This window comes from Anopheles coluzzii, chromosome 3 (genome assembly GCF_943734685.1).
Source record: "Anopheles coluzzii chromosome 3, AcolN3, whole genome shotgun sequence".
Classification (NCBI taxonomy): domain Eukaryota; kingdom Metazoa; phylum Arthropoda; class Insecta; order Diptera; family Culicidae; genus Anopheles; species Anopheles coluzzii.
Window position 1 is genome coordinate 82,804,282 of NC_064671.1, and position 72,089 is coordinate 82,876,370.

A 72,089-nucleotide genomic window follows, 5' to 3' on the forward strand; every position below is an offset into this window, starting at 1 on the left:
AAAGTGATTTCTGTTTCCACATGCCCTTTTTCGCAGTACGTACATCATAGTCGCAACTTACGGCCGCATGCGATGATGACGCCCAATCTGACCTGCAAATAAGTTTAAGTACAGGTTGCATGAAACACACGGTACACTTCCTGAATTTTCTACCAGCTTCTGCAATTTTTAGATACATCGATTGATACAACATTACCTAGCGAAAGCAATGGCAAAACGTTTGCCACAACAATCCGCCGCCCAAGTGTGTGTGTGTTTGTGTGTGATTATAAAATTACCTACAATGACCCGCTTTTGTATGATTATACATGCCCAGCAAAGCCAAACGGAGCTCCCCTGTGTCCTGTACAGAACCTCCACCTTCTTCGAAGCCCTCGTAATTCTACACCACCATCGGTACACCAATAAATATAGCCAGCGTCTTAAACCCTACCACCCATAATGGCACCTTTTTCAAACATTCATGCACTTCTACTACTACTACCGGTGGCTTTTACCGTCCTTACCGCGAAGGCTTGACCACCACGGTATACCACTACGCGGTCAACAGGCAACAAAATATTGCCAACTTCAATCGCCCACTTTTCCACTCGTCGGGGCCAAACAGCAAGCAACCGGACATTCAACGGCGATTGGAGTAAGACGATATAGAGAGACAGAGAGAGAAAAAAAAACAGATGAAGTAGTTTGGTAAGGGAAGTATCATTAAATCCCTCCAGTCCTGTAACCGAAATAAGAACACACGCAAGCCACGCCAAGCTCGATCGTTGGCAGTGAGTAAAAGCGGTAGCTCACGCAACGGCACGGCACGGGCAAAGCCTCCGAGCGTCCGGGGCCTTCCCAATAATCTGCCGGTAGGTTTAATGATTTTAAATTACACATTTCGCTCACACCGGCCGTGTACGGGCAGGCGTTAATCTAATCGTGAGTGAAAATACAAGAGAACCGACCGGTTCAAAACTGTACCACTTGGGCAGAAGAGGGATGGTGTGCATTAATTTTAGGCAATGCGGAACAGTTTGTACTATTCCACGGTCGGTGTGTCTTTAGAACAGTGCTCACTAGTTATCACTAAGCAACAACGCTTCAAAAAACACGATTATTGGTCAAAGAACACTGAGGTTGTGTATATACTGAGGCTATAGGGACTTGAATCCAAAATTTACTGTTTCATTCCTTAATGATTCATTTAACTCACTTTCTCACTTCTTCTAACTTTGAGGTTACAATTCACTCTATTGGTCGACTTGATGACAAAATTAGTTTCCCCTTAACACTTTTAGCAAAAAGCTTTATGCTTATTGGGCATAATCGATTTCGTTGAGACTCGTTATTGCTAAATCTTGCATCTTTCTTTCCTTACGTCAACAATGCTTAGAATATATGTTATGCTGCTCAAAGAAAACTCCAAGAACCTTACTGGACACTCAATTTCTGTTGTTCTCTATCAATTTCGTGCCAACAAATAAGTACAAACCATATGACATATGAAATGCATGTTGATAGAAGCACTGCAAACTTACCAGCCATATGTTCGATTTTCAACACAGACACCGCCTGTGTCACCTTTGCAAACCTTCCAAACGCCCTAAAACAAGAAATCAATCCCCCAAAAATCACGCACACTGAATGATTTGTGTTTTTCGACAAGCAAACCGCCTTCGGAGCGCTTCCAAAAATCAGCTCCCCCAGCCCAAGAACTTCTACATATTGCCAAAGAATATTGACAAGACAGTTACATCCGGTTTGTGTTTGTTTTCCACGCTCCAACTTTAACCAGCGCAAACATGACACCTAGCGTTCGCTACCAGAAACAAAAGCAAACGAAAAAAAGCAGCTTTCTTCCTTGCACGATGACATGCACACACAGCGGAACGGAAACACACTTTCCGGAGCACTCTTCTTTGTTCGAAAGGCTGCGTTGGAGCTTCAGCAAGGGAGAAAGCGAGCGTACACAAAGCAAGCAGGAAGACTTAGAGCGAACGTATGGCACGAACGGTAGCAAGAAATGGTACTTAAACTTTGCTAGCTTTGTTTCGAGAATGTTACTTACTTACTGTTTCCTGAGCGTGTTACGTTTTTTTTTTTGTTTTGTTTAAGCAAAACGATATTTCACTCAAGTATGAGCACATAAAGTAGCGCCAACCCATGCATTATTATCTTAAGGACGCAAAACTACACCTGCTGCTCTAAACTCTGCCAAGACTGCAACATCAAGCGGCAGCGAACATGCACTTCCAGTGAGCTCACACACGCTTTACCTTCCGCGTCCTTTGCGAGGAGTAAATAATTTTGCTAGATTAAATAATAATTTATGCTTGCCGGGGGTGCGCGTGTCAACATCGACAGGGAAAAGGCTCTAGCTCTAGCGCCATGCATGCAATCATTCCTGCAAGGTGTGTGCCGATAACCATCAAGTAGCCCTCTACCAGCATTTCTCTACCAGGCCGATGGCAAACAGTGCACTAAAGGTGGTAATTTGTAGTTATTTAAATAATAATTCTTTTCTTGCTCACAATTTACACCAACCCTAACGGTGGGCCCCACTGCCTTCACGCAATCGCCAATGAGATATGAAGAAGTTTCACGTAACAAACATACCGCACCCACGGAGCACTGCTTTTAAAAGTTGCACAAAGAATTATTTAAGAAATGGTTCCGAAATTAGAATCTAAACGATATCCTGTGCTGGAGCTGCGGAAATAGGATCAGTGACCGAGCCTGGGTGTAAATTTTCCCCCGCCAGCTACACAGGAACAGAGAAATGGCTAACTGGAAGGAAAGGCCCCGTCTTGCAAACGATTCAAAGATTTCGAGACAGTGATAAGAGTTTTGTGTCAGAAGCTATGTTGCACCCATGAAGCGTGAAGGGGGTAATGTAAAGGCGGGACGCGACAGTCAGTGCTTCCAATTAAACAAAAACCAGCTTTGCATGCGGGCACAACTTTGCACGCCAAGTGACAAACGCAAATACAAAGCTCGTAAACAATTGCTGTGTGTGTTTCTGGGGTGCAGCACGTAGGTGAGTGTGTTTTGAACTAATCAAAAGAAATAAAAATCTCAGGAAAAACGGTTAAGGAAAAACCAGACCTGACACGCGATCTGCGCAAACAGAAAGTTTGTACATTTGCTACATAAATCATAAAGGTGGTCGTTTTTAGTTTAAGGGAAACGATTCCTTTCTCACACACTGGAGCTTTGTAGCAGATGGACCGGAGTGGAGTGTGTGTGTTTTTCTTGTTCTTGAGCCAGTGATGGAAAATCTGGTGATAAATAACGAAATAGGACTTTATCGCAACACGTATGATGGTGTAGCCACACATGTAGCAGGGTTTGCTAGATTGTTTTTGTTGTTTATTTTGTGATTGTGCGTTTCGTATTCTGTTACTTATGTTTCTTCTCAAGTCACAATTTATTTCGTTCATCTTGATTTGTTTTAGATCCATGCTTAGTTAACATTTTGATTACATATACATTCTTCAAATTTAACATATACATTCTTATGTTTTTCCTCTGTATGTTCTTATTCTATTGATGTAAATGTATAGTTATTCCTTCTTTAGTTAAGCTACTGGCTTTTGGTGCAATTTAATGTTTATAATTTTGTAAACTAGGCAGCTTAAAGATTTTAAAAAAGTTTCTTGTAATTTTTTAATCATTTTTTTGTGATTTGTTCTTTCCATCTTTCATATAGTTTGTTTAATTTAATTTAAAAAAAATGAATCATTTCTCAATTTTTTGAAGTATTTATCCATTTTTTCTGTAATTTTACTTAACTGTAATTTGCTTTACTTTTTACTTTACTTTGTTGTTAAATTTCCAGAGAAACTAAACATATATCCTTACATAACAAAACATCAAACGCTCTATTTGGTACATTTGTAACCCTTGTTTGTATGATTATCAATTTTGTTCGTTTAACAAGACAACAAAAATGAATAAAAATTCTACAGAATTGTATGAAATCTTAGAAAAATCAAAATGAAAACTAACAAAACAAATAAAATCACTTTAATCATCGATTTAGACCACATCAGCAACCCCTGTCAGTTGTGTTCACTTTTTGCAATCTATGTTCAATCCTTTATTCAGTGTGTGTTCCTTGCGTGTTATGCAGAATTCACGCTTTCTTTCTAACTCGAACACTGTACGCTTGAACACACTTTCAAACTGTAAACGTCGTATGTGACGAATAAATATTACAGTGAATGCATTGTTATGCATTGTGGTCCACATGCAACAAACCGAACCTTAAATCATTTCATATATAAAGAGAGAAAATAGTTCCTTCCCATCCTTGATGCTTGAAATTGAAAAAGGACTATGTATTTTACAGCACAGCCAAACAAACCCCTCCGCTTGCTATCATGTCATGGACAAAGGTCTCCTTACAGGCCATAACCCCATGCTGCTGCTGCTGCTGCTGCAAAAGCACACACACACATACATATCATGCTGGACACCATGCTTGTGATGGGTTTAATTAAATTTATGCAAATCAGATCAACCCCGACCGTTCCCTTGCTCCCGCCGTACGGTCCGCAAACCAGGGAACCAGGGAGCAACAATTCGGGTGGAATAAAAATAATTACCCCCTGATTGGAATCAACACATCGATCCGGGCGATGGAAAACAAAAACACTGCCGATGCTGCTGGTGCAAACCTGGCAACGAGCACGCTCGAGTGTGACCGTTAATAATTTGTTGCTAATTATTCATACCACCCTCGCCGGGGGGCATCAATCGGATTAAAACTCATTGACACTAATTCGATCATTGGCCAACAGCCTCGATGGCTGAGGAAGGACCGTGGTGACGGGGAACGGGGTGATGAAGCTATTAATGAGCTGCTCGGTGCGTTGTAGCGTGTAGTTGGAGTGGCTGTTTTATACGAGCAAAAGCACACACATACACAGAGTGGGAAGGTAAACAAATAGAGTAGTGCACTAAGCTCACCAGGTACTCCTCTATTAAGTATTGTTAGTTTTTGTTCTCTAGTCCTCTTCCTCCGCTTCAAATGCAATAAATGCAGCTCATTAAAATTTATGCATGAGGGAGCTTTTAGAAGAGTGTTTTTCTGTCAGTTTCCGGTGATGTTTACTTTTTATTCTGCTTGTGTTCACTCGAATGACTATTTTCTATTGTTTTTGTCATGGAGCTGGTTTCCACTTAGTGGTTTCCATAAATTATAAGTTCCCTAAGCTCTGAAAGTAGTTCACAAAATTATCAATTTAGCTGATTTAAATTTGTTTAAAGCTAGCAAATATAGACTAAATATTACCTAAAACCAACTCGGCTAAAAAGGTTTCACACAAAAATTAAACAATAAACGAATTGAATACAGCACAATATGGCCGTATTTTTCCATGACAAATCACACGTCCCAATGCATCGAGCGGCTCTAAAACGTACTTGTTAATTTGATTTATTAGTCGCCCGCGCTTCATGGGAAGCAAACGTTCCACCCTAACATGGTGGCGATAATTTCCAGAATCCGTATCCGAACGAAACCAACTAAATGAAGCAAACGAAACCCGAACTAAACAAAGAAAAAAAAAGTGCTGTCCACTGTGCAACCGAATGCATCAATCAATTGGCCACCGATGACTGATGGGTCGATCCAATCAACCTCACGGCCCGCTGGAAGCTGCGTAGGAAGGAGAGTTCGACCGAAAGAAACCGGATCCATCGCGGCTTTCCTCCACTCTGAGGCGAGGTAAAAGAAGGACAAAACCAAAAAACGCACTTTGCGAGAGACAAAAACAGACGAAGCGAAGAGGGAAGTAAGGGGTGAGAAAAATGTGCCAGAAAATTCATATAAATTACCATAAAAGTTAGGTTAAATTGAAAAATTGAAGTTGATTTATGAAATCGCTTTTTATTGCGCTTCGCTGGTGCGCGCGGACGTGTGTTTTCTTATGTGCTTGTGTGTGTGTGTTTTTGTTCTTATTTTGTTGTCGTTTCTGTACTCTCTTCTTGTGCAGCCTTTTCTGTTTTCTCGCTTTGCTGTTTATTGCTTGAAATCTGTTCGCGAAATTGTATTTTTACTCTTTTTTCCTGTACACAATATCTATAAAGAATGATTTCATTTCATCCGTTTTTGGCTCACCTCAAAAACGCATCTCCGCGTATCAGAGAGGGGCCGATTTTTGTGGCTGGCTTCTTTGCAAACTGTGTTCTTCATCATCTAAAGACACACACACACACGCGCCTCTCAGCGAAACCCTCCATTACGCTGTAATATTTATTCTGCCTCGTGCAGCATCGGCACCGTTGTTTCATCGTTCGTGTACCACGCTGCATCGCTGGAGTTTATGTTCTTTTATGCTGCTCACCCAGTATTGCGGTGTTACAAGCTCGAGGTGCATAATGTATGCTGGTGTTGGATGGGGCAGGGTCTTCTTTTTTGCCTCATCCCACACCGTTAACATTTAACCTCCGCTTCTCTACCACCTCAACCCGCACATGGAGAGGGCACACTGATTTTATGGGCAATCAAGTTTCGTTTTTTTTTCTTCTGTGCTTCCTATTTGTGTGTCATTTTCATTGCATTTGCAATGATCGGCAGTGGTGGTGGTGGTGGTGGTGGTGCGCACATATACTTTACGCGTATTTGCAATGTCTTTTTGGTGCTCGATTTGGTAGAGCATCAAAGGCAGGGATACGATGGAGATAACCTCTGGCTCCGCACGACCCAAACTCATCCCTCAATGCCACGGCTAAAAGCGATGAAATAAATAAACATACCGAGAGAAGAGAGAAGAAAAGCAGCAACTAAAATAACAACAAAAAAGTGTTACCAACAGAACCTGAAATCGGGTTAAAACATAAACACACACACACATACATACGTGCGGGAGCACTTCGGATGGGGTTGAAAAGCAGGGAGATACAGAGAAATGGGAAAGGAATGGGCAGGGGAAATGAAGAAAAATGGCACAACGATGGAACATAACTGTTTTGTTGTTGGTTGATTTAAGGGAAGGAAGTGCATGCAACGCAGAGCAGCATTCGGATCCGTTCCGGTCGTTTCTATAAACATCAAAGGTAAAGGAAGAAATATGACTTTTGGGGTGGCGGTTGTGGGTTATTTTGAGCCCATTGAATGATCCCCAAAAAGTGGAGTAAAGTAAGTTACTTAAATTATAAAGAAACCTAAGGCTAGGGGTTAAAGCACAAAGGAGTAGATAAAAATGCTTACTTGTCGCGTCTTGCAATTGATACTAGATTATTTGGTATTCTAGACTCTTTATTTGCTTTCAATATAGTACTAAAATTTCAATTCAGTTTCTCGTAGTAGAGAACTATCTCCAATTACTAATTTAGAATTTTTTCTGAAGACTCTCTCTATCTTCCAGACTATCTCTTTCCAGACCTCGTTCGCCTTCAATTTTACCCTATTTTATTTCATTAAGAAGTTACACTTTTTCCCTAGATTTTACTGTTTTTGATTTAATCGATAAGGCCAATTGCAAGAAGGTAAAGTTCTGATACTGAATTCCAATTTCCATAGACGTTACAATACAATTTGAGACCTCCGTTTCTAATATCTAGTTCACATTTGACATAGATATCGGATCGAATGTGGAGCTTTATGCTAGAACATTTTAGTATCGAAAGTCGGTAATATATTCTCCAAGATCAATTAATGAACACCTAGAAAGATGATGTTTAACTAGTGGTTGTATGCTCTAAACGACACGTTGAAACAAGATCTAACAGAAAACGTAGAAATTGATTGAATGAGCTTTAATCTTCCTTCCCGAGAATGATTTTAAACAAAGCAATATTTTCGCAGCTGTTATGCACCAGCATTTCGCCATTATCCTCGTTCATCCCAAAAAAGGTTTGATAATAACCATTCGCAAGCATTGAAGTTTGATTCTAGCCCTAACTTTTCACGATTAAAAAGCGAATTTTATTTCATCGTTCTCATTTCAGGTGTTATTTTCTCCAGCGCAACGCCATTCGCCACCAAATGCCGAGTGGGTGGATAAGGTGTGTGTGTGTGTGCTGAGATAGAAGTAAATCATCGCAACCACTCGGCAGGCAAATATGTAAACATCGACAGCAAACATTATAACCACCGCACCAACACATAAGCGTGACACGAAGCCGGCCGGGATGCCCTCTGCCGGTCGCCGGTTTTACTTTGCCCCGGTGCCACACTGCTACTGCTGCTGCTGCTGCTGGCCGGTGCAAATGCTCCCTTTCAGCACGGAGGGGAAAGGGACAAGGGACGGAAAAAGTAGGTACATTTCCCCGTTCACACTCATCACCCACCTTAACCTCTGTAAGCTTTTATGTTTGCTGTTGCTCTATACACAGCTCATGGCAAACTATGATTTTATATAGTTTTGGATGTCTTTTTTTTCGCTGCTCCATCGTGTGAGAGCGACAGAGAAAGCGAGAGAGCAAGAGAGAGAGATGGGTAATAAAACGCTATGTTTTATGTTTCTTTGTTTGTGCAGGTCGCACAAGCACCTCTCCCCCATGGGAGCTGCTGGTTAGCGGCTGTGCAGCACGGTAGCCGACCCCGTGCACGGAACGGAAAGCGAAAACGGTGTGCGAACGAGATGGCCGGTGCGGTGAATGCATACATAGAGAGCAGAAGGTATAGGGAGCGAACGAAAGAGAGATATATAAATGAGTGTGTATGTGTGTATGAGTATTGGATGCGAATTTATGCTCGCACATGATGCGCTGTTGCTAAGGGCCTCGATCGACCTGCTGATGTTATCGGTTCCCCATACCCCAACATCCCCCATGCAGCTGCAGTTTACCTTTGCCCAAGCATGGGTGGCAGTGTTGCCCCATGCTGAGGATGGAAGAGGAAGAAGACGACCGGAGAACAGAACGGTGGCCTTTCCCGAAGAGAAATTGACACAAAGTAACATTGCTTTTTTGCTGCCGACAATTTGTTTTTGGAAATAGTACAATGTTTCAGGTAAAATCCGGTTCGAAGGACTATTTTTGTATGATTGCTTTTGACCTCTAAAATGATGTTGTTGTGATTAGCCTAATTAAAACAAGTTTTAATGCATAGAGTAAGTTCTATGGTAATGATATCAGGCTTTATATTGGAAATTAACTTACACAAAGTTCTTCAATGTTCTCGTTTTTCCTATCCAGCCACCCTTAACTATAACTTGATACAATCAGAGCGTGTTCGAGAATATTCGAAAAAATGAATTTAATTGATTTATCAGAGCAACAGCCGATCCCTTCCATGGCCAGTAATAAAATTATTTTGAATAAGTCTCTTTGTCTATTAAAATCACTTCCAAATCCATCCGTCCACCCTCCTGCATCACTGTCTAAACGATCCTAAGGGTTTCGCAGTGCATCGACGTTGTATGTCGTTCATAAAAAGTGAAACACTCTTGTTGCTATGCGGATGCATCCAGTCCCGTCCAGTGCACTGGAGCACTGGAGAGCAAAAGCAAGCAAGCGGCAAGAAGAACGGCAGCAAGAGAACCTAAATTAAACATACATGAGAATGGGCGCAGCAAACTGCATAACCGAGAACATATGATGGCGAGAGCATTGCGATGCGATTGCCCGAGCTCACTACCACACCAGCCAAAGCAAGCCGAGCGAAAGCCGGCTTCCCAACATACAGAGCGCTGGTATTGCTTGTGTTTGTGTGTGTGTGTCGTGGTGCTTTCTCCCCGTCCGTCCCGGTAAATAAAATCAGCTGAGCGATCCATCTCCCCACTCAATTTCCGGTGAGGTGCGGGTGGGTCACGAAGCCCCCACCTAGTACATAAATGCACACATACACAAACGTACTCTCGGGCGGCTGTTATGTTATGCAGTGCTCGGTGTGTAGCACCATGCTCGGTCGATGGCTATCTGGGATGGTGTTTGATACATACTAAGCCAGTCGTCAGAACAGAGAAAGCAATATCCAGCAGCAGAAAGGTCAGAAGCGAACGGAGCGTAATGTAATGTAAAACGCTCGGCAATGCTTGCTTGGTGTTGGTGAAGCCCGCGCAGGAAAGTGTTGGTGATGGGCCCGGTTCGGTGCTTTGTGTCATCCCTAACATCATCATCGCCATCGTCATCATCGTCATCATCATCGCGCAGTCATCTGGATGCCCTTTTTATTGACCTCTCACACTCTCGCTCTCTCACTTTCTCTTCGCGCAGTATTTTTTTGTTTTTTACTTTTTTATACACTGCTCCTCTTGCATCTCTTGCCTGCCTTCTCTGCTACCTTTTTCGATGAGGTAATTATAGGGTGGTGGGAAGCGCTTAATTGAATGATTGTTCGTCCATTTGATTTCGTTACAGTAAAATTTGCCTGTCGGCGAGTGTCTGTGTGTGTGTGTGTATGTGTGCTGGATGGTTTTTGCTCTTTTATGCTCTTTCATTTCTTGCTATATTTGCTTTTGATATCTTTTGCTGCCCTTACCGTGCATCGAGTTTTGTTTACCACACCTACGCATTAGCCATGATTACAGCTGAGAGTAAGTTTTGCTTGAAGGGTGTGTGTGTGTGTGTGTGTTTTTTTTTTTCATTAAGAAAGAAGGTTTTGCGAGAATGTACACATAACTTATAAGCATTTTAAAAATAACACTCTTAAGATTGCATATATTTTATCAACTTGGGTTTTCGAAATCAATTAAACTTACTACCACCGAATGAAAGGAAAGATCAATAAATAAGCACTTCAAACAATGGAAAGAAGCGACTGAACATATTTGTTTCCGATGAGTTCTTTACGAATATTGGATTAAACCCATAATAGCTTTTGCGCCTAAAAGTATGCAGTCTTTCAAACAATAGTTCAATTTTAAGAATTACTATGCACGCTTTTAAAGTCGATTCATTTGCACAGCAGTTGTTATTATGGCCTGATGGCTCATTACAACCAACAATAACAACAAAACAAAGAAAAGATTACTAATTTAGGACAAAGGCAAAACGCGTAGCACAATATGTTTCAGCTTTATAATACTGATCATGACATTTTTATGGTTAAGTTTTTCTTATCTCCTTTTTTGATTATTTTTATTATTATTATTATTTTTTGTATTATTTTTATTAGTGTTACTATTGTTATAATTATCATAATAATAATATTTTTATCATTATTATTATTATTATTATTATTATTATTATTATATTTATTATTATTATTAATATTTTTAATATTTTTATAATTTTGATTACTATTTTTACTTTTAATTATTATTATTATTATTATAATTATTATTATTATTATTATTATTATTATTATTATTATTATTATTATTATTATTATTATTATTATTATTATTATTATTATTATTATTATTATTATTATTATTATTATTATTACTATTATTATTATTATTATTATTATTATTATTATTATTATTATTATTATTATTATTATTATTATTATTATTATTATTATTATTATGATAATTTTTATTATTATTATTATTATTATTATTTTTATTATTTTTATTATCATTATTATTATTATTATTATTATTATTATTATTATTATTATTTTTTATTATTATACTTACTATTATTATTATTTTTATTAATATTATGTTTCTTAAAAGCAATAATTAATCCTCTTTGAACACTTAATTCACCATAAAATTACCTTTTTGCCCTTAAATGACCACATCCAATCCCATTGGTCCCGGTACACATTTTCCAAGCCGGAGAGCATCGAGAAATTACTTAACAATTTCCAACCTAACAGCTCTACCCGCGCGGCCCCACCGCGCCACTTGTGCACGATTCCCGTCCGAGCAAACTCGCACCATATGATTTCTTACACAATCATCCTCCCAGCTGCACATAGAAAAAGGACAACCTCCGTTGCGCCCTCCCAAAAAAAACCTTAAACCCAAAACGAAAAAGCAGAACCTCTCCTTGCTTTCGCACATACACAGACACTCGCGCTGCTTTATCATTCAAACGTGCCGGGAAAGTTTGACGAACCTTCGTTTGACCGGAACGACCGGGAACGACCAGTTGTTGTTGATTTTTTTTTCATTCTTTCCTCAGTTTGCACATTTATTCTTGGACGCAGGCAAAACGACATCAGGGGCTGAAGGGTGAGTTTCTTTTGATTTTAGCACCTTTTTTTCTGCGTCCATACCATGCCAAGAATCGAATGAAGTTTCCCTCTTGGGAGAAAGAAAAAATCGTTAATCGGTTTCACGGTAGCATAAAAAACAGCTGTTGCGATCGAAAGGAAATCGACCCGACTGGAGCGAACACACCAACACCAGCACACACGCGAACGGGCAAGCAAGAAGCAGTAAAAGAACCGTTCTCTCTTCTTTTTTTTTGCTTTCATTGAATTGGAAAATCGATAAACAGCAGGCAACGAACGATTTGCCATCACTGCGCATTGGAGAGAGAGAGTGCGAGAGAGCGAACGAATACAAGCCCTGTAAATGGAAACGAGTAGGGAAATAGAAGGGCCGAAACATGACACATTGGGGGGGAGAGTATAGAGAAGCGTTACGGAGGGAGGGAAAAACATACCGGTACATAAAATACCAACACACAGACACACTTGCACGGGCTCGGAGCGCCGACACGAAGCTGTCAAATGCTACCGGCGTTTTTCTCTCTCTCTGCGCTTCCTAATGTACATAAGCTTTACCGGCATGCGCGTGCACACACACACAAACAAAGCCGATACTGCTTGCCCTCATGGGGGAAAACCCCGGAATAAATGCACCGACAGTGGTGTTAGTGTGGCTTTGTTGGGGGTGCACTTGGGTTCGGACAGAGCCCGACCGGCTGTTTTATAAGGGGCCAGGCAAGGCCAGTCGGTATGAGGAAGGGAAGAGATTTTAACATCCCCTGCTTCCCTCCTTGGAAAGGTGTACCCTGGTTGTTAGAATGTGTCAGTGAAGTGGTAATGGAAAAGCGGTGGATTTTGCTCACCATCTATTTATATTGTTATTGTTGTTCTTATTAGGTTGCAAAATTGGAAAGAGCAAGAGAGAGAGATCGAGCTACTGGATGGAAATAAATCTTTACACCTTAAAGGGAGCAATAGAGAGAAAAAGAGAGAGGGAGAGAGAGAGAGAGCGAGCGAAAGAAAGAGAGAGCAATAGAAAAATTAATGTTAAATTTAACGAAAATAATTTACTTAAAAACCAGTTTTTAAAATTAAAACTCGCTTACTTCTATCATTACAAATATCTCAAACGTTTGATATTACGCTCAGCAAATGCTTCAATTCTTATAAAAAATATATATTTTCAAGATTTATTACCTTTTTAATCAAACGACATATTTTCATCAAATTCCACCTGATCTTATTTAGTTCAGTGTTTGAATAACAAATAAATGACCAGTTTCTGCCAGCTAACAATTACATTTACACAAACGCGGTCGCTTTTCACCTGCTCATTGATCTTTGCAGTAAAGCAGCCAAGCCAAAATGAACAGAAAACCGAACAACGGAAGAACCGAGCAACCAAAACCGAAAGCAACATTATTTGCATGTTGGAAGAGATTACGAGCTTTACCCTGTGATGGGGGGCAATATTTTCATCCCATGCTTGCTCACTCTTTCTCCCTCACAACCCGTGTGGTATTGGTGTAACGCGTGAAGCAACTGGGAAGGGAATGAGAATGGAGCAGCCCAGTACCTCACACGGGCCTGCTGCTGCTGCTGCTGCTCGGTTTGAGTTTCGGTGACGGAAAGGTGATATTTATTTCGGTAGATAACGTTCACCACACGTTCACTTCTCTTCCCCCTCCCTTCCCCTTTTGTCACTAGAAACGCACACACAAACACACATACACACTATGTAATGGGCAATTAAAGAAGCATCATACTTTGTGCGCACAAGGTTTGGTTCCATTTTGGGAGGGGTGTTTAATGTCGAATTATGGCCGCCCCTGCACACACACACACACACACACACACACCTCCCTTTCCCAAAAATCGATCGAGAAAGCACGGAAATGATGGGTTCATCGGATTTTGCGGTATTATTAATGCGCTGGTGCTATTAGGTTGCGTCCGACGGGCGCTTTATCTGATTTAAAAGCAAACGCACACTCAGACACACAAAATCAGCACACGCAAACACAAACAAACAAAACAAAAAAAGCTTAATTTCGCCTACTTTGTATCCTGTTTCCTGATGGATACAAATAAAACTTTTTTCCTCCCCTTCGCATCGCATTTTCCCGGAAGTGTATAAAACTTTGCAAGGAAATCATTTCCGTACCCTCCCCAGGGTGTGTGTGTGTGTGCGTGTGCTGTCTTTGTCCTCGTCGTCGTCGATAATAAATTGATTAAAAAGCCTCCCAAAAATAGGGCGGCAACATATCCCCATCCTTACTCCCCTTCTCCGTCGTTATCATCTTAATCTGCTTTCGATCAGCTGGTGGGTTGCCTACATTTAGGCGCTGAAGCGAACAAACAAACAAAAAAACGAAGGACCTGCTACAGCTTTTCTGGTTTGTTGTCTGTGCCTGTGCCAATCTTGTTCTTTTTTTTTTATTCTCACTCAAAGTTCGATTGAACTTTGAGCCAGCACTGTTTGCCATTAGCAGAAGTTTTTTGCCTTTCGTTTTGTTCTTAATAATTTCGCATCGCATGTTTTGTGCATTTGTGTGTATCTTCGTTAGCGATTTGTTGTCATTTTTTTTGGGTTGTAGCTGATCCTTCCGGGGAAAAGTTTAAAATCGGATACAGCAAATAGGGAAGGAAATCCCTACTGACAGATAAAATTAAACAACAGCATTGAAGAAGATGGAAAGCAACCAACAACAACAAAAAACTCCACCCCTGATGAAGATCAATACAGCTTCGATTGGGGTGAGGACAGAGTAAAGTTGGATCAAATCGAATGAAACAACTGGGAGGAAGAACAAGAGAACAAAAAGCCTCACCAAACCCCTCCCGTTGGCAAACATTATTGGCAAACAATCCTGGAACAGTGTGTTCCCTGGGTTCCTCTTTTTTTTTTTTTTGCTTTAAAACTCCCCGGAAGCACAAACCTCCCACACGATACCGGGAAGGCCTACCCTGCTGGAGGGCATTATCCCGTCGATGGGCTATCGTTAAATTTTATACTTTGTTTTTAATTAGATTTTTATTGGTAGATTTCACCCCTCTCGATTCGGGTATCTGCTTTCACAGCAAAACTTTCCAACTTGCTCCGTGTGATGAGTGTACGAAAAAAAAACACACACACACACACACCAACATTAGGGGGATGTACGTTTTAACTGGAACAGGCTGCCACTTTGTTGCCGCGGCTATTGTTGCTTTACATCTCCGATGAAATTTAATTACATTCCGTAATCAACTGAGGGATATAGATTGATTGAAATGAATGGATGCTGATAATGTGCAATGTGAGCGTGGTGGTGGTGGTGGTGTTGGTGGTCGGTGATGTTTGTAGCCTACAACAACAAGCGATTTAAAAGCTCCTCAAGGCAATAAATAAACTTGCAGCAGTGGAGCTTTCGATTGATTTATTACAGGAATGCTTTTCTTCCTGATGCTATTTGTATCCCTTGATTCAGTGAAGGGAGTGAAAAGTGTACCGTAAGAAGAACCTGTGAAGAATATGGTTGGAATTCATACAATTAATTACAAGAGCAGTATGTGTTTTGTTCAAAGTGTTCTTCTTTATCCAGAGTGACGACAAAAAATATTAAAAATGAGACTATGAAACTGCATTTTGCAAACAATATGTCTCATATAATAAGGATGTTTTAATTCAACTGTGAAACTATGAGTAGTTTTAAATAAAAAATATTAAGAATTACTCTTTTGGACTGTGAGCATTAGGCGGGATGAAATCTAAAAAATAAAAATCTGTTTTGACCTGATAATTTCGTTTCGATACCTAAGAATTAAAATAGGATAAATCCCTGTGTTGTTTTGTGTTTCTGTTGTGAATGTGAATGCAAATCTTTTGTGTACCTTATAGAAAACATATGGATTTCTTTAAGGTTATCCCAAAATCACATAATCCTGGCAAAAAATCAGCCCAAATTATTATATTTTTTTGAATCTTCAAACCTGTGTCAAAATAAGTCTCAAGAGCTCATTTGGCGTGAAAGAAATGAAGAGAACTTTGTTTATTTATAAGCTATGAAAAGTTACTTTCATACGAATAAGTAATGTAGTGACAAAAAATCAGAGTAACTAGTTATTCTTGTCGTTGCAATAAATAACACTTCATTCCAACGACACGATACTTAGAACTAGTCATTTTTAGCTAGTTTAGTTTCGAGAGGATCGTCCGATCCGGAAAGTAGTTATTTGTAACTCGTCATTTATTACTTAATATATGTACTAGTTACTTTCACAATTAAAATTCATTTCAATTCATTGTTTCAACGAACAGTTACTTGTGTCTCATCTTCTAACAAATTAAGTATCGTTTTTCGCTCTACCAGATTTGATAGTTTGATAGTCAGCCCGAGAAAGCATGCTGGTTTTGTTACCCTTAGGAGTTACTCTTGCAAGCTACACTGACCATTTGCTGGTAGCTAAATATGTATGAATAAATAAATAAATAAATAAATAAATAAATAAATAAACTATGAACCATGGGCCAATCTGGCGCCTACAGGTATGCAATATGAGCTCCAAGGTACATTGTATTCCAACTGCACTGATACAGTTCAGTTTTCTGATTGGTTTCCAATGTTAACAGTATTATGCAACGTTTGTCAGCTGTTGGAGATGTGATTGCAGTTAAATTTGGATACTTCTCAGAAAACAATGTGACTACACTCCTTAAACGGTTATGTGGTGGATTTGGCAGGATCTGCTTGTAATGTTATTGTTTTATTTGTTTTTTTTTTCAGTTTTTGTCACATAATGCTTTATTATATTTATTAATCTATGAGTAGTTTACATCATATATTTTTCGTGCATGAAATGGTCGAAAATTTTAGATTATTTGTTCTCAGATAGTGAAGATCTTACCTTAGATGAATATTTTTTAGATTAGAGTTTGGCGTAGCATTTTTGTAGTCTAACGCACAAAATTTCTTAAGCGTTGATGACGGCCTACGATTTAATGATGATTTTTAAGTCAATAAGTCAGTAACTGTAAAAAATTCGCTTTCAGAACCCTGTATCATATAATTAAATTTTGCTACTGATTTTACCCTTACTTACTTATCCGGCGCTACAACCGCTTTGCGGTCTTGGCCTGCCTCAGGAGTGTCCGATTTTACCCTAGAAAATGTTATTTAACACTCATTTTTGTCTATCTTTAAACATTCAAAAAAATGAACAGCTTTTCTTATAATGACACATTTAAAGCAGTACGGCCTGTTCAACTCTACTAAACTAAATCAAAATCTTTCATCATCATCAACATCATGATTAGTAGCTCCAGGTTTTCCCTACCACCCAGACGTGGTGCAACCAAACGCAACCGATTGCATTGAATGCAATTGAAAATATTCAAATTGTATGCACACTCAAACAAAAAAATGAATCGAAACAAAACAACGCAAACAAAAAAAAATAAAATAAAGCAGCCTACGACACACAAAACGCTACCGCCCGTTGTGCAAATGCGCACAGTTTCCGTTTTTAGTTTTGCATATGAAAAAGGGCACACACATCCATCGCTTCCGGGATGCGGAACGCAATCTCTCGTAGCTGCTGTGGTTTTCTTTTTAGCCGCTCGCTTTTTTTCTCTCTTTCTATTTATTTCGTAGGTGAGCTTTGTGTTTGGTGCTCTCCTTTCATACACTCGCACACACACACACACATCTTCCATGGTTTGGAAGCAGTGAACCGATGCCTTATGCTAAATTAAAACGATGTCACGTTCACCGCTCACTTCACCCTTTACTGGTAGGTGCATTGGGGTGTGTATGTGTGGGTACAAAGTGTCACTATGAATATTTGAACTTCACTCTTTGCTGAATCTGATGCAATAATTCATACTCTACCCCACCACGAGAACGGCAATCACCTACACACACACATACACATACACACATACACAGATGCGGTGCAAAATGCATTTTATTGCCGGTGCTGCTGCTGCTGCTGCTGCTGCTACTAACTGCGGTAGTGTGTTGGTGATGAAAACGCTGTAAATAATTTAATCCAGTTTGCAGTGCCCCGTCAACCCTTTTCTAAGTCCTCCACCCTTTTTTCCTGCCATAGGTGCACGGAGAACAATGCATTTTTATTTATTCTGCAAATGCACATGCGTCAATCTGGATTTGAAAAGCGTTGCGTTGGAGTGGGTTGCGAGGGAAAGGACCAGAGATGAAGAAGCGGAAAGCGGAGTGGGTGGGATTTATTTCATCAATTTCCAACCCACACACACACAGCACACACACAGCACACATTTCAGGGCAGCAGGAACACATTTTCCGTCGGTGGTGGCGCATGGGAAAGGTGGGGAAAAATTCAACCAACTAAAGCAAAAGTTTATGGACGATTTTCTTCCACTTTATTGGCAACGCTTTCCCACCCTTCTAGCGTTGGGTTAGCGTTGCCCACTCCCTCCCACTATCGCATGATTTATGCTGCTCGAAACAGGTTCTGGCTGCATCCTTCAAAAAATGGCTGCTCCCATCAGGCCATGTGGTCAGCCCGTTCAGGCTGAGGTGTAGCTGATGGTGCTAGTAATGATTTGCTAAACAATTGAATTCAATTCCTCCCCGTCGGACGGGTGGGGGAGGCGGTTGGGCTGTGGGTGGGTGGAAGCAAGCACTCTGAAGTGGCTTGTCATAAACAGTCCATGGGGCCTTGTTCGAGTGAATAAAATTGCCTTCAATTGCCACCCAGCGCGCAGCTAGTTAAGAGTGCCCGCAGGCCGGGCCGGTGTGTGTGTGCCGTTGTTTGTCGATCGTAAAAATTAATGTCCAGCTCTGAATGTGTCGTTGCCTTTGTGGCCGATCGTAACCTGCTTTACTCTTCACAGACACGCCACATTGTTGTTGTTTGGGAGGGAGGGGTTTCGGCTTTATTTTCGGCACCTCCGGCACACCGTCTTCGATTGGAAAAAGAACAACTTCCGGATGGGCTGCAGCAAAAAGGGGAAATGAAAAACAATCTTTTAGGCAGGGGAACAGATGACGGGGGAAAATAAAGGCCTTTTCCACTCTTAACCAATCCAGAACAGTTTCCGGGGGGAGGAAGGGCGGGTTTTGAGTTGTGAGTGTTTGATTGTGAATCGATGGCCGGAAGGTCTGCTGACTTGGAAGGAAATCAATTAATCACACGCGCCTCTCAGGAAAGCGTCCATAAATTTAATGGTGTGCATACATTTTGGAGTGTAATGGAATAATCATAATGTTGGAAAGGGAAAATGTTATGTCGTTTTATTACAAATATTGATCGGGTGGCTTGATCGGCACAAATGGTTTGCATAGTTTTTATCTTATCCTGTTAGCGTTTTATTTCCGATAGGTTTCTAACAAACATAAGAACTGCCTCAATTTGGGTTTACCATTAGTTTTGGGAATTCTTATTGGATCTTAATTTATTTTTTCGAATTTTCCATACTGACCCACAATGACTAAATCAACCTGATGGATATCTTACATGGTGATAACAGCTATTGGAGAGGACGAATTATTTTCTGGACAAACCTTGAGTCAATTGAGCATCGAAATTGAAATACGAAAAACAAGGAATTTACACCATTTAAAAAAATGTTAAAAATTGTTTTAATATTTTTATCACTAAACTTACGACATGATTGTTGAAAGGTTAAATTTTTAACTGTTTCAACAAAACCGGTACGTACGCTATGAAGGTAGCTAGCTAAAGACTTGTTGAGAATCATCATCGTTTCATTGCGAGCAACAATGTGCAATGTGCAACAAGGCTGTGTAAAGTTTTGCATGTTCTACAATAGGTTTCGAACCTCACAATTCACTGAATGTTTTGATGGATAATCTGAATTTAAGCAACAACTTGTGAAAATATGTTCAAATTTTCATAATTTTGTTATAAATTTAAATCACTTCAAAACGCAATCCAACAAATATTGTGAACGCTTTTTTACTGTAATTGGAGTTGATTAAACTTTTGAGAAAAAAGAATACATTCAATAACTCAAACGATGTTCTCGTTATTTTTTTTTTTTTTCTAGGTAAAATGTCAAGCCACTAAATTCAAGTTTACTAGGATTTCCAGGGGTTCTCATAGTTGTTGAACACTTCCTTGACTCTTTCTTATTGGAAGTGATCTTCATGTGTTGGGAATTGGACTCTATGGCACCCTTCTTGGAAAGGCTCCTTGGAAATGCACATTAGATTTGTCCAACAAGGGTGCTTTAGAGTCCAATTCCCATTACATTACAGTGTCCCACAGCTCTGATAACTCCTGTAAAACACTGTATGTATCCACATGATAGATTAATTTCCAAATTCTACTTTCTGCCGTTATGACCTACGAGGTCGTGGCGGCCTATACATTCTTTTGAGACTTATTAAGTATCACGCAGCTGGATAACGCAATCCTTCTTGAAGAGGACAGTCCATACAAGCCTTGAGCTCAAGACGGACGAATGGTGTTCAGTCGTCTGAGTTAACAACTGTACCACGTAGCTGTTCCCAACTAATGATAGCCATTAGTGACCAATTGGAAGAAACAAATTCCGGAAAATGCTACGAAAATCGAAAATGAACACACAACAAATAACCACAAAATGGTATGCGTTTAAAAATTGTTGTAAATATTCTGCTGTCTTTCATTTGTTTCACTGAAATGCATGAAAATTCTCCTGCAAATTTCCTATAAAATAGGACCAAACAATAGTCAGCAAACCGCCCCAAATTGATGCCCCCGTAAAGTGGCACATTTTATCCCGCCAAGAATAATGATCCGCTCCCGTGTAACCCGAACGTGTGCGCTAATTTTACAATTGTAATATCGCGCATTCCTTACATTCTCCGCCAGCCGTACCCCCAACACAGGACAGACAGAATATTTACTAATTGCACAATGCAAAATTTACACAAGCGCCCTTCGGTTCCCCCCTAACGAGCAGTGAATCAATCAAGCTGAGCGCGCCAGATCTCGAGCGAGGGGTCCGCTTCGTTCCAGCTGTACCAACACGAAATAGCTGGCAAGAAGCTTCACCGGCACAGTTGAATTAATGAATGGCGATCGTGCATGCACAAGATGCAGCTTTTGCACCTCCACCAGCTGGGGAGGGCTGCCCGTGTACCAAGTGTGTTTGTCTATTACATACGGTTTTGCAAACGAAGTGCCATGGAAGCGCACGAATGTGATGTAAGTTGGTGCGCGCCTTTACCAAGAGCGATCGGAAATATTTCACTGTTAAAACATCGTTAAATACCGCTGCTAGAATGCTTCCCTACACATAAGGCAGCAAATAGTGTGCAATCATAAGGAAGAGAAGGAATAGTTGAAGGAAAAAAAGCAATGCAAACAAAAAGTATAATGCAAAATCGAAAACCACAAGAAAGGTAGGAACCGATGCATCATCACCATCATCGTGCGCTGGGCTGGAAACGCGGGAAATCGGAAAACTTTATCAAAACTCTCTAGGGATCCTCCCCTTACCGCTGGGTGGAATAGGGCACGAGATAAGGAAAACAAAACCATTGCTCTTTCCACCGAGCGGGGTCTCGATGCACAGCAGATGCCTGTGGTAATCAGTGGAGGAAAATCGAAGGCAGTGTGGAGCGTTACATGTTATGTGCATCCTTTGTGGGTTGCATTCCTGGAGCGTGTAAAACAGGAACAATAAATTCCTGATCGTTAACTTCGCGCTTCGTGTTTCGGGTTTGCTCGTTCGGTTGAAGCGCTCGTGGCAAGACGGGTGGTGCCGCGAATGAACAAAACTTCCGAACATTTGATGTGGGACCTTTGTGGGAGGAGGGAAATCAACTACACACATGGTAAACGGTCCATTGATTGAAGCAGAATGGGGAAATTTTGTGGTAGTGAAAGTATTTTTTTGAAAAGAATTTTTAATCTAATTTATGTACGCTGAGAAATGTGTTTTTGAATATTTCCTGCACATTTCGAGAGTAAACGTTATTATTTAAAAAAAGAAATTGTTGTTTTGTTTTGTGTACTTTTACCTGTAATGAACGTCAGGCTCTGTTTTTCTGGAAAATATGTCTTTTTTTCTAAATAAAAACAATTCGTTTACTCTTAATCATAATATAATAAACACATAAACGTTAGGTAACGTGGCATAATATATAGATGAATTCCGTTTTTATCTAATAACAAATGAATTTCTCTTGTGAATATTCAATTTCTTTATCCTTTTTTATACAAAATTTCTTTATTTTGAATGTTGAATGTTTCGATGAAAAATAAAATTAATATAAAATAAATTAGATAAGAATCTAAACTTAAACTGAGAAAAATATTTTATTTATGAAAGTAATTATTTGGCAACAGAGGATCTGATTAGGTGTAGGAAAAAGCAATTAGATGTTATCAATTTTGTAGAAAACACAAAAAGTTAAATAAATGTAAACTATAACGGAAAAAGAGAAGTAGAAAAAAATGAAAGAAGAACATAACTATTAAAAACAATAAGTGAAATGAAATTTGTATTTTATGCAACAAACATAAAACAATTGCCCTGTTTTTTTAAGTCCAATTTTGATTTATCTTCTAAATACCACTTTTATTCTGTTTGATTGAAATTTTTCACATGCTTTATGAACTAATCCATAGTGGAAAATCGATTTCTATATATTTTCCATTTTTTGCTACCCGTTTGCCTTATTTTTTAAAAAAGTTTAGCTCATTAACCAAAATCGATGCAATTTCTTATCTTTAGTCTGTTTTGTCAGGTTTGTAACGTTTGTCTCGGAACTGCAAGCTTGACTCTACACGAATGCTGAATGCCAAAAAGGCCACAAACAGTAATCACATCAAAAAGCATATTCAAAGGAATGAAAACTCCTTCACTGAACATCTCTGTTCATTTGTGGTCCATGAAAGTACCGCAACTGATGATGAAGTTTCGATGCATTTGCTTGCGTACCGACTCACACCTTCCCCGCGGAAGAGGAAATTCATATTTTCACACTTACATTTATTTCCACCGCCGAAACACCGTTTACCGTTCCGTCATATCGTGTCGTGCAGGTAAGTTAGCGAAATCGAGCAAGAAGAAATCAACCAAGTTGGCGAAGAAACTGTTTCTTACCATTCGGTGCACGACGCAAAGATAAGACGATAGGGAAATCATCTGCAACAGAGTGGGTGCGAACAGAGGATGCGATGGAAGCGACTAGCCTGAAGATGGATCCTACATTGGGGTGGTAAATTTGCACAATATTACAACATGTTTTGCACTCCCTGTCCGGGAGATTCTCCTCTCTTTTTCTTCCTGTGCATCATTACACCCGGTTTGAAGCGCCGGTGCTTCTCCGATCTCCGGGAGATTGACTGAGTACGGTCCTGAGCTTGTCGGTGGGACTAGCGGCGGTCGTCGTGCTCGTAGCACCACGGGTAAGGATTACCGGTGCCGGTAGCGGTGCAAGCGGATCGTACTCGATGAAAATGCCCGTGCATAACGAGCAAGCTCCGTAAGACGTGGACCACTTGAAGCTGACGTGGGCTGCACAGAGCAGCATCGACCAAGAGTTACTTGGTGCTGTTGGTTGGTGGGACTGTCTGGCGTTACACACGGTACATGCCAATTGTTGCCTTTTCATCCCTTCTAAGGGGAGTGGAAGGAGGTGGCAAGTTGAGATGAGCCCGTCAGCCCGGGCGTAGGGTTTTGAAGGATCGCCCAGGACTAATTTGCGATGCATTGTTTGGGACGGGGTTTCCTTTTTCTTGCGCGATACCGTTTACTGTTGTGCAAAAACTCGCCAAGAAAGTCTAGGAATCAGTGGATTGAACGATTATTTAAAATTAGGTATAAAACCAGTTTGAAACCCAATTGTTATTTTTATTGAAAGTGTTACATACTCATATTAATACAAATATTCTCACAGTGATTGAATAGAAAATTTGTCAAATTAAATCAGTTTAATTAAATTAAAAATGATACGCTACTACACAACAGATTTGTTTGATTGGTGCACCAGCGCCATCTATTGGATTGTAGCAACAGTGAGCACTTTAGATCAGATTCAAGATTTTAAATATTTAGAAAAATCATGGGCTGGTTTTATTCGATTTTAATTTATTTTCCATCAATAAAATATAAAACTTATAATGCGAAACATTTATGTACAACAACTTTTCCTTGCTGTATCTACTTTATCGTATCGTATTATGACTTGCACTACATCCTGTACATCTTTACTTATACAGAGTTTCCCACGATTTATTGGTCAGTTTCCATGATTTTTTGGTGCTTTCCCACGATTTTTTGGTCGTATCCCATAGATTTTTGGTTCGTTCCCATACTTCATTGATATTTTCCGATTGGATATCAATACAATTGGACCAACAAATTCTGGGAAACGACCAAAAAATCGTGGGAACGCACCAAAAATATATGGGAACCCACCAAAAATTAATGGGAACCGACCAAAAAATCGTGGGAAACCCTGTAATAATTCCTAATAATAGAATTGTTCAATTATTTTGCAACTGCAATTTTCAATTGGTGTAATTTTGAACTGACATTCAAAAGACAATTTCTAATTTATCTTTTACTCAATCCTCAAAGCTAAGATCAACTGTTATTTGCGTGCTATGTTTTCAAAATGTTTTGACACAGATTTGTCAGGAAGATTGAAGTGCGCTTGGGACAGCAAAAGGGAAAGAAATAATTTTCATTTATTTCTGAAAACATTCCTCTTAGTATTAAACAAATTATTAAAAAAAAACAAGAAAGCAAAATCAAACCCACATTGTTCTCAGTAGCATTTGTGATTTGCAGTGGCGCCATCTGTAGACATGTAGCTGATTTACACGTTTTAGAGCAGTTTCGATATGAGGATGACTTTTCTTTTTCGTCGATTTTGATTATATTCTAAATGTACCCGTATTGCTAATTTTCTTACCTTTTTAATGTTAGTAGAATAATTTGAGTATTACAATATACAAACTTACTTTAACTATCAAAAGAAAACCCTCCACAGCTTTTATAACATATTGTCTAGGTGGATATGAACGCATTTTCTCCCCACGAAAGCCTCAGCCACCTACGTGTAGAAGTGGCCCGGTGCAGTGAAAGTTTCCCCTTGGGTGAAAGTTGCTACTTCCAGCGGCGGTCGTTGGCCGCGATACATGCACAAACACACGGGCACACACCTTCCCCGAAAGGACGCAAGCGAACAAGTACGAAAAACGCATAAGAAGCGCCTTTCTTTTCCTTTCAGGCAAACGGAAACGAAGCTCAGCCGAAAGGAAAAACCAGAACCGGACGAAGCACCGACCGGTGCAGATTTGCCTTTCAAGCGGTACAGGAGCTACCCACCACCATCGCTTACGCCCACTTCCACACGTTTGACCAGACAATCGTTTAGGGCGGAAAGAGTTTTTCCCTACCTCCCTCTCTCTGTTTGTGTCGGTGTGATGACGTCGGTGCAAATCCTTACCTGGTCGGTTTCCGTTCCCCCACTTCCGTCAGTGTTGCAAAGCAAGAGTATGTTGAGGATTTTGCTCAAGAACCATTTGTGCCTTCTTGCTCGCCTTCGCTGTCGTTCTTCGTCGTTCGAAAGTTACCGTCGATGAAAGGGAGCAGTAATCTTTGTGCTGTGCGCTGTACACCAAAGAAACTGGCAAATGTGAGTTTTCTAGTGCAAAAAAAAAAAACATAAAGGAAAAGGACTGATAGAGAGATAGAGAGAAGAAGGAACGGGCCCACCGGTACCTACAGGAAATGGAATGCCGTACCGGATGGTCTTAAGTAGACTTGTGCCTTTGCTGGCGGGTGTAAGGTCCCTTGGCAACTAGGCACTAGGTGCCAGTTGCAAGTACACGTGCGCACCTGACTCCTTCCTTTCGCTCTCGCTCTTTCTCTTTCTCTCTAGGGATTTTTTGTTCAAATATTCATAGGTGAACTTTTAATCCTCCTGCCTTTCTGTCTGTTTGCCGGTGGTCGTTGCACGGTTCTACACTAACAGAACAAGAAAACTTATGCCACCTTCTCCAACTCCTCCTAGAAACTTTTTACCCCTTCCCCCGTCAAACGACACGACAACAAAAGGCACGAACCAAGAGAGTGATCTAATGGTTCGTCATTTGATTTCTGCTGTTGGTTGGTTGGCTGTTTCCTTCACTCTTCCCTCTCCTTAGCCGTAATCGGTCGGAAATGTTGTGCATTTTAAATCGCTCTGGACTTCAGGCACACTTGTTGAAGGATGATGATGATGATGATCCCACCCCGTACGAGCGAATGGATACGCGAACGAGGTGCAACGTACGGTGGGCGGATTATAAATAGCTTGCAAGGGATGGAACGATACTAGATGTCTTCCGATTACGTGGTCTGTGTAAGGATGTAAGGATGTGCTGCTTCAATTCTTAAATTGGTTGCTTATTTGTATTTCAAATCTTCAGTGATGATTTTAACTACTTCGTAGGTGATGCTGTGTTTGAATGTTGTGGCAACGGAATAGAAGCTCACCATCTGGTGTCTTGCTTTAGAGCTCGAGCATTAGCACGACTTAACATTAAAACACAGCTCGTTGTGTATTCAACAACTACGGATCCCTGGACAATGGAAATTAAATGATCATATCATCGTAATGTCGGATTCTTCTAACCACATCAGGAATATTTCAGCGCATTCTGCGTAGTTAAAAGTTATTCTCAGAAGTTGATTGTGTCTTCTCAACTGATTGGGGAAAAGTAACCAGTAATAGCATAATTTTGTCTTAAAATAATTAACGAAAAGTTATTAAACTATTTTCTATATGATAATCCCTTCTTGTTGCTATCATTCAACTTAACCACGGTTGTAGAAAATTTCATTTTATTTCATTAATAAATTTTGTCTACCTACTGGTTCAACAAAAATATAAGTGGCTTATAAATAGCGTAAACTATGGTAGAAAGTGAAGTTTGGATAAAAATACAGAGGAGAGAAAAGGATATTGCGAAAGGAACCTAAAGAGGGAGTAGAAGGAGAATACTGACTGATACTGAGAATATAACTGGCGTCGGACCTCAGCCTAGGCCTAAATGACATCGAAGAAATGCCGTGATCAAATAAGTAAAAGGAATCGTTGAAGCGTCGAATCTGTTGTTTGTCCATAGGATAAAGATAGCTCTTGAAATAATCATACATATGAAATTAATGTATGGATGTGCTGGTAGAGCTTTAGGGCATCCGTACCGTTTGAACTAGCTGCATAAAACCGTTTTAGAAAGAATAATACTTAATTTATTCCATTTTCTCAAACAAATCATATCGCAAATGATGATAATTTCGTTAACATTTTCAAATGTTTTTCTCATCATAAGAACTAACCAAATTTAATTACTCTATCAAATAATTTGTCGATTTTCGGGACATTAAGAGTCGAGCACTGCACAAGTGAACATGTGAAGTGAACGCGTTAAATATATATAATAAGAAAACATCTCGGAACAAACCCTTTCAGAGACGCTTTTTGTTTGGAGGATAGTACCAGCAAGTGTATCATTCTTTCACAGCTTGTCCTAGGTATCATACGGAGACAAGAGACTGTTACCTATTCTTCCGGGTCATATCCAAGTCAGTCATCGTGATACTGTGAGTGGACCAACTATACTATCTGGGACAAAGGATCAAGTCAAAAGATTGTTGATTATTATCCAGCACAGTTTTTTTAAATCGGTGTCATCTAAGCATCAAATCAACGCCTCATAAGCGTAGGAATGTAGCGTGCTTGAACACTATAACAAGATTTGGAAGGCATCGGCTTTTGCGTGTTTGATGCTTTACAAATAATTGTCCAAAAAGTGACAGTGACTTATGGATTTACCTATAGCAGGATAGTCAGTCAATATTTGGCACGATATTTGGGGCTTGTACCCATGACAGGCATCTTGTTAAGTCGGTCGAGTTGACGCCTGTACCACGAGACCGGCCAGAATTGATAAGAATTGGTTACCAAACTAAAATAACCGATTTCTAATTTGGATAAAGTTACTTTTGGTCGCAATGTTCTACAGGAGATCTTTGAGATCTGAATGATACATCGTCATGTGAAAAGGGATAAACGAGATTCTGTATAAAATTTCAATAAGAATAAAGTGTAATAAATTGATATACGTCCTACATCACAATAAATTAACGTTTGATTGCTTTAAAACTAAACTCAAACAGCCATTTTATTACAATCCTCGTCTCAGTGTCTCTGCATGTATCTCCAAAGACCATTACCATCATCATCACCTACAGGTTCAATCAAACAGCATTGTAATACTGCAATGCTAAAATGTTGCATGCGCTCAATCGTGTGCTCAATCGTGCGCACAAATCGAATCCGCTACAACGTCCGGTGAGGCGTGACTATAGTCGACTACCTAATTACAGAACTCATTACCGAGCATAATTTAACCGCACCACTCACGAATACGACGGACCGCAAGCGGCCCACACCGACCGACCGTGCAACAAATTAATTCGACAGGATTGGGTGATGTTACCGGCGAGACCTAGCAAAGGAAGGAAGCACCCGGAGGCGGTACGGAATCGTAATCGATCAAACTGACCGTAAGCTATCCCTGGGGAGCAATCTTGCCACTTCGATGTGACACGATATGGAGATGAAGATGGTGAGGAAAGTGATCAGGCAACTCCAACGGAGGAAGGAAACGGAACACGTGGAAATGGGTTTTGGCCGCTCAGATATACACACGCACTTCAAGGTGGTGTAGATGATGATGCATCTGTCAATATGTTTTATCAGTTTGTTTGGAGTCTGGTCGGTGGTAGGCAATAGTTTCAAGAGGCTTTTAGCCTATACGATACGGGTGCCTATGGAGAAACCTTAAAACAAAGCCGTCTGCAATCGTACCAGACACGGCACAACCGACACCGGAAACAATGGATGCAACCTCGCAACCATTCCAACCAACTCGTGGCCACCCATTCAGGGCGGGTCAACTTTGGAACAAGCCAGTTGGGAATGGTAAAGGGTGACAGTTAAATTGCTTCGTAGCTGAATCTGATTGAGTGGACAACGGCAACTCGATAGGCCACTCTACATCGGATGCGCCCTCGGTGCGCTGGTCAAGTGCAGTTGGGCAGGGTAAACATGATTTGTCTTGCCTTTATTCCGTGACAGCAGCTGATGTTTACACATCGATTACAAAGATAGTTGAAGATGTTTTACCTTCTACGCATGCTGTTACCCCAATATTTATGTGGCAATTGTTGTAAATATTTGTCTCAATAAAATTAAACTATAGTCTTAAGTTTATTTGAATATGATTCACTGAAATATACATTTGCTTGTAGTTTGTTTTGCAGTAAAATACAGGCGATTGGGGTGTGTTCATATTCAACGATGTTGAGTTAAATATTATTTGTAATTTTCTTCATAGATTACAGTTGCGATTGGAATACATTTTTCATTGGCAGAGATCATGAAAATTTCAAAAATAAGTCACTTTTTGTAGATTTTCGACTTGCGCACTGTTTTATAATGATTCCGAGTCATTTTTCAATCTCAACAACATTTTGCAATGCTTGCGAGATGTTTTTCAACAGCTGTCAAATATTTCATTTGCATAACAACAATATTTTAGTCCTTCCACATGATTTTCATCACGTCTCAAGCTAGATTGAGTTTGACAGTTTTTTCGTGATGTGCTGAAAATCATATTTAATAACTGAAATTTTGTTGAAAAAATAAAAAAATAAAAACTGGGCAAACTATGTAAAAGTACCACAACTTACTTCAAATTGAATAGGAAAATAATAAAGGCAATATAAAAAAGCAACCAATAAAGTAAACATGCATCTAGATTTTCTAGAATCGTCAACAATATTAAACTTATATCACGCACTGTGACAAAACACTCGCACTATGGGTTTGTGGATGGTACATGGCGGACAAAAATATTGTTGAAAGATTATTCTACGAACGAAATCCAACATTGATAATATTAATATTGTCTTTTTCATTTTATATCTGAATATTTTGACTAGGATATATTATTGCTTACCCTACAAACTTATCAAACAATCGTTATCTATAGAAATCTAGTCGTTGCTATTTGTTTGAGTAGTGATTGAGCTTGAGATAAAAAAAAGAATATTTGTTGAGTTGATTGAATTCTTTAAAAGCAATTAAAAAGAGAAATAAACAAAAGAAGTAGTTTGAAGGAGACAATTTCAATGCATTTATTGATATTAAATTATAATACTTAATATAAACACAAGTATTCGGATACCAATGAAACATGTTTCGTTTAACCCAGCTCAGACCCACACCGATCCCCAATAAAACGCTTTCATTTCAACTAACTAAATAATTTTTATTGTAGTTTTGATCTAAGTATAGGCGCCCAGTAGTAAAAAGTTTCCTTTGTGTGTAGTTATTTTTCCTTTCATGGGTTGTTTTTGTGTTTTGTTTCCTCTTGCCCTCTCTTCACCCAATAGTTTAGTGATTTTTACTTTGCTATTTTGCCTTTAAATCATTTTGTTTGTAAATTTCCCGTATTATTTTAGCTTTACTTTCCGTTTTTTGTGTACTTTTGTGTGTAGGTGTGGTTTGTTTTACCCTTCCTCTCGTATGCTGTGATTAGTTCAACTACTACGTGTTTTTGCTTTGTTTTAGTATTCTTTTAACCGTCCATTCTTTCCTTCCTTCGCTCCAGTTTCAAACTTTTAGCGCGTACCATTGCTAACATTGCTCTCACTAATATGCCTTATTACTTGCTGTCAAACATCCTACACATTATTATACTGTTCCTTCTCTTACTCACACTTTCATTCCCAAAGCGAACAGCAAACTGATTTTTTGTTACGGAAAAAACGTTTAACATCGTTTATTTTGCTTACAGTGTGTGTGTGTGTTTTCTTACAGCTAACACTTCACCATCAATTTCAACTACTGACAAAAACCTCCAGCCAAGGCTTTCGTGCGTTCCTTCCTTTTTCCCATGTCTAGCTGACCTGATTTCCTAATATGTGTGTGTGTGGTTTTTAAATGGTAAAATTTATGCCGCTTTTTTACTACGCAAAACATGTAGCGATACATTTTCCGTCCCTGCTCACTTCCATTTTCCTACTAATTACTCTATTCGAGTTTCTTTCCCATTAGTTAGATTTGATCCATCAACACGCTCACACTACTCTTCATAAAACTGTACGATTTCTAAATAAGTGAACGGAATTCGGTACAAAAACAAGGAAAAATGTTCCTTTTATAATTGGATTTTGAAGAAAAAACGACCTAGTATCAACCTAATACACCTACGTAACTATATTGTCACTTATCTATACCTTTATTGCCTGCTCAGGATAATAAATTAAATATAAGAATGACGAAAAACAAAACAATCAGAAAACAAGACACCTATCTGCGGATCCTTTTTTCCAACAAAAAGGAGAAAAAATACCTTACGCAATAAAGCAAACTAGCAAACACACGGCCTAAAGAAATGTCGAACGGTCGTTATTATATGACGAGCTGCTAAACCATGACTAGAGTTTCATCAAACGAACGCACATAAACAGTTTTGTTCCTTTCCCTCCCATCATTGGTTTTTCGTGTATACTATTCCCTCCCCATTGTCCCCTCCCTTGTTCCTACACCCTCATACCGCGCTGCAACGTGTTGCTTGCTTATCGATTATTTTACTGCAAACACTGGCCGTTATTTACAATGATCGATTGAAGCGCATTTGCGTTGCGTTCGAAGACAAGCGCACACTGGATAGGAGGTTGTTTACTTTATATAATGGAATTAAACTGTTTGCGATTGAATTAAATAAAGCTCAACAAAAACAGAACTCTCTAATGTAACTACGGCTTGCAGAGGATGCACAACCTTCTCGCCATCTCTCTCGCCTGCACTGAAGAATTGACGAAATTTGCACCAGCTTAATCGAGTCCCAATGTAGTATAACAATAAATATCCTTGTGGCTATTCTCTTTGTCACGTGTATCTTCTTCTCTCCCTTCCAAGCTAGGCGGTTGTTCGGTTTCTGTTCTATTTAAGCGTTTAGCGATCACTGTTTGTGTGTGTTTGTGGTTTTTATAACGATGATTTGGGATGTGATGACGAACGACCGTTTTCGTGCATCCTAATATTTATGGTAAAGTGTTTGCTTCGAAGAGAGTTCGCGCTCGCGGTGCTGTTTGCGAATTTTGTGTGGGTCAGAGAGGGAGAGAGAGAGAGGGAGCGAGCGAAAGATAATAAACGAGACGAAGAATATTGTAGCTTATTGTACATGCCGGATATAGCACCTTCTCCGAACGGCTTGCACTTTGTTTTTTTTTTTACATTTTCTCTCATTGCAGCGGCAAAATATAACAAAAGTCGAAATGTGTATATCATAGTTCCGGGCTTGGGGTTTTCGTATTTATATTCTTTACTCAAGTTACTAGAATAATTAAACGTTCCCTACACTTTTGCTTTCTTCACCTTAGTTCGCCTCCACTCCGGACGGGCGTCAGGAGTAGACGTTCATAAAAAAGTATAACACGCACACATTCAATACTAGCAGCAGCAGCAGCACCCACCGCCAGACCCTGGTGTGCTGGACTGGGCGAAAGGAAAAGGAACAGGATGATACACCGCACTGCTGTGGTAGCGAACACCGGGATCCGGGATTGCACTGCTGTTCCCCCAATTCCTTCCGTTTGCTTCGATTTTTTGTTTTTACCGCAGCTCAGTCCCTGCTCAGTCAAGGTGTTTGTACATGTCATCCAGCTGGGGCGCAAAGTAACTTCGGATCTGGGGCCGCCGGGATTTGTAGGTAGGCGTTAGCAGACCGTTCTGTACGGAGAATGGATCCGGATGCAGGTAGATGTCTTTGACCTAGAATGACAAAAAACGTTTGTAGATAAGAACCTTGGTTGTTGCACCACACAGAGCCTTAGAGACGACATGTACCTGTTCGAAAGACTTCAGTCCAAACTCTTTGCCCCACAGGATCATGTCGTTCAGGATGAGCTGCTTCACGTCTGGGTTGTTGCACAGTACGCTCAGCGTGCCGGGAATGTTGTTCTCCTGGGCCCAGCTCTTGATGACCTCCACGTCCGGGACCACGATTGCCACTATGCAGCTCTGGAATTAATGAAAAGCTCAATTAGAATCAGATTTGGATCAGCTGGAAACAAGCTGAATGTATACGACTTCTTAAGAGACACGTCTGTTGTGAATTCCATCCATTATCTTTTTGAGCTCTACGCTCTTTGGACAAATAGTGTAACATTAAACTTTATAACAACTCTAATTGTCTTATGTTTTACATGAGCTCTGAGCTAGTGATAGAAAGTAGGGAAAAAACCGATTTGACTCCAAAAAATTTGGGGATTTTGGAGAATTTTGGTAGCCGTAGCCGTCCGGCGTCGTCCAAAGTCAAAGCCATCTTAAGTCATCCAGAGTTGGAATCATTCAGAGTCGGAATTTGCAGTTGGAATTGCCCGGAATTAGAGCCCGGCCAGAATTGAAGTCGGAGATGCCCGGCGTTGAAACCAGAGTCGGAAGGAGTAGCAACTAATCGTTCCGTTTTCGTCGATGTCGGAATTGAATTAGTAATATCTGAAGTAGTTGCGCTCCAGAGAGCCTCTTACTACACCGAACGTTACCCGTGATCAGTAGTGGATGACCTGATCTATCAATTCTCGCGATTTTCAACAGAAATCCTTGCCCTCCAAAATAACCTTTTACCTCCAAAATACCTATAGTCGTCATACAATCATTTCTTTATCAGTTCTTCACACCATACCTTTAAGCTTTCGCCGTGCACGAACACCTGCTCCACGTACTGGCTGCGGATGTAGGCGTTCTCGATCTTCTCCGGCACGATGTATTCGCCCTGGCTCAGCTTGAAGATGTGCTTCTTGCGATCGATCACCTTGAGCGTACCGTTCGGTAGCCACTGCCCAATGTCGCCCGTATGATGCCAACCGTCCTTGTCGATCGTTTCTGCCGTACGCTGTGGATCTTTTAGGTACCTACAATAACAACAAAAAGGCACGTGTTAACACTGTCTCAACGGCCTTACGTTTTGTCCTCCTTACCCAATGAAAACGTTCGCTCCCTTGACGCAAATTTCGCCCTGCTGCTGTGACGCGTAGTACTCCATCTCGGGCACGTCCACCAGCTTGATACCATTGCAGGCGACCGGTGGCCCTACGTGCCCAGCCACAAAGTCACCCTGCACCGTCAGCGTAATCGGTGCGGTACATTCCGTCTGCCCGTAGCCCTCGCAGATCAGACAGCCAAGGGCGGCCCGCGAGAAAGACAGTACCGCCTCGGACAGCGGGGCCGAACCGACCACCATCAGGCGCAGTCGGCCGCCGAAACCTTCCTGAATTTTTCGGAACACCAGCTTGTCCCAGATGCTGTTCTTCCGCACAATGCCACGCTTGATCTCTGCCTCCTTCGAGCTGAGCGCCATGTTTAGCAGCAGCTTCTTGACGGACGATCGCTGCACCTCGGCAAACACTTTGTCGTACACGCGGTTCAGCAGCCGGGGGACGGCCGGCATCAGCGTGGGCTTCAGCGCTTTCAGGTCGTTCGTTAGCTCCTTGATGTCGCCCGAGAAGAAACCGACCGCACCGCCCATATAGTAGACGCCGTTCTCACAGCAGCGCTCGAGCATGTGCGCCAGGGGCAGGAACGAAACCATAATGTCGCCAACGCGTGGCCGATGCGGCCCGAGCTGCAGCAGTACGCCCGCCACACCGGCCAGGACGTTGGCGTGCGTCAGCATTACGCCCTTCGGGTTGCCGGTCGTGCCGGACGTGTAGCAAACCGTGCACAGATCGTCCGGTTTCGGCTCTAGCTCCGGGTTGTCACTGATGGCGCCCAGCTTTTCCACCTCATCGAACGTGTGCACATCGATGCCGACGTTCTTCGCCCGCTGCAGCGTAGCCGGCCGGACCTCCTTAATTGCGACGATCTTGCGGAGCGATCTGCAAGAAGAGTTGATTGACAAAATTGAGTACATTGACCAGATCTGCAGCCTAACGCCGTGCGATACTTACCTCGGTGCCTTGTCTAGCAGCAGGTTCACCTTCTTATCGTCCTCCACGACGACGACCTGCATCTCCGTCTGGTCGACGATAAAAGCGCACGCATCGGGCCCGAGCGTATCGTACAGCGGTACGACGACGAGCGAGTAGCAGTAGCAGCCCTGCTCGAACAGTACCCACTCCGGACGGTTCTGTGAGTAGATGCCGATGAAGGTGCTCGGCCCTGGCCGCAACCCTAGCGAGATCAGTCCGGAACCGAAGTTCTTTGCGCGCAGCAGCGTCTCATTGAAGTTCATCCACTGGTTGAAGGAAAGGGAGGGACAACAACAAAACGGTCAGCGTCGTCAGGGTCATGTCACGTCAGTTTTCAAGATTTGGGGAACGGTCAGGCCTACCTGATATGGTGACTGTAGGTTCTCTCGCCATCCCAAGCAGGGTCCGTTGTTTGACGTGTAGGCACCCTTGCGAAATGATTGATACAGCGTTCGGATGTCCTCCTCGAGACAGCTGACAAATTTGCCATCCTTTGCCTCCTTGTAGAACTTTGACACGTGTACCTGTTCCGGGCCCTGCAGCGAAAGCGGAGGAAACAGAAATATTGCAAGAGTTAAACAATTTGTTGCACAGAAGATACGGCCGAGATACGCGCTCTTGTCAATGATCCAAAAGTTGTACGTCGTTTAGCTCATCAGATCATTAATTTACCGCTTCTCCCGACACCCAGTTTCGAAGATCGAACTCATATTTATAGCGTCAACCTACGGGTCGTTTTGGCTGTGTTAAACCATTCTTTCAACAGGCAATTTAGTATGATTTGTTTGCTACCACAAACACAAGAAGCAGCTCGTGCAGCATTCTAGTGAAATTACATCATCTCCCGTTTGCTCCAAGAGGGAGTTAGCCCTTTTCCCAGCGCCATAATTCACCGTGCAGCTATAATCTTTAACCGTGCCCATGTGCACATCTGTACAGCCGAGCGAAACTGATCCTCCTCTTTTGAGTGGATGATCTTACTGCCCCACGATCTCTCTCTGTTGGCACCAGTGTCCAAAAACTAAATACACACATGGCGGCGCACTTTTGCTGACCGTGAGGCCTATTTACGGGGCGGTTTGTTATTTATTGGTGGACAACAGCATGGTGCGCGGGCGCGCACACACTTGAGGGATGCCATAAATTTTCCACTTAACCGTTGCAGTTCGGTTTTTACTGACCAAGAAGAAAGGCGCGTAGGAGCTCACACAAATACGATCTCGTTTGTTTTTATAGGGACACAATCCTTTTTCCTGCGCTGGCGGTAAATTTCCATGCGCTGGAGACACGTTAAGACACTACAGAATAAGGGTTTGCAAAATAATAAAACCATCATGCTTGCAGTGGTCGTCTTAAAGGTATTAAAGATTTAACGATCGTCACAATACGCGATCTCTTGTGCCGTTTTAATAGGCGTCAGAAGCTTTGGAAACCCTGTTTCCATTGTCCTCGCTGCGCGGATGAATTATTGTGTTGATCGTCAACCAGACAACGATGATTCGATGTCGTGGCATTAGCAAATATGTTTTTACAACCCCGGTGTGACAAATTGAATGTTTTTACTGCGAGAGCGGGAACTCGCTGGGACGTCATCTGTTATGCAACTCGCCGTTGCTCGTTGCTTCTCTTCCTTCGAACGCGATTCCTGATGCTATTTTCGTGGATGGGTATTTAATCGAAAGTCAACCATCATCCGAAATTAGTAGTTAGTGTGTTTGTGTGTGTCTTACGAATCTTTTTCCGGTGCCCGTTCCCACATTCGTTTGCCAGGTGGTTCGTTTGCTGCTGGTGTCGCATACGGTGGCAAATCGTTCCAAAACATTCCGTAGTAATAGTAATGGCCAGGGTTTACGAGGTCGATGCTAGCATCATCACGCGACCTAAAAATAACACTAAACTAGTCCATTTTTCATAACCTTTTCCCACCATCCCATCCATCCATTCGTGCATTTCCCGCGTGAAGCGTGTCCCTGTCACGGTTATTAGCTATTGCCTTTACGCTTTGGGCCACACATCAAAATCGAGGCATGGAAACTGTCAGACAGAGGACGATGGGACAGGGGAAAAACATGGGCGTTAGGGAAGCAGGCACCTCCACGTGGAAACTCGTGCTTCCGGGGAGAGTGTACGGCATTTCACGGTCGCTACGGCGCTACTGTCGGTGGTCGGGCGGGTGCCAAAAAACAGGGAGCGACTGAGCAAAAGAATCTTGCCCTGTTCGTGCGCCACCGCTTCAAAGTTCAAGTTCAGACAACGATGTGCGCGTGGGGTGCGGGTGGTTCGTGTAACAAGCACACTGTTCAGTGCTTATTTTATACACACACACACACTCTTCCCTCTCATCATACACGATCAATGCACCGCTCGATTGCGATCATCGAACCCCGCGATCCGCGAGATGATGCAGCTTTCGGGTGGTGATGCAGCCACATACACACTCACACCCAAATACCACACAAATGCCGAAGGTTGTCTGGTGGTGATTTATTTATTGCAGTGCACGACGTGTGTGTGCGCTCCCTTGCTCGACAGGTGCCTTGAGTAGTCAGTCAAAAATTAGTTCGAAAAACACAAACAAAAAACAATACTGCTGCAAACTACTGACACCTCCGGGACCTCCGACCACGAAGATACTGCATTCTAGCTGTGAAAAGAAAGCGCACGGAGCTTGATTTGGTTGGCATTCGAACGGGTGGAAAGAATAATAGTGGGGAGGCCAAAGCAAACATTTGCCGATGTTGATGGAGACGTCAATGTTGTTGTTTGGAAGTATGGAGAAAATAGGCAAATAGCAGCTCGGTTGATCATAGCAAGAGACGTGAGCACCCTGGCTTGATTCATTATTGCACACAAATATTAGGGATGCGTTTTGGTTGCCATAAAAGCATCCTCAAAGTTATGGACTATTGAAGAATGATATATTTGACAGCTCTTAAGGCCAGGATTCTGCCGAAAGTAGCTTCATGGTGATGGATTTCATAGATAATTTCTGCTATTTCTCAGAATTGAGACGATCTATTTGTGCTCTAATTATAAGTTTTTGACTACATTTTATAGCAGGATCTTATAAAAACTGATATATTTCTATAATATTTCAAAACTGAACTAAACAGGGTGATCCATAAAAATGATCGTAACCTCAACACATTGCCAACCCTACAAATTTGCGTATTCTATCATCATTTGCAGTACATCAACAACCCAATTCTGTAAAGTGAAAATGTCCTGTCATGTTATACCGCAACAGCAGCTCAAAGTGTCCAAAATCAAAACAATGAAACTCAGTACAAACATGTCAAATGGAGTAAGGATGTCCACTAGTATGGACATTATAAGTTCACTTACTCTAAACTTACTGTTCTATCATGAATAAACGTATAAATTTGAAAGAAACAATTTTGGCATATTATTCATCATTTAAAACGTTACATTGCATACATTATTTACTTTATCTGCTGCAAACAATTTGAATAGTAACAATCTATAACATCAAACAAGAGGACGCCAGATAGCACAAGTTCTTGAAATGTATTTTTCCTTATGGACATACTAAAAATAAGATTCGTTTGAGAATCGTTGAAAATATCTTTTCGAACGATCTTCAATCAAAGAATATCAAAATTCATAGCAAAGGATCAATAATACGATACAGTCAGATATATCAGATCTCTATTATTTTCCTCAGGGAAGATTTTGAAAGTAATTTGAGTTAGCCCAATAACAATATTCGTGATCGAAATCAATGACAAGAATGTTTGTCACTAGCCATAACACTAAACATGGTGCGCAACAGTGTACAGAACAGATTTTCATAAATGAAATGATCGTGTTTCTACCCGGTTTGCACATGAATCCGGTCAACTCTACCCCGCCAAGTGTTTACGTACAGCTAAAATATAAGCTAATGACAGTTATTTGACATAAATATAGCGTCAAAACTGCTTACCCAAAATCATTCGCCCATTCAAACCACTCTGTGTAATTCGAACCCACCGAACGTCACCTTCGGTTCGTAGCTTGGTCACGAGTTGCGCCAAAACATAAATTGACAAATTCTAGATCTTGGCCTCGCACAAAACACAAAAAATGCGTCTACGTGATCCTGGTCATTCGTGCGCAACGCTGTTCGTTATCGATAATAGCGTCATCATCTTCGTGCGCTCGAGGTTCGGGCTCGGTGTGTCGTGTAATTATGTAAAATTAGTGTTAACAGAAACACACGCCTATTATTCGCTCTGTGTCTGTGTGTGTGTTGAGTTGGAAACGGGGGAAAAAACGCAAATCGCGAGCCGCTACGATAAATTACCTTCGCAACAAAATTAGTGTACGGTGCGCGATAATTTACTGTCAAGGTCCTCGTTTGCTATTGCTGCTGTTTTCCACGAACAAGTGCTTGTTCACGATCGTTCTAGAGCAAAACCGGGGGGTCCCGAATGTGTCACACAGCACAACACAAGCGCACAAAGCCGTGATTGACAAGGAAGAATTCACCCACTGCCGAACCATTTGTGGGAGCAAGCTAGACCTAAAGATCCTCGTGCCGTTGTTACGCTACGCTCAGCTGTCACCGGGACGAGGATTAATGAGCCTCTCTCTCCCTCGTTGCCCGGGGAGTGGGTCCACCGGCAGCATGTGACTGCTACTGCCACTCGACCAAAGCGTTCCTCGTGACCAGAAATTCGAACGGGCCGATGCCGATGCATGATTTAAGCGTCCAATCTTCTTATCTTGTGATCTTGTGGTCGTAGGACGAATCAATTCGTGGGGAGCACAGTATTAATCATCACCGAGTCGTGCAATCCCCGGGTCAATTGTTCCGTGCTTTATTTGCTCGGCTGCCCCACCCTCAGCCAGACGTTTATTTGTGCACAAACAACATCATCTGGCATCCGTACACCCTCTGGTCTGGTCACGCGCTCGAATACCTCCATACCTCCACCACGGGAGTGATCCTCAGTACAGTTGGGAAGATGGGATTCCCAACCATTGCCACCTGTTCCGTTCTGCAGATGGATCAACCATGCCCAAGGGGGTGTGTGTCTCTGCGAGAAGTGTGCCGTACTATTAATTAAAATGCCACACAAATGCCGACACACAACACAACACTGTACCCGCGGTTTGTTTTACTTCTGGTTTGTTTTGATAGTGCCACCATGCATGCATGTGCGAGGAAAATCTCCAGGGGAGAATAAGGCGCTTGCACCATGGTACAGCTGTGAGAGCAGAAGTTGCGAAAATTGTTGCTACCAAATGTTTTTTTTCTTTTTTTTTTATTATTAACAGTCGAAATCAAGCAATGTAGCTAGGGAGGATGCGCCCGTAGATATGATGTGTGCGAATATAATTGCACTTTGACGGGGCTTGTTAATCAAGCGACTCGCGGATACGAATTTTTTTGTGGATGCAGTCCGCGACAAAAAATGATATTTTTATCGTTTTGTTTGCATTGAAATACATCATTCAAATGGTGGCTGCGCAGGAAGATAATTAAAGCCACGCGTTTTGTGATACAAAGTGTATTGAAACCAACACCATTTAAAGTGAAGCTCCACTGGCACTAAAGTCAGGGCTTTAATTGTGTTGTAATGTTTAAAAATATATAGAAAGAAACCTACATGAGGTACTCAACGGGACAAACTTGTTGATCAAATATCTTACGTAAAGCTTACGAAAAGCAAGTTTAAATAAATCGTTTAATCTATCAATTCAAAGTATATATACTTATTTTTATGTTAACTTAAACATTTCTCATTCTAATTTGTGTTTTAAATTAAATAAATTTAAAATTAATTTTGAATATATAATTCGTTAACGTGAGGCTGCCTCGCTAAAATAATCATTATTTGCGAATTATCGGATATTAAGTATCACGTACAGCGAATTGCTCTACATTGTATTGGAATAAACAACAAATAATTTGCAATTTATTATGAAGATTTTATGTGGCAATTAAAGCATTCATTTAATCGAATTTAATAAAACAAGCCAGTATTTATGCTTTTCAATGTGTGGTTGATTCCTAACCATATTGTGCTAATGTTGAAAGATGAAAGAACATTGAAATCCACTTATTTTGGTTTAATTTCACTCACTTCATCACTGGGCCTGATAACAAAGGCTTCAATTTCCACATCGTTTATTTAAAGCGTGAAGTGTACATATGGAAGAATAGATCAACCAAGCAACATTTCAACCTAATATCCATTTCGGAAGTGTAAACGAGGAATACCCGGCCCTCGTTTATTTGACTGCACGGGGGAAAAACATGATCTGTTAATGACTCTCCCGCAAAACAACCGCACGGGTGCCAATACTTCTCTATTACATTCTGCCGCACTCTGGGTAATACGATACCGCACAGTGCCATGAAGGACGATGCATATCTTCCTCACAAAATGACCAGTCGCTGCGTGTGTGCTCTTTCCGAACTAGCGTAAATAGTAGCCTTCGCATTGTTGACATTTACTCAAATTCCGGTACAAATTTCTAAACACTCCTGCTGGTTTTTTTTTTTTTTTTTGAAGAGCAATGCTCAAACAAACAAAACATTTGAAAACATCATTAACAGCAGCACCAACACAACGTGTAATTGTAGCATTCATCACTGAACAACACACATGAAAAAACATCAACCTTGGCGCACCGATGTACCGAATCCGAAAAGTTTAATTATCCGCAACGCTGTGCGCCCGGCTGTTCCGGTCGCAAATGTGCATCACATGACAATATCGCTTTTCCTACCCGTGGTTTTTGCTCCGCCACCCTCCCACAGCGGCTCGCAACAGTTTGACGGGTGAGTGAGTTTTCCTTAATAAATTTTCCACGCACCAGCAGAACCTGTACCGGATAGGTTGCTTCCCACGCGATGCACAGCTAGCATGTTCTTCGTGTGGGTTCGATTATTTTGCGCGTAAAATGTTGGCTTTCTTGTTGGCCGCTGGTGCATTTTGCTCTCTTCGCTTGAGGTTAGACAGCTAGCAGCTAAGCTGGTGCTGACAGTGTTTCCGTTTTCCGCTGGACGAATGTGCGTCAGCGGTATTAAATAAAAGACTTTTCGATGCTTGTAAACCATATGGCAAGCTGCACAACAGGGGGAGCAGTGTGTATTAAAAATAAGTTCCACTTGAGCCGGAGGATTGTCATTTTCCGATCCATCTGCGGATACGTTGAGTCGACCATTTGTGTAAAATAAGCAACAAGTATGCGTTCAATGTAAGGTATTTGTTTCGTAAAAGTGAAATCGTATGATCTTATCTTACTTAAACGTAAGAAAACGTGTTCATGTGTGATAATGAATAGTGATTGAACGGAAATTCTATCAATTTGAGTTGATTAATTAGAACCGAAACGGAATAAACTGATTTTAGTAGGCACGCTGCCATATTTTATACCTTTAAAAGAAGGTAATATTTGATATTTTACATCTAAAGCGATTCAACCAAGAAGTGTTGTGCTACGATTTGTAAAAATTATCAAAATATGTCGCTCTTTTAAACTTTTTCTTCTGAGGAGTTCTTATTTTTCAATCTATTGCAATGGATTCGTTATTTTGATCATTTTCCACTCTACTACTATCATTAGTTTGTATCATCTACTCTAGACGATTTATGGAAAATAAACTTCAGGGATATGTTTATTGTTACAAACCAAATTGTTTTATTGAAAAATCTCCAATGATGCTTTGTCAAAATACACCGGATGGACCGAGACGTATTTACGAACCTTGAGAGTACCATAACAACGATTAGTACACACTTTTTATGCCATAATTAGGACATGCCATAATTTAGAAGTCGTTTCTATCATCAAGATGCTTCATGTAAACTTTCTTACGCCTTTATAAACGTTAAATTGATTGGTCGTGTAGAATATTTAATTAATGTGGAATATATGGGTCCTAAGTATGATTGGAATTGATTCGTTATGTAGGCAACAAATAATTTCATCTCATTGGAAAGTGTGAGAACACCTTAGTACACCCAACGAAGAGTTTAAAATCGTTTCCAAAGTAGTGAAGCTATTTCTATTCTTTTTTAACATTTATGCCAATCCAAGTATATAATGTGTACCAAATTTTCGCGGAAACTATGTCCAAATTCACACCAGCACACAGGCATCACACCCTTCCAAACTTGTCATTATTGAGATGACCGACATTACCTTCAAGATGTCACTCTGAAAGCCGGGATTTATCGGTGGCCGGATCGGTTCCTGCGAACCACAGCATGACATGTTGTGGCCGTGCCGTTTGTCTGCCACTCACTCCTTTACACACTCCTACACAACACTGCGACCGTTTCTCACTGCACCGACAAAGACCACCCGCCCGGCTGCACTCACTATTTTTTGAAGGAAAAACAAAACTGATGCGAAAATTACACCTCCAATTCAGCACAGTACCGCTTCTTCACACGGGGTCGCGCTTTGTTGGTTCAGCCTTTTGTATCCTTGAGCTAATATTTTCAACCCGACCGAACGTACATCATCGCACCGTACTGCTAGGGGAGGGTGAGACCAAAACCCACCGCAGTAAACGGTCAGGGGTGGATCATAATAATTTTAAGCCGCACTTCCCTGCACTTCTCCCCTTCTATCACCTTCACCTTGGGCAGCAGCTGGGTTGGATGAACACACTCAACTAGTGGGATTTTGATCGCACAATCGCCGCGCACAAGACTTGATCGCGTTGTGTGTGTGTGAGTGTATATAACTTCCACTGGCCAACCCGATCCCGCCTAACTGTGGGTTAGCTATGATTTTTTAAGCTGCTATTTTAAACCGCTAGGCACCGCACCAATCCAACACACAATTTAGCGAAAATGTCACAAAAACTAGCGATAGCCGAACGGAACGGCACCACCACCCTTTAATGGCATCACATACGGTGCATTAAGGCGGCAACACTTGATTGTAACAGCTTTTGAAACAGCTGGTTTTTTTTAATTCCAATTTAAATGATTCTTCTAGGTAGAAGGAGCACGCTTTACAGTAAACAAAAACCACTATTCACAAACAATACGATCATTCGCATATAAATGATCATGAACCACTTGGAGGGAAACCGTTTTTTTTTCTCTCTCTCTCTCTCTCTCTCTCTCTTTAAGATAGCCCCCTTATTTTGGCTTGTTTTACTTTAGTTGCAAAGGTGCACAGCACAGAAAGAGAGAACGAGAGAGGTTAGATTTATATTTATTTTTATCCTATTGTTACACTCGACCAAACGACCAAAACGTACGCCCAATGTTAAGGACACGGGGTAGCGCGATCGACGCACACGCAAAAAATACACACACACAAAAACTCAAGACACACCGCGACGTCCACCGGCGACAACGTCTTCTAGTTCACTGACCAAAACGGTCCCCATAGCAAGCGAGCCAACGGTGCAAGGCACCGTAAGCGTCTTTGCTCCTGCGCACAAAACACGCGCGCGCACACACACACACACACACACACACACGATCATCCGGACCGGCATTTTCTCGGTCATCATGATCGGTGATGATCATCATCAAGACACAAACGAGGATTTTCCTCCCCAAGCTGTTGTGCTTTTTTCATTTTTTTGCTTTAGTCGGGATGAATTAGCACAGAAGACACTTGAAGCAGCGGGACCGAGTCTGGTCTTTGGAATGTGCTCTTTAAGTGCACGTCATTACTTCTATGATCTATGAGTAGTAGGAGCATGACGAGGGCTGTGCTGAACCAAAGTGCCAGGGAAGGGTACATAAAATGCGTACAGGAGTGAGAGAGAATTTTCAACAAAAGGAAAAAAAAAACATCAAGACGCTCTGTATGGGGAGATGATGCAATGCAGCATTAAGTTTGACGTTTCAAGTTTCGCAATTAATACGGACACGAGTGATTAGTATTGTGCAATAACGTACCAGCAGAAGGAGGCATAGAACGCTATTTTGTCATTAAAAATAGCAAAAATATTCTTATTGGTAATATTTTTGACATAAGAAAAACAAAAATCTTTGCTTCTAATCAGAACAAAAATCTAATCAGAGCAAAAATCTAATCCGAGCGCTTAAATAAGCTTGTCTACACGTTTATTTTTACCATGCATAACTGGTCTATTTTATTCTTTAAACCTTCAATGTAAACCATTTTAAGATCTTCTTACCTTTAGTTCGGAAATGGTTGCTAAATGTATTCTCTATCTATTTTCTGCGTCTGTTCATCGAAACGTCGAAGATCATGCCGCTTCTATTATTGCACTCTCACAAAAAACCAAAACTTCATGGTCACAGTGATACTTGAAAAGGCGTTTCTTCACCCATTCAAAAGTGTAATATCGATTAGCCCATCGCATCTGGCACGATTCACCTAACACCCCGAGAGGAACATGCCTGCAGAGGTATGAAACTTCGACGCTAAATAAATTACGAACAATCATTTGCCGCGCCGAAATCGAACAAAAATGGTTCGAAATGTTTGTAACGCGAATCGATATCTTTTTCGAAAGGAAAAGGAGTTTCCCTACCTCGATTGCTTTCTCTCTCTCTCTCTCTCTCTCTCTCTACCGTCTTTGCTCTAAACAAACATGAGCATAAAAATTTGCAACAACACCGATTCATTAGCGCCCGCACGTTTTATGAGTATTTATAAACGAATTAATAAGATCAACACATTATCGTGGTTTTTCTTTTTCCCCTCCCTATCCGCCTGTGCCATGACCTAACCAAGGGTGAGATAGAAAAATAGGAGCGAATTTCAACAGCGCACCAATCGTCGGCATCCAGATGCTACAGCTCTGCCCCATCGGTGTCTGGCGCGCCTTCGCATAAATATTTGATCGTTCCGCTTCCGTCCTTGGTCCAGTGGTCGATCGATTCCCGATCGATGACGCACCCGTCGTGAAAGAAACCCCCTCCGAGAGTTTGGCTTCTTTGGCACCAGGCGCGAACCCACTTGAAAATGTTCGACCATTGTTTAATCGCTCGAGCTCGATGAAAGAAGCAAACGAATGGCGGGAGCAAGGGCTTTCGATGCGTAGTGCCAGCCGGTTTTTTATCGGATTCCCGTTTCATTGAAGGCAGTAAACGTTAAAGAGGCTCATTAATTTAACAACCAATCGACCAGACGGGTGCTGCTCCCTCTTCTCGCACGCGGATGGTTGCTCGAGCATAACTCTTCTAAACATTTTCATGAGACTGCGCTGTTCAGTAAGCTGCCCCCCGCTTGGCGTGGTTGGCTGCTTTTGCCTGCGTGCGATCGTGTATGTCTGCACCTTTTTCTTCTGGCGCTATTCTTAGCTGATAGCAGATTTTTGCCGAAACAACAACGCAAATAACACCTCACTAAATACACCACGCACACACACACACACACACACGTACACACCAAGCTCAGAGAAGCATTGGGCGGGTGGGAATCTATTTATGAGACGATCCCATTTGGCTACCGGTGATGATGACACCCTGCCAGCGCGCTGCAAGTGACGCCGCCAGTCAGCGCACGGTGCGGCACTAGGCGTCTCCACCAAACGCTCGTCACGACGTCATCGGTGTACCGGTGTATCATGTGCTTGCGCGACGTATGACGGTATTGGGTGTGCAAAACACACGGTCGCGTATACTTACGGCTTCGATTGGACATTGGTTATCTAGAGGCACTAGCGGTTTCTCCGGCACGGGTCTGGTCGAGTAGTAGTAGGTGGCGGCGGCAACGGCAGTCGTTAACGCGACCGCACCGGCCGTACCGCCGACGTACTGCAGATTTTCCTCGATTTCGTCTACTGTTTGGATGATAAGTGGAAAAAAAAGAAGGTAAACGATGAATACATTAGTGTTGTAAATAAAAATTAATATTACGAATGGTAAATGCCGATTAATGGCAATAGGTCGACATAATGAAATGGTGCGCCTAAAAGTATGCAATTGTTTAACACGCAAAATAAATGTAGCGAAGGCACAAACCTAGCCGTTAGGATTGTACAGTGAAGTATTAATAACATTTTAAACTACTTCTTAACATTTTGTAGATAATTGAAATTTTCTAGTAAGTTTCTAATTGTGATTTTCCTCATTTCATTATATTTTTGCATCATTTTTGTTAAATATCTGGAAAAATTGAAGCCTATTTGTATGTTTGGACCAATATGAATTATCTTCAATTTTAATTATTTTTTGTGTCGTTTTGGAAGATTTATGACTGTGTTTAGGTCATTTATTAAATCATTAAACTATGTATTAAATTCTTTTCTTTTGCTCTAATACGAAATTCCTTGGACATGATCGAACTAGAAACAACTAAGTTAAGCTGTGTAGGAGCTAAAGCGGCAAAGATACAATTTGTTATACATGTTGTACATTACATTTATAAAAACTATATCTGTAGTTCAGCGCATGTTTCATTGCTCTCTGTTATCACTTGCTGAGCACTCGCGCTTTATGTAGCAAGGTAATAAATAACCTCGTGGTACCATTTGTTAACCACAACAAGAAACAGTCGTATCGGGTCCGACACATTTGATAAGTGCCAGCAACACACCTCACTCGGGAATTACATAAACTGCTCGTATCAACACAAATTGTTGGCCCAACACGAGATGGGAGCCCTCTCAGTTTCTTCCCTTATCGCACCAAACGGTATTATTATTAAGCCATCCAAAGGTGAACCCAACAGTGGTGGGACTTTTTTTTCGCCTCTTATCAAACACCTTCACATACCCGAGTGCGTTATCGGTGTGTCGCATACACAAAAAAAAAAGCCTGACCAGTACAACCATCATCATGATATTTCATTTTTGAGCTTCTTCGAAGCGAGCGGATTGATGACTCGCCGAAAAAAAATCACACCTAATTCGCACGTGTGCGACCACTCAACAATCGCAACGCTTTTAGATTGTGCGACATGATTCGATCGATTTCCAATCATCACTCGGACAAGAAATCAATGCGATCGTGCGGAGTTGTTGGTGATTTCCCGTAGCGATTAGTGACCCTTCCCGTGCGACCCTGAGCCAAGCTGCCAATAAAGCATTGGACGCGTCAACAGCAACGAGCCACTAACCATAACCGGTGACTAGAAAGGCCGGTTTTGCGAAGTATAAAACTACACGTGACTTTACTACGACGTCCGGCGTGCTAAGCGTGCCCTACCACTCACTCTAAGGTGCGGTACAGTAAGTGGACCACACCGTCTGCTGAGAGTTACCGCATGTGTGTTGTATATTTTTTGCTAAGAAAATAAAATATTTACATAAAACTCCACAACAACACACACACATGCGCCGTCGTAGATGCCTATAAACACCTAACAGTGTACAGCACGATCTGAGAGACTTTCTCTGGGCACATGCTGCTCTCAGGCTGTACTGTGCGCAAACAATTACAAACACCGCCGCATACAACGTATAATTAAAATTAAAAACACCACAATCGGCAGATGATACTGAGCAGACGCAGCGAGATCTTTACCGCATGTTTTGATGAACTTCAACATTGTGTTGCTGCTGCTCGTGTTAGCTACCCCGTTTCCTGGTTTTGCTGTTGATCCTCTCTTGCACTTTAATATTCTCTCTCTCCCTCTCTTGTGTTACACACAACACTGCGTGTTTACTTTCACTTCACACTTGGGCCTCTTTTGGAGCAATTTACAACAGCCTGAGAAACTGACTGCTCTCGGCAAATTGAACCACCCTAATAAAGAGAGTCTGAGAGACCCAGACCGGTGAGGGTGAGTTAAGTTGGCGATCGTGATCTCGAAGTGGTCTGCAAAAAAACCGCCGCCACCGGGAGGAGTTGGGAAATGATCACAGCTGCCACCGAATGGTACGTTCAGAAAGAGGTTAGGTTGGAAATGTAGCACACACAGAGAGAGAGAAAAATCACCTAAAAAGCTACACTTAACACTACACACTAACACAGACACGAAAAAAATCGCACACAGTAACGGTACGATAGTTCACCAGCACACGGACGGGGTTTGGGCAGCAAAAACAGCACCAGCAGCTGAGTACTGACTGTTGCGTACTGCCACCGCGAGTCTGGCATTTACGTCTGGCGAGTCGTGCCTGCGTCTGTTACTCTGAACTCTTGGGTATCCGGACGAGGGGGGGGGGGGGGGTGAAAACTGTCAGCGGTCTTCAGCACACTCGCTCTAGCACAGCGCTCCCCCATCCCGCCTTTAGTGTGCGAGCGCCTACGTGTGTGAGAAGATAACGCGGGTAATTTTTATGATTACAGCAGTAGCAGAAACAAAAACTTCAAACCCCTTTCCGCTGTCTGCAACACCACACTTTTAATTACTATGACCCCGGGGCCTCCGGGCAGACTGGAACAGGTAGGTTCCCGCAATCGCCCCTGTAAATGCCGCCTGTGGGTGGGATCGATTAGTGACACGAGGTGGATGGGTTACGCATGGTTTCCCGAACGCGTCGCCGGTGTCTCTCGCCATAAACATACTGCCTGCTACTGCTCCTCGCTTGCACGGTCGCACAAGAACCTTCCGACTGCGCAGACGCCGTGTTGGTCTTCGGGCGATCGCCCGACAAATTTGCGACAAGATCGCGCTCAAGGAAATGGTTATAATAATGCACGAGGTGAACGATCGAGGGACTGGTCTCCGTCGGTCCCCGGCCACCGCGTGTTTACAAGCGTTTGCTGTGCGTGTTCGTATCGATAACGATTGGCGCATACCGACCCGGTGACACTTGAGGATGCAATCGAGACGGGGGGGAGGGTGCTTATCGACGAGCGAACTATTGACACAAGGAGAGGAGGACTTTCATCTTGGGAGCGATTGTGGGATCGTAGAAATGGTGGGGTTGTTATGGTAAACAAGCGAGAGAATTTATGATGTTGTGAGAATTGTGATTGACCCACATTGCAAACAACGTTCCAATCGATTCCAACCGGGATCGTCTTTGTCGTCGGTTATTGGAGTAAAAAATAGAGCCCGGATTCTACACACTATAGGCCACAGGTACAATGGGACACAAGAAAAGCAAAAGTATTTTTTTACGTTAGGGAAAAAATTCAACTTACTGTAAGATGTCATGTTTATTCTCAGTTTATTCTCAGAATACTTCTCAGAATCTGAATATTTCTCAGAATTCCTAAAAACACGATTTTCAACAATATTCAAGGTTTTGGCATTAGCTTAGATGTAGGCATAGAAATTGAATATCTTGAGTGAGATCCACATTAAAAAAAAAAAAACAATTCAAAACATTTTGTGACCAGCAATGCCGATGTTTCATATCTATATGATCATTAAGATATCAAAAGTCATGTTTAAAATGTGTTAAGCTTCAGAACCTTTAAAGTCTTTGTTGTTGAGTCACTTGTTTGGAATCATAGTAAATGTAACATTGCGGCATCTTTTGTACAAGAATTTTATTTTAATATGCAGATTTAGAAGCAAAACTGCATACTAGCATTAGGCAGTTAAATCGCAACCTGCTCAGAGCATTACATGATAGTTCATAAAGTAGAAAATATTGCACAAAGTGATGAAATGCAAAACAAATCCAATAGTTTGGTTCCTATGGATAACAGTAGATCTCACTATTCTTAAAATTCTTTAGTATTCTTTGTGAGCTTAGGCATCTTTCCAGTGGTACATTACGTAAACGGACAGTGATGATCAAAGTCAACATCTTGTGTACAAAATGCCAAAAAATGTTGGAATGGAATACCTCTTAAAAATATTTAATCAACAAAACTATCAGTATTTTCTGTGAATTCTGTAAAAAGGATCATTCCGGAAGAATGACTAGATCACCTACGAGAACTTACGAAGCTTGGCAGCATATAATGCCCTATAAGCACTGTACAGAATTCTACCTCTTATGGCATGGAGCAAAATTCTTTACATTTTGGTCCCCAAACACGTTCAAAGTACCTCATAAAAATAAAACTGCTCTTCCTTCCTCCAATCCGATTCCTCATCGCAATAGCGGCCGAATATCAATCGCCAATCACCAGCTCTATAAGCCCACCAATCATGTGTATTCTGGAAGCGTTCATTGTGCGGCCGAGCGACGCTCGCAGAACAATTAAAACCTATCTCGCCGTCCATTATTTTTACATTAGCTTCGCACCCGCACCAGATATCGTAAACGCATTTTAATGAACGCCGGTCACCGGGCGCTCCATCAAATCCTTGACCTTGCTGATAGCGCCGGTAGCAAAAGTAGCTACATTCATGGCACACGTGCATTGCAACCGAGCGGTACGAGTGGGCACCGTTAGGGTGTTTTGGGTGGGTTTATCAGATTTAAAACTAATTCCAAAATCAGTCCCATTGCAACCGGGGCCTGATTTTATAGCACCCGCCCCGAAAACCGCACAATGAATCCAAATCCAAAATGGAAACCACGCTTACGTAACACAAACCATCGCTAAAGAAGAACCAAACGGGAAAGCAGCCCGATAAACGTCATTCTCATGCGTCAGGGAAAGCAATTTCTTCCTCACCCTTTTTGTCGATAGATGGGTGGGGTGGCACAGACCACCTTTGAGCACACCCATTCCACCTTCGCTATTTAATCGTAACGTTTTTTTTTATTGCTTAATTAATCCTACATCCTTTGCTGACGGGTTTGGTAAGCTCTAGCTGTAGCGCGCACACAGCTCGCAGTATGTTGTCAAGCGTTTTGTTTTACAGTTGTCATAGCTCAAGTCGATATCCATTACGAGGGTGGTGGTGATATGACGACTTGGCTTACAGGAGGTATCGTAGATGCCGCGCAAAGCTTTTGATTTTATGTGTCTTCTTATTCTTTGGTGCGCGTGGCATATGTGACAGGCGTGTGGGAAAATGTCCATCTACCATAATACAAAGACGAGAAGCTTAGCCTGATAGTAGTTTAATTCATACTAAGCTCACTTCAATGTTCCTTTCGAAGTGTGATTAACGATTGTTTTGTTTTTGTTTGTATTATTTGTTTCATGTTTTTTAACATTTGAACATATTATTTATACATGTTTCTCTTGTTTCCTCTGTTTTCTGGCTATTTTTCGTGTAAGATGTTTTATAGCTTTTCTTGTTTTTTGCTTTACGTTTGGATACATTTTTTTGTTTGTTTTTTGTTGTTGTTGTAATTTTCTCAGTTTTCTCGTGTCGTTTTTTTTGTGACTTCTTTTTTGCTTTGTATTTTATCTTAATATTTTCATTGTATTACTTTACATTTAATGATTTTATAATTTGTACGTTTTTTCTTTAATTCATAACATACAAAATTTAGATAACTAAAAAACAAACATTTTAAGAAAAAGTCTTTAAATCGATAAAAACAATAATACAATGGAACATGATCAATAAAAACAAGAAAATGAAAAAAAACCTAACCATTAAACATATCAAGTGCAAAATACTTACAAAATCCCGTCGCGTTGGACATGATGGTAGTCTTTGCTGATTTCAACCACGCCAAAAAGCTACTCGGTACTAAGAACATTCACTTTCACCGTGCTCCTCCGTGCCCCAACACCCCAGACGAAGGGCAATCCGCACACGCTTTCGAACACGATCCGGCCCAAGCCCTTAATCGGCCCACCCTTAAAGATTCCCTTTTTGTCTTTCTGCTGCCGAGACCGAACCACCAGGACCGGTTTTGTGCTCCGGCACGGGAAGAGTTTGTTGTGAACTGCACACAAAGCGACACACAAAGAAGGGCTGGAGAATGCAACAATCAGCTGCTGCTGTTGCTGGTCGTACTGCTCTTGCGGGTGACACTTCCACTGGTGTACTAACGTGGGCCGCCCAACGGTTGCCTTGGTTTTGATTTCGCGCCACAAGTGCTGCACACTACGGTCGCTATCAAAGGGCTCAAGCTTTCGTGCAATTGCAAATATACACACATACACATACACTCACGCTCACAACCGTACTGCAAATGCAACTTTCCTCGGCAGCACTGTGGGTAGCATGTTTCTTTCACTAAGTTGGAGCAATCGGGTTGTAATCTTGCTCGTTCTCACACACTCTCACACTTCACTCGAAAGCTCACTCTCACTTGCTCAGTCTCTCTCTCTCTCTCTCGCTCTATATTTCTGTCTCGTGGCTACTTTACATGATTTCTGCAAAAAGAAAACAACCAAACTCGTTACACGTTACGTACGCTGCCGGGGCATTGGGAGGGATCACTGCGAAAAGCAAAACTGAGATAACAGCACACATTAGCCCACTTGGGCTTATCACACAGACCCTTTCTGCGTTTCTGCAAAGTAGTAGCGAGACGCAAACACGCGACAAACAAACACCACCCCCAGGCCTCCGGGCTGGGTGTTAACATGCGAGATCTCGACAGAACAACGGCCGATCGCGCACTGTTTGCGCTCATCCGCACAAAGGATCGGGGGAGACTGCGATCGCGAATCGCACGCGGAACGTTAATTGTCGCCGTCAGCCACAGTTCACCACTTTATCGCACGAGTCGCCAAGTCAGACGACGATCAACGTCTTTGTGTTGCGTTGTTGATGTTCGGTTTTGTCAAACGGAGACCGCTCCAGTCAAACGACGTCCCCGTCTGAAAGGCATGCGTCGCGCGATCGCGACCATGTTCGTAGACCAACACGTAGCGAATAAAGAATCTTAATCATGCCGGCCACGTACGTTACTGTGCAGGAGATTCCTCAATGTGACGAAATTACGCATCGTCATTACGCGACCGCACGCTGATGCGGTGCTGACAGTAGTTGCTATAAACGGGTTTGTCCGGATGCCATAAAAAGCGTGTTCTGCTGTCGCATATGCTGGATTTAGGTGCCTATAGGAGTGTCTTTCCAAAAAAAAACCGATTTGTCGGTCCAAAAGATACTAAACAACCATTTTTTACTGCTCAGCTTTTTAACCTTGCCTGTGACATCCCAAAAGACTCATTTTGAATGCAGAAAATTTCGCAAACGATATCAGAAACTGTGTTGAGATCCGCAAACAGTGACCACACTCCTTTATTTCCAGCAGGACCGTGGTGGTGCCGTGTGAACCGATACAACCGGTTTATTCATTATCAATGTATCGATCGGATGACCTTTCCCGTGCGGGTGGCCACGTGTGTGTGTGTGCGTGTGTGTATGTTAAAATCATGACGATAGTTCTGGCACAAAACACACATACGTCGCCCGCTTAATGATATGTGATTTCTGGTGATGGAGACACGAAGAGGGTTATTTTCTGTCTCTCTCTCCCACTGACACGCTATCACTACTTCGGCCAAGGTCTCCAGAAGAAGATCCAGTTTCTAGAAAGGATGGGCATATCGCACGTACATTGCCATAAATAAAACATTTTTTTGTATCATCCCCACCCGCTGGTGTTCTACAGCGGGTCGATCGGTCGTGCTGCAGCACCGTATGCTAAAAAGGATTCAACTGGTTCACAAAACATCCATTCCTGATAGACCCGGCCTGTTGCCATGGGTACCCGATATACAGTGAGTGCAAAAGTTATACGTATGGGCTTGTAGGGAGTTTGCACACAAAGACGAATTAGGAGCGTAATATGCGGAAAAAGTGGAAAATTAATAACAATCTCTTATGATTGTAGGTCGATCAGGTGTGGTTGTTGTTCAACATTTTGGTGTAAAACAGTAACAGCTATACGTTCTTACTTATAAAACTAACGAACTAACAGTTTCATGCTACAAAGCAAGTAAATTCATTTGTTTACATCGGTCGGCAATCTTTACCACCGACAGAGCCTAAGTCTACATTAATGTTCGTAGAGTTTCACGTGAAGAGCCAAATATTAAACCAAGAGCAAAAATGAGTAAAAATTTGATGAAACATGAACTGTTAAGTGTCGCTATCTCGATATGAAAGAGCAGTATGCGGCTCGCATGCCGCACATTGCCGATCGCTGATCTAGACTGATCTTTTCAGAATAGTTACAGGGTTTACCACGACTTATTGATTGGTCCCATATTTTGGGACTGACCATTTTAGATTGTTTGGTTGCTAAATTTTTTAATCCGTGTACCAATTTTTGTTGTTATTGTATTGATATGCAATCGGACAATACCAATAAATTATGGGAACGAACGAATCATCCATGAGATATGAATAAATCGTAAGACGAGCGTGAGAAAAATATATCCAATAAATCGTGTCAAAATCAATAACAAAATTAGTATCAAACGAAACCATGGAGAAAACTATGTAGTGACGAAGTTAAATAAACTTACTAGTTGAACTTTGATTGCTAGTCAAGTATTGAATTTGATACAGTTTTTTCATGCGATATTTTCTTAAAAGCATATTTTTCAAAACGGAACTTCCAATACAAAATCGTAACTTTTGCTTTAACTATCCATATACTATAAGAAAAACCAACTAAAATGCATTATAGTTGGAATGCAGTTCTATAGTCGATTGTACACATATCAGACCCATTAACGAGCACAATTTCATAGAAACGATACAAGTTGAGAGAAGGGTCGGAATGACTATAATGGACATAGACCATCGCAGAACATGTAATACAGGCCATTTTAACGTTCAAGTAGGGATCTAGCCCAGTTCTATGCTTCGAATTCAGTGTTCAACAACCAAACAATCAAGTTACCGCACTAAATTACTATACAGATGGATTATTTTTGCAGATTATTGTCAATGGACTTTTATAATTAATAAGTTAGATCAATTGAATCTGATTCAATAAAGACAGAGAGACTCAGAATACGGCGAATTAGAGAAAGACCTATAATATAAATAAAATGGGAACAACCGAGACATCTCAACGTTATTTCTCATTAATATCCACATACACTTATACATATTTTGCTTGTAAAAAGAGCCTAAAAACTGCTTACTATTTGACCTACAATCACACCTAATCGTTTATTTGACTGACCCATATCGCAAACGTCCGTAATCCATCGTTTCGTATCAAGTATATAGCTAGACGAACACTTTTGACCATCACTGTAGTTGCAATCTTGAAGGTAGTTTGAAGGATACATCTCGTGCAATCAAACGGTTCAAACCGCATGGAGTCGATTCCGTTTGCAGATCGTTATTTTTAAACTCAACACATTTTCACTTAGGCAGCTATCGGGCAAGGAATTTCGCCACTTTTCGCTACATTTTCTAAATAGTTTTCTCATTTGTTTTCCAATCAGAAAACATGCTTCAAATGCTTCCTTAGCGCATTGCCGCACATCATCCGTTTTTTGGTACTTCTCACATTAGCTCTCTCTCTCTCTCTCTCTCTCTCTCTCTCGCTCCCTGCTGTGGCCTTTTTCAATCCTGCTGCCACGCGGTTTTTAGAACAGAAGCACACACATACGCATCCAAACACACACACGCACACGCTCCTAGCGATAGGGGAGCTATATTCCGCGGATGACTTATTTATAAGTTGCCCACTTTTCTCCGCGCCGGGCATCATTTGGTGATAAAAAAAAATCACACACACACCGTCCGGCCGTGCGTGTACTGCTGCTGCTGCTTTCCGCGAAATACTACGCGCACCCACTGTGGCGCGTAGTTGAAACGTTTGCGTATTACTACTGCTCCAAACCATACCGAGAAACCCCAATTCAATTATGTAATTGTTGGCTGGCACACTGGTAGAGCAGAAACATTGTTGTGGTGCTGGGTCACTTTTCCGGGTTGTTTTTTGCTTCTTCTTGCCGTGTGCATAGGCGTAATTGAATTACAAACAACTCGTCTGCTGCCGCTAACGAGGACAACATTTTAAGGCGACATCACTTCTATACCCGCACACACACAGACACACTCACACACACATACACGCAAGAGTAGGGGGAAAAACTCCGGTGTGCCGTGCAATGACAGGATGGCCTGGCCCGGACGTTCCATGTGCGTTTTCCACCCAGACAGCTATCGTACGATACTTTTCGATCGATTTTTTAAACCGTACGTATGTAGAGAGAGAGTGCTGTCAGTCGATGTTCGATTGAAAGGCACCTGCAAACAGCACTGAACATTATCCTTTTTTTTCGATTCGATTTTCCATTTGCTCTGACCTCTGCTAGATGTGGAGCAGCGCCATGAATGGATAACGCTGGGAGGGGGGTAGAACGGTCTCCTTAGTATTTCACCCGTATCAGCCTAAAAGTATGCAATCACGCGATCGATACGATACACGCGAGTGGTGAGATGGCTTTTCGCTTACGCCTGCACCACGTTCACAGTCGACATATTCCTACCGGCAACACAAAAACACGATACAGGCTTCTGAAGTGCTTTTTCACAATTGTAGCAGCCACATTCACAACCTGCAAATTGTAACACAAAATTTTCCACACTTAGTTTTTTCCTCAACCCACAAAACACACAATCACTATAATACACACTTCCGCAAACGGCTGCGAGCTGACATGTTTCTCTCTCTCTCTCTCGTTTAGTCGATTTCACCACACATTTGAAAGAGAGCGGATCTATGCTGTCTCGCATACAGAATAGTTTCTCTCCAACACTCGCCCAGCATATGCTGCAAACAACGTGTACGGCGCCACGTTCAAATGTGTATGTGTTTGTCTGCGTGAGAGAGAGAGAGAGAGGCCAAACACGAGCAAAACGTCAACTGTCAAAAACCGCCGCATCTGCAAAATGGTCCTCTGTGTGTGTGCGCATATGTCAGCACTCACGTGTGCGTGCGGAGCAGCCGGTTGTGGGGAGGGCGGGTTGGATGTGTCACTGCTGCCGTTTAAAGCACTGGTCAGTTAGCATTGTATGTTCCAACACGTCTGATGTTTGTTTGCTAAAGATGACTACGCTTCTGGCATCAACTGGAACGAAGCAACGAAGCGATAAGGTACAACCCCGCACACGGAACGCGCAACAATGCGCAACGACTTCAAAACACGGGCCCGGACACTCCCGGCATATGCGGTACGAAGCAAAATGGGGCCAAACCGAACCGGAATGTTTTGCACCGGCTAGAACGGATTAATTGGCCAGACACGGTAGCTGGTAATTAGCGGTTCGATAATGATTTCTTCACGGTACGGCGAGAGAACTCCTCTGCCCCCCAACGTGGTTTGAGCATACCGAGCTGTCTGGTTTTTTTTAATATCGTTCACCTTTTTTATGCTCTAGAAGGCCACGGGAAAACGACAGCTGGGATGCAGATGGGTGCATGCCACACGGTTCACAGAGGGGGTTTTACCGCGCACTTACGCACCTCCGCTTAGGAGCTGGTACGGGAGCTAAACTAACGCATTTAAAACTCAGCACGATATCTTTCTGCCAGATTTTTCACTTCACACAGCAAACCAGCAAACGAGCTGAACTCTACAGTGCTTGAGCACACGGGCAACGGGCCGTGCGATCTGACATTTCTCTCTGGTTTCCTTCTCGGGTCGGTACAGCGCATGATTCAAGTTTGCGGCTCGTACGACCCAGCACAGGATACCCCACAACGGCACACTCCCGGAGAATCGAACGATAAAATAAACATAGAGCAATGTAGGAGCTGCTGAAACGCACACGCACACACACACACGCACACAGACCCGCTAGAACAACACACTAAAACCCGTTCGGCTGTGTATTTGATCGCCTGCATGACGTCAAATGCAATTTGCAAAATCACACCAACAAACAACCAAAAAACGTACGTAAACACACTGTGGCAGCACATTCTTTTCACTTTTATTACATCTTTCCTGACTGTCGGCGCTCTCGCTCTCTCGCCCTCTCTTTCCTTCGCCGAAATCTCAAACGCCCAACACACAGCGCCAAGACACCAGCAAGAAGTCCGTCCTGCCTGTCTGCCTGCCGTACGAAAACTGCAAAGAAGCACTACGCCTGCTACGATTTGTTACCTGAGGAGTGAGGTTTTCACCTTTTGGGCTGTGCGAGCAACGGCGCAACGCTTTTTTTCCCTTGCCCGCTCTCTCTCTCTCTCTCTCTCTCTCTCTCTCTTGCCCTCGTATTCCTTCTTTACTTCCGTTCCGTTGCCGGTCTTTTGAATAGTTTTTGCTCGCAATGGTGTGCGTGTGGACCCGTTCAGGAAACACACACACACACATACATACACACAGTCAGTACGGCACAAGTGGAAACGTCACGCGATTGATGCAAGGATGCGTGGTGCGCATGTGTGTTGGTGATAGCGCGAGCCAGGACGAGATATGGTGCGATTGATGACGTCACAGCGTTTTGATTGCACCGTTGATTTTCAAAAACCGTACCACGCGGTTTATTGGCACGACCGTTACCATTGGGTGGATTTGTTTGTGAAATGATTCGCCAATCGTATGATTCGATAACAATTCGCCAATAATCCAACACATGTACGGTAATGGTGCAGAAACAGGGAAAGATAATTCGTATTTCACAACGCAAAAAAGAGCACACGAAGAATTGAAAGGTGCATCGACCCGCGGTGGAGCGACAGAGAGTCAAAAGGGAGAGGGTTAGAGATCTTCAGCAGCGTGTTCAGAAGCAGTGTGTAATGAAGGAATCGGCGCAAAAACTGTTTTCGCTCCGAGTGGGGGCGATTTTATTACGTCGGGCTCGGCATTGCAGGGTTGGTGGCTTTGGCCTGTGCGCGACTTGCTTAGAATCGTGTTGGGGTTGTGCGGTGCGTTATGCGCGGGAAGTTCCATTTTCTTGCGGGAGAAAGTTCTTCGACGGGAAGGTTTGAGTGGTTTGTAAGCGAAGCCGGTAGAGCGTGCAATAGTTGTGGTTATGTGGTAGAACAATTACGGTTCAGTTGTTTATTCATCAGCGATAGTAGTGGTAGTGTGTTTAGGAAGTGAAGTCTTTCAATCGTGGCTTGTTTGAAATTTTAATTCCTACTTTATTACTGAAGATTACTTATTACTGAGTGAAGAAGAAATAAATGCTCACGAAGCACGTGTGCAGCTTGTCCATGTGTTCTTCTTGGGATTTAACTAGGTGCTCAGGTGCTATGCACTAGAAACACGTGACTCGGAGAGTATATGTACATCAAACTTGAATTAACTATGAGTTTGATAATGTAATATAATAAAAATTGAGAAATCCGTATGTTTACTAATAAAAAATTGTAGAATTATGAAAGCTACATACAGCACCACAGCTCATGTGTTATACAGAATATCATTTAAAACCCAAGAAATCACGTTTCAAACTTAAATTTAGAAAACACAACTGTTTGAGTTATTCTGGTATAGATAGAATAATAAAGAATATAAAATTGCTTGAGTATTGAAAGGCCATTTATCGAATAAATAGTCTATTATGAAACACTATTTCTTCATTTTTTTCGAATGGTAAAAACAAAATTATAGCAAATTGAATAATCGACAAGGTCCAATTAAATGTAAAATCTTGGGGTAAACACATTAACACCTTCACAGTTTTGTTCGAGCAGTATTTATGAAGTTTTTATATTTCTTTTTACCACCTCCTTCACTTTGCTCACTACAATTTAGTATACATGTATTATACATTTATTAGTTTGCTTCACTGTAATGCATCAATTTTGTTTTTAATATTTCATAAATATTCAGCAAAATATCTACATTTTTTGAAAGGATAACCATAAAAGTTGACCATGAACCATGAAAAAAATGAACTAAAACTTTTCTTTTATTGTTGTTAAATGTATGTGAGTTCTGTACGACTGATGCTTTACAGGGTTTTCGAGGATTATATAGACATGTTCAGCGAGTTGTAGATTCGTTCAGGCATATAATAGACTCTTTCAGCGAGATATAGAATTGTTCGGAAGTAGGTGTAGACATGTTCGGTTATACTGTTGAGCTGTCACTTTCGTACCCCTTGGACTGCAAGTTGGATCATTCTCATCAGAAGGTAAACAAACGGTTTTCGAAAAAATATGCTTTTTTCAACTAATTTATGTTTTAAACAGCTTGGAGAATGATTATTACCTACTTTTAGGACTTTTAAGAATGAAAAATTGAACCCTGCGGCACAGTGTGTAAACAAAACAAATGACAGCTCTACAGAATCGCTGAACATGTCTACGCCTACTTCCGAACAATTCTATATCTCGCTGAAAGAGTCTATTATATGCCTGAACGAATCTACAACTCGCTGAACATATCTATATAATCCTCGAAAACCCTGTATTGACTCTACCTTTTCTAGCATTGCATTCTTGATCACCCTCCCAGGGGTGTACAACACTTTATTTCTTACATTTATTGTCGTAAAATAAAAAGGAGTAGGCAATATGGCGTTTGAGGATTAAGCCATTCGTCTGATTTAAAAAAAAATCATAATGGTAGACAAGACTGTCAAGGGGTTAATATCTACTACTCAGTATTTCGATCAACCCCTTTCATTACATTGGTGAGGTGTTATACGTAATTTATAACATTATCACGTACTTAAACCAGCACTGGAATGATATTGTATAACACTATCAGCTATAATCATACTGTTATATATTATGGCATAGTTAGCCATAAATTATGCTAAGCATAAAACACAGTTCTGTGCAAAACAAATGCATTTTTTTCTGATGCATATTTTTTTCTCTGATTTTTTTTTACTTCAACTATTTGTTAGAACGTGTCATAAGAGTGAGTATATTTTATTTACTTTGCTTCGCACATTTCTTTATAGGTTATCTTCATCATAAATAACTCATTAATCATATCGGGATATATCCTATGCCATAATTTTGAAATAATATAGTTATTTACTGTGCAATAAATAGTAATCATCATCACATAAAATATAATAATTTTAAAATAGTAACTACTCCATTTGCTAGGATATAAACTATCACTAATTGAATCCTCATACATTCAAGCGCAGCTGTTGACATCAATCCCTCCCATATCAAATTAGTTGATGAGCATATCGTTACTTACACGCCATACTCTTCCCATACTCGTGGCTCGTGGTGCATCTTTATCATCAACATTAATTGACATCGCATCGCTGTTAGCGCGATTGCATTCCATTACCGGTGGGTTCAGCATATTTCCGATCCACCAAAAATCTGCCACCATTGTTCCACCAAACGCTTCCCCTTTTCCAATAGCATCGCCCGTCAACTGACCGATTTGTAATGAATTTACCCTCAATCACGTTTATCATTCACTAGCACCATTCGCCCAACACCCTTGCGCGTTCGAGCAGCGGGAAGAGTGTATGTAAAATGATTATGCAAATTTCGTCTAAATCACGAACATCGGTAAAATGCATCAAAAAATACAAAAAATACGGAAACGGAAGGATGAATCGTGCCGTTGATTGCAACATTTCATCGTTGTTGCACAAAGTACACTAGGGAGGATGCTGATGCCTATAAGCAACAAAACTCTTCCGAAATGGAGTGCAAACTCGCTAAAAAAACGAGGAAAAAGGAAGTACGGAAAATAGCTTCAATCAAAACAAACAACCAAAAAAAGCTGCATCAAACTACTACACACCGGAAGCAAATACAATAGTAGCAGTGGTGAAGGTGGGCTGTAATGGTGCAAGCAAATAGGTCTGCACACAAGAAAAAAGGATGAACAAATATAAACGACACGACACAAAAATGCCACTCGAACACAATTGACTATTGATTGAGTTTACGGTTCGCGTTAGTCGCCCGATTGGGGATTTTTGTTTGGGGACGCTGTAAACAGAGTGTTTGATAGTGTCAACACTTGAGTTTTGCATGGAAGGCAGTGTTTTGATGGAGGCTGGGCGTTGGAATTTGTCACGTAAAGCATCAGTGGAAGAGTTCAATAAGCATGGCGTTTAAGCAGGGTGAATAGGAGAGGTAAACTATTTTTTATTGCTGTAATTTATTCTGTAAAAGTAGATTAATCGTAGGTTAACATAGCAACGATTGAAGCATATTGTTTGCTTTTTAAATATGAATTTAAGGAAGTTAGCTCTTGATATTTTAGAATATTTTTAAGATTTAAAAAATAGACTTTAATGCTAGTTTAGCTACATTTTAAATATACACATGTAGCTTTAATTGCATATGATACTGTATTGCTGTTGTCTGAATGTTGATGCAAGGAAAATACAGTAAAATATCTAATGAGAAGCATTTTTTTTTAAACCAATTTACGAGACCAAATATACAAATATCGGAATTCTTTTCTCAAATGTTAGTATTTTCAATTGAAGCAATTAAGTAAAGGGTCTGTTTTGTCGCTGCTCTTCTACTTTTCATGTGTTATGTTTCAAATTCCAGAAATATGATGCTGATATGCGAATTTAGAAGATAGAAAATAAAACAGGACCATGTCTCTAAACTTATCGGGATTTAATGCATATGCTCTACATCAACTACTTGGACGTTATATTTCAGATCCTTTTGTACATCCTCATTCATAAAATACCAATCATTCTCTGGTGAAACTTTCTGACTCGTACCGAGTAATCTTCAAATCCCTACTCATCACCACAGAACATAGCCCCATGACATTTGCATGTTAATGGATTGTTCACGCAGGACATTTCGTGGACAGCTTCCATCCACCAGCTCATCGACTCGTCCAGAACCCCATAACAGGTAAGCCCTGGAAAAGGGTAGTACTATTAGCTTTTATTTGTACACACGTGTGAACTTTACTGATGATAATGAAACTACCGGGGGAGCGGGAACGCGGGAAAAACGAGTAAAACGAAGGGTTATGAATGCGGTTCCATGAACTATAAGGGGGGTGCGTACATTTTCCTATCGCAATTCAATAGGATTCACGTTTCGAAGTATATTCACGCTACATCCGCTACGTTCGATTGTGTCAAATGCAGAAGATACAACCGGATAGTGGCAAGACGATGGATCCCCGGATGCCGCACAGGTACCGCAGCGGATGTCGTCAGAACCAGTGGAACCGTTCCATACCCACACCGGCACGGGAAGGATATCAGCAAAAAGGGAGTAAACAATTTCCCTCCGTAGTTTTTTTCTTTCTTTCTCAACTATCTTGCACTCGCTGCTCTGTAAAGTGTAAGCAATGCGAGGCAATTTCCCGTCTTTTCAGGTTGACGCTTGTTAGTGGAAGTTACTGTATCATTTGAGCAATTCAATGACATTACTCTTTGGCAATGCGACTTTATTCTTTTGCTGTTACCTCTCTGCAAGAAGCGCGACTTTATCCTGTTGCTTTTTGGGGTTTTCCAAATTTTGGTCCTGTCTTGATACGGTCGCCTTGGAGTCATTAGAGACAACATGGGGCTGCTTGGTGAGGGAAAGGAAAAGCATTGGTGGCAGCTGGCGGTGCTGCGGGGTACATATTTTATGAAATATTTTAACATCAGCACGGGACGGCATTCAACTGGGCGCTGGGTTAGCGTCGCCGAGGGTTCCGGATGAAGAAGCTGATGAAAGTGATTCCTATGAATATTTATCGTTCTCTTTGTTGGTGTTACTTTTCTTTTACTTTTAGTAGGGATATCATCCATCCTATGCATTCGTTATTCTTTTCCGGAATCGATCAGCATCCTTTTGATTTTATGTGTAAGCTTGAAAGTCATACGTTGTAATGCTGATTGCATACTGGTAGGCTCAATTATTTGAAATAATTATTCAACTAATTCGCTCGCAGGACACTCTTTTCTCCAAATTGATGTACAATTTATATCTAAATCAAACTAAACCTTAATCCAACTAAGATTAAATTTTGCTATAACTTTACCAAATTATCGGAAAAATTTAATAATCGAATGTAGTAAAAATCGCTCGTCCACAGCCGTAAAAAGCGCTTGAAGGTCCATCATGCAAATCATATATTTCAAAAACCTTCGTAGTATAATGCATTCTTTATACAATATTATTTTAAAAGTTTCCTAAATAAAAAGGCAGTTGAAACAAGGAGAATGAAACCATGTTTACGTAACTGAAATTAAAAAGTAAAGCCTAATTGCATGTATTCAGGTGCACTGATGTACCAGGCTCAGAGCTATTGCGGCCAGGATTTTCCAAAATCTCTTACAGCCTATGCTGGTACCTGGAAGGACACATGAACACACCACTTTTGAATAGCCTTACAACCCAGCCCAACGATCTTACGATAGCGACGATGCAAACTTGCAACCCACAATGGCCCTCATCGAAACGCTCGTCCGTGCTAGGCCATTCTGCACGCATTGTCGCTGCAGGTGCGCTGCTGGTCGATGGGCACACAATTGAATAAATTAATTTCCATTTGCATAATTAGAAAATTTGATTACACGTACTTTAATGCTCCGCATCGGCCGGCACTGCTGGGCAGAACAGGTCACTCCAAAGTGACACTGCTTGATGATGCTGACGCTGGCAAGGCGGGAGAGATGATTTAAGTTTCCCGTCGTGCAAAACGTTGCACTGGCAGCGTTGCATTGCGTGGTTTGGTGGAGAGGGCTTTCACGGGCTGTCCAAATATTCCTCCGTTTGGTGCGCACCCGGTGTGCTAATCGATGATATTGACAATCGTGACATGGGATGGGAACAGGTGTGGTCAACATGTTAACACCATTTAATTAGTTGATAGCACTTTTAAAATCTCACTTAGTAAGCATTGCTTGTGATTACAATGTATCGTTTTTCCAATGAGTATCACTCCCAATTCTATTGTATACTATATTTTCGATCCTTTTCCATCAAACAGCAGTCCTGCAGCTAACACAACAACCTACAGTGTCCCACCACTCACTTGAAGCTATGCCCTAACCTACCTAGAACAAAGTGAGTGATAAAATGTCGTCCCCTTTTCGGTCAGGTGACGACACTATCCAGCACGGGGTGACAATGATGCAACACGATGCAATTTCTTCCCATTCCCGGGTACATCCGAGGCGGCCACTACTTCGCATAATCAACCCACACACACACACACACAAACTCACAGCGCACAGAAGCGCACTCCGTCATTCCTTGGCTGCGTTTGCGAACAGTGCGTAATTTATCATGCAAATATTCATGAATTTCGCAAAAGTGAATAACCACTAATTTAAATTGGAAAGTGTAACGCCGTCCTCAACGCAGTGGTGTGGAATGTGGTCCGGACGTTTGGGTTGGCGTTGGAAACAAACACCGAAGATCGGACGCCACCAGTCCCAGCGTTCAGCCGGCGTCCGGCATGATAAATGTTGCATCGAGCCTGTCCACTGTCCCGGAGCGTAGTAAGCCGATGATGATGGTACGCTGTGCGGTGGTCTGGGCAAGGCTGGGCAGAGGGTTAGAGTGACATAGTGCATTCTCTCCATCCACCGGTAGTGTGTTTGATGTTTCTATTTACAGTTTAGAAGTTTTGAAAGCTGTTAATTGATTCGATTTTAGATAAGATTGCTCATGAAGTTGACTGACCACTCTCGCTCACACCGAAGAGAGAGTCAGACAACACAACACATTGTCAATAGTGGAGCGTTTGGATGGCCATCAAACCTCCTCGCTGGCCGGTATTGCCTTTGAAAATAGTTGTTTAAAAGCTGTCAGTTGTCAAAAGTTTAAATGTATTTCGGCACGGGGGAGTCAGTTTATAAATAAACAATTAATGGATGGGAGTGTCACTCGGCTGAAAGCATTAGCCGATACAAACTATTCAAAATAGTTCTAACTAAACATTTTGAAGTAGCATTAGTAATAACACTCCGAAATTGATCGTATCACCCAATCTACATTGGGGTTCGTTTTGCGGTTCGTTTGACACCAGAAAAACCACAAACATAAATAGACTTGAAGTCCTTTCCTTTTTGTACTATCCTGTTCAACTGACGCAATGTACTGAGCAGTGTAGATCGCTACGGACATCAACGTCCACGTCGTCGTATCGTTGTTGGTTGGTTTCAAAGACCACCGTACAACGTTAAACTTCACAAACGTGTTGGTTTTTGCTCTTCATTGTACCGTACGCGTACGCTCAAAACGAGTTCGCCTCGCAGCCTTGTTAATATGCAAACCATGACAACTTGCCCTCCCAACCCACACTGAACTTGCGAGGATTTAACACCCCCCATCGGATGCACTTCCGGGTTGAAGAATGACCAGATCGTGCCGTGTTGCGTTCAGCAGTGTCGTAGGGTGCAGGTGACACGGATGGTTTGCAGTTTACTTACACTTTAATACTTGATTTGGCGCCTTTTGTTCTGCGTTTTGTTTTGTAGCTCTAGGATTATTTCTTCCTTTTTTTGCATTTGATATGATGTTTGAGCCCCAATGAAGTGGTTTGACGAACAAAAAATGTTTATTAAGATAATATTGTTGTGCAAATTGCATAATTGTAGGAGGCTTAACTTGGAACTGTGTTGAGCGCGCCTAAAGTTATGCAATGCAAGTTCATATTATGAATTTTCAGATATAACTTTTACATTTATACAATAAATTTGACTTTCCCATTTTCATTATTTTTTGAACATTACTTAACTAACTGTATTTATATGTCATGTATTTAATGGCATGCTAATAAATTGACTGAAATTACTACGAAGTTGCCTCATCACAAGCTTTAAATGCCATTTCTTTTACATCTTTCTTCGCGTGTTTGAAAGTCAACACGACGACATCAACAATTAACGACAGACGTGATTTGTTCGCCCGTCCGTTCAGCAGGAAGTTAGTTAAGTCGCACAGCACAAAAGCACCAAACTCACACTCCGGAAGCGAAAGTCAAAGCCAAAGCAATTGAGTTGATGATTTTTATTGCTCCACATCGCTGCGTGTCCAAATTGAGGGAGGAAAACGCAAAGGAAAAACTGAATGTGTCGTGGCAGCATCAAATGAAATGCGATCCTTAATCGAATTATGGCTTTTCGGCCAGCATTTTGCGCGAGAGAACTCAGTGTTAGAGCGGTGTGGTTTTAAGGCGAATTAGGCGTACGCGCGACAGATTATGCAGGAAGGAGCAGGCGGTAGCAGTCGGAATGGTTGCGGTTTTTCTTTCAATTTTTTGTCCGTTTTATTGCTTAGCTCTTTTGACAAACCCGGATGTTGACGGCGGGACGAGATATGGTGGATTTATTCGCAATTTGCCGTTTTATTTTTGGTTAAGATTGGAGCTGGGTTGGAGAAAATAATTTATTAATTTATTCATACGTTTGCGCCGGGGCGCAGAATGATGTACGCATTGGCTGAAGGAAGCGTTGAAATCGGTGGTCTGGTGGGATTTAATTTAAAATGTTTATTACGGAATCGCGTGCAGTACTTTGCATTGCATGGGATGGGTAAGCTAATATAAGATTTGTTTTAACACACTGGATAACGTTCGTTGATCGTTGATTTTGGATTTTGTCATGTATTTTATTAAAAAGTTTACTTCAGAATTTGTACATGAATAAGCGTTATTAAAAAACTGAGGAATGTTGGAAAAAATCAATTGAATCTTTATGAATTTGCAGATCTCAGTTGATATTAAACAATAAACAATATCGTCATCTTTATATCACTTTTAAAGTATTTTCTTCTTTTGATAATCCATCCATTAACTCCATCATTAAAAAATAATCATACCTTCGATTTAAATGCTATGATTTTAGATGGCAATTATATTAGGAGTAGTTTTATGCTACAAAAACAGTGGAACTTGTAACGAAGATTACAGTAATAAATACAATAACAATACAAAAACCAGAATTTGTTTAAAATAAGAACTGAACTAATCAACCCTGTCTCCTTAGTAAATAGCCATTTTATTTGCCTTTTCGCTGTTTACGTGTTTAATATGTTACAAATATCAATCCGACCGTTTTCTCGTTAAATGACATTTTCCATCAACAAATTCTACAAAATTAAGATATGCATGCATCTTTCCCTTTAATCTCAAAATCAAATTGTTGCACCTGTAGTAACTCCCTCCGAAAATCTTTCTCCAGCTTTATGCTTACATCTACCAATACCTCGAACGATGCAAACAGTAAAAACTGTCGAAAATGTTCAATTGATTTTGTCACGTGCTTTGCCAACCGCGTGCATGTCTTATCATCATGCCCATCGTGCTGTCGTCGCAACTCGGCAAATCGCCCAATTACTTCGCTCGTTCCATTGTCCTTGCGAAGCAAACTTTCAAGCGTCTTCCCGGTAGAACTTTCGCTTATCACCAGCACCAATCGGTACCCAGCGGCAACCGGCAGCCGAAATGGTAATCCAATCGAGCTGACTTTCCCTTGCTGCACGATCCAGTTGTGCAGTTGAAGTTGCGCCTCGAAGAACCGGCATCGTCGAAGGATGGCAGTCAGCCCGAAGGCGGAGAGCGCTGATAGCACGCGTGCCAGCTGTGCAAGTCCCTCGGCCGTGTCCCGGCTGGGGAGGACGAGTGTATCGTTCAGCACAACGACATCGCCGGTAGGAAGTTTGCGAGCAAGTTCAATTAGTATTTTGTTAAATACAATCGTTGTGTTGGCGAAGTGTTTCGGTGCCCGCTGAAGCTGGAACGGTCCGAACGGTGTGGCGAAGGCGAAGAAGCGCTGGGAGTCCGGTTCCAGTGGGATCTGTAAATGTCCCGCATCGAAGTCGAGTGTGGTGAAGTAACGGAATGCGGCCAACGCTGGCAGAAGGGGTTCTGGGACGAGATAGTTCGGTGGCTCTCGGTGGATTGCTCCGTTTAGGTGGGATAAGTCTAGCACAATGCTTTGAGCATCAAAGAGATGCATCGGATGGCACATCGGAGGAGCAGTGGAAGGCGACATCTTTTGAATGACATTACAGGTTAGGTGAGAGATTAAGGAACTTTGCAGCAGTCGGGATTTGGCGTGGAAATCGGACAGTTTGGCGGTGTCTAATTCCCTCGAGACAGTCGGTGTCTTCAGATGTACCACGATCTGGTGTGTTTTGGAGATGCCCAAATCGGACAGGTTACAGGACACTGCCATCCGATGGCAACGTAGTAAGGATGACAGCTCCTTTCCGACTGCTTGAAGCACCTGGGGATTTCCGTGAAGAGTTTCGGTTAGATTTTCGCCACCCAAAACAATGTCCTCCATCCTATCGGCTAATGTTTCAAAGTGGTCCAGCGTCAGTTTTGATTCGTTGTACTGGCGCATCAGCCCATCCAGCTCCTCTTGCCAATGAATTGCATCTTTTAACTGTTTCAAGGAAGTTCCAAATGGAACCGCTTTTGACAGGATCGGGTCTTGAAGTCCTGCCACGATGCTACTGACAACGGCTTTCTCTGATAGGTTCATACGTTTGCCCAACCTTAGCATCTCCTCGGTGTACTCATCCAGGGACTCGTTTGGTAGTTTTTTCCTTCTTTCCAATGCACGCTGGCACGCTTTCCGAGATGTTGAGTTGAACTCATTCTCTGGAAAAGCCTTCACAAACGTAAGCTGGAACTCTTCCCAACTGGACACCTTTGAGCGGCTGAGCCAAGTCTTTGCCGAACCTTGCAGCTTTCCTCGTGCGAAGGAGTACAGCTGGTCTCCACTGAGTGCACTGTTGTGGCCGAATTGTTTCACAATATCCAACCATTCTTTAGCGGTTAATTCGGTGCTTTCTGGGTCGTAATCGTTCACGTGTTGCTCACAATACATCGTCATTACTACCAATATCCTATAAAATCTTCCCTAAAAACACACTCTTCCAAGGATTTCACCAAAAGCCGTTCGACTCTTAAAGTTTACTAACAAATCACGCCGCAGTTGCCGCTTAAGTGCGACTGGCTGGGATTTTATCGACCGTTCCTGATTACGGATGAAATGCGACTCGCAGCACAATTCACGCCGACGACGAGACATGCCCGATTGTGATCGGGTGGAGTTTTCCCGGCGTTTGCACTTTACACAAAACACCGAACCGGCTCGCCCTCTTCCCTTTTCGCTCCAAAACGCTGTGCTTATGCGCACGGTTTGGAAAGATTTCCTTCTGCGTTTTTCCTGCCGATGTCACTGTGTGTACGTTGTGGATGGTCGGTAGGCCTTTCCCGTTTTATCCTACAGGGAGCATAAGCGTAACATTAGTGCGTGGAGTGCGTTTTTTGGGAAGGGGAGCCGAACGAGGGTGAACTAGAATGAAGTCAGAATAGGAAAGCACTTACGCACACCAGTAAATCAGTCTCGGTGGTGCGATTGTAGCAAGCAATATCCTTACGACAGGGAGGCTAAAGGCTGTTAAGCGTTGTGAGTGTGTTGATGAGCAAAATAAGTTTGAAAGCAGATGAGATGAAGCAACCTGTTGACATGGGAAGAGACGGTTTAAATCGATCAATGACTGTTTATATAGAGTTTATACAGAGTTTAATACATTGCTTTAAACCAGGTGCTATAATTTTAAGAAACTTTTTTAACTGAAGAAAAGTATTTACAATAAATTGTCTGAAACAAATATTTAAAATCCCGTAACTGAAATATTTTTCAAAGATTCAAGGCAATGCATTGAAATTGTAGATACAGTTTAAAGATACTCAGTACACTATACACTAAATAAATATTTGAGTAAGTTTTGGTCCCATGCATTTCTGTTTTAAATGATGTTTTAGTATCTGCAACAAGATAGTCTGTTTTGTATTGCACAATGTATGTGTCAAACTCGGACTGATTCCACAAAGTTTGCGCAGCACAACTATGTCCAGAAACTCTGTGTAGATCGGCATTTGCCAAAAAAAGGTGAAAAAGAGAGCTATATGATACATTTCGGTTTGACAATAGCATACCTGCATAATTAGTTTCTAAAGGCCGGGCTACATTGATCGTACTCGCAAGTGTAATTTTTATTTTCACTAGCGCATCTGGCGGCGACCAGCGCAAGCTAGATGTCGGTATAATTTATGTGTCAAAATTATTCATGCTTGGTGTCTCATCAAGTTTTGACCAGGCTACTTGTATGCCGTTTGAAATGTTGATATACGCCTATAAATTGCAACAAAGTAGGCCGTTAATTGTTGTTGTTGGACAAATCGTCATTGATACAAAGCGCTGGGCAACATTTTTCCCCATCTTCCAACATCTATCCATCATTGGGTAAAATTATAGCCTCCTCGACCCAAAACGTTTTTTGACAGATAAATTATACCAGCATGTAGCTTCAACCCGCCACCGCTAGATGGCGTACGCGTTCACAAAAATTACACTACGGAGTACGATCAATGTAGCCCGGCCTTAAAGGCAGAAACAAGTGATGGGTATAGTGGCATAAATCCGGAGTCGATTGCGAAGATTTCGGAACCGACTGCGAACAGCAGAACCAAAGTCTTGGTGAAAGAATGCAACGAGCAGAGC

At 41.6% G+C, this 72,089-nt stretch overlaps 1 protein-coding gene across 8 annotated transcripts; it reads right to left on the reverse strand.

Annotated features, from left to right (window-relative positions):
* Positions 1–32,359: 32,359 nt before the first annotated feature.
* LOC120955083 (long-chain-fatty-acid--CoA ligase 6) lies at positions 32,360–58,785 on the reverse strand. Of its 8 annotated transcripts, none has more exons than XM_040375590.2 (9): positions 58,651–58,785; positions 52,401–53,101; positions 46,655–46,809; positions 35,429–35,602; positions 35,046–35,332; positions 34,077–34,973; positions 33,782–34,010; positions 32,944–33,117; positions 32,360–32,868 (listed from the first exon to the last, which is right to left on the reverse strand). In XM_040375590.2, exons 2-9 carry the CDS (start codon positions 52,477–52,479, stop codon positions 32,731–32,733), a joined length of 2,133 nt encoding a protein of 710 aa, XP_040231524.1. In that variant the 5' UTR covers positions 52,480–53,101; positions 58,651–58,785; the 3' UTR covers positions 32,360–32,730. The 8 variants fall into 8 exon arrangements, with proteins under 8 accessions (XP_040231524.1, XP_040231523.1, XP_040231526.1 ...); XM_040375589.2 differs by having other exon boundaries at positions 58,610–58,785; XM_040375592.2 differs by lacking the exon at positions 58,651–58,785 and adding an exon at positions 58,174–58,308.
* Between the last annotated feature and the right edge of the window lie 13,304 nt (positions 58,786–72,089).

What these genes read in the sequence shown, in the direction of transcription:
- LOC120955083 (XM_040375590.2), bottom strand. Translation starts at nt 52,479, where the DNA reads ATGTTCTTAGTACCGAGTAGCTTTTTGGCGTGGTTGAAATCAGCAAAG. An exon ending in ACCAATGTCCAATCGAAGCC is followed by an intron (nt 35,603 to 46,654) that starts GTAAGTATACGC and finishes CTTTCGCTGCAG; the next exon opens with GGCCCGGAACAGGTACACGT. An exon ending in TGCACGGCGAAAGCTTAAAG is followed by an intron (nt 33,118 to 33,781) that starts GTATGGTGTGAA and finishes CATTAATTCCAG; the next exon opens with AGCTGCATAGTGGCAATCGT.